At 46.4% G+C, this 72,089-nt stretch overlaps 2 protein-coding genes across 2 annotated transcripts; both read right to left on the bottom strand.

Moving 5' to 3' along the window:
• Nucleotides 1-20,944: 20,944 nt before the first annotated feature.
• LOC144278273 (olfactory receptor 14A16-like) lies at nucleotides 20,945-21,898 on the bottom strand. The gene has a single exon (XM_077839517.1). It carries the CDS (start codon nucleotides 21,896-21,898, stop codon nucleotides 20,945-20,947), a length of 954 nt encoding a protein of 317 aa, XP_077695643.1.
• Nucleotides 21,899-44,089: 22,191 nt separating this feature from the next.
• Nucleotides 44,090-45,049, bottom strand: LOC144278334 (olfactory receptor 14A16-like). Its single transcript, XM_077839598.1, has one exon. The coding sequence runs from the start codon at nucleotides 45,047-45,049 to the stop codon at nucleotides 44,090-44,092; it is 960 nt and encodes a 319-aa protein (XP_077695724.1).
• Between the last annotated feature and the right edge of the window lie 27,040 nt (nucleotides 45,050-72,089).

The following is a 72,089-nucleotide window of genomic DNA, read 5'->3' on the forward strand; positions in this document are numbered from 1 at the left end:
GGGTTAGTATGTTGTTCAGAGGTGTGAGAAATATTCCTTGAGTCGGAGACATCGAAAATAGGATTCTGGGTCACCACAGAACGGTATCATATTCGTGGGGGTGGAGGGGCAGAAGGAGAGGCCCCGAGATAGGACAGATTCTTCTGCTGGGCTAAGAGTAGAGTTGGAGACATTAACAATATTGCTGGGTGGATTGAGGGAACCACTGTTGTGGCCCCTTGTGGCATGTAGTAGTTTAGATAGTTTAGTGTCCTTTTTCTTTTGTAGAGAAACAAAGTGTGTGTTGTAAATGGCTTGCCTAGTTTTTGTAAAGCTCTCCAACACCACTTTCTACAAACCATTACCCTCTGATCCCACTGAGGGTTACCAAAAGTTAGTGCCTGTCTCACCTCCCGCAACCTGCAAGGTCTCGTGCCAGCAAAGGGAAGGTGCATTCTGCAGATCTGGAGCTGCACTCGCATGTCCTGAGGGCTGTCCTGCACCATGGTCACCACGGGCAGGTAGGTCATCAACCTCCATCTCTGTCCCAGCTGCAGGATGGTCTCTGGTGCCTGCTTCCTCAGGCACCTAGAGATGCTGAAATAGGGGTGGGGTTGGCAGAGAAGGAGAACACCCCATGAGGTTAAGAAATGGCAGTGAGAGCCTTTTCCCTCCCTGGAAGATTACGGTGTCCCTCTGTGGGGACTCCCTTCCTGGCAGGTGCTGTGCTTTCGTTCCTGGACACTGCCAGGAAGCCCAGCTCCCAACCCTAGCAGCTTGGCTGTTCCATCCCCTGCTGTGTACCAAAACTGACTTGAAAGGACTATCCAAGCCCCTCCCAGGCCTGCTCCCATTGCGGGTCTCTCTCCTGGCTGAGCACAGGCTGTTCTTATATCACCCAACAGGCCTGGATCCTAGTTACATGCTGCTCCTTCCCATGTGACCCCTGCACTTATTCCCTTCACCTGGGGATAGGTTCAGTTGAGCTACTACCCCTTTCATGGCCATCTCACCTTGGGACAGCCTGAAACTGGAAACCTGTGCTCGAACAGGAACTGTTTGCTAGGAAAGGTGCTGAAGACACACTGGAAAAGGAAATCCTTTGGACTGGATTGAAATTATTCCAAAGGAAAGTGAATGAGAGAAAACGTCCAGCGTTATCCTCCTAGCAAAAGAAAAAAATGAAGGTTTTTAAGCATTAGAGCCAGCTGGTCAGAAACAATCTTTCTTCTCCAGTGACGTGAAGTTAAAGGACACGGAGAGGAAGAAAACCTCCACTCGGGTTGTTACTGGAGCTGAAGCAGAGAGGCCAGGACAAACACGGCTAGGGCCCAGGACTGACTATCAGCAGATTGGCCATTTTCTATTCCTGGCTTTTTGACCATGAGCGAATCTCTTTGCTTCTGTGTGCCTCAGTTTCCACGACTATAAAATAAAGCTGTGCAAGGTTATGTTTTTTTGTCTTCTGTTTTTCAAGGCGGGACACTTCGATACATTTGGGGCCTGTCTATGCTACCGGTCTAGAGTGTCTTTGTAAGCTGATGACCCCCACATGTTGTTCAGAAGCTATGGATGACACAAGCTCCTACATTTGTTCTGTGCTTAGCCCCTAGGGCACAGCTGGGCTGCGCGGCCTTTTCTCACTGTGCTGTGTGGAGCAGGTTATGGGCACGAGGGATATGAAGAGGCTCTCAAGGACTAATTCTTGAAAATAAATATCAATGAACTGCAACCCAAATATAATATCACTGCTGCTAACGTTGGTGGGTGATAAAATAGTAACAGAGTGGTAATTAATGATGAGGAGAGGGCAGTGACACAGAGCAATCGGATCCCTTGATAAAGTGGAGCCATTCAAAGAAAACAAGTTGGAAAAGAACCAAAGGAAGGGTCCTATAGCTAGCGACAAAGCATGCAGGCCACACCTACAGAGTGGGGAAGTGTATCCAGGAAAGCACTGTGAAGAGGATTTCGGGGCCATGCTAGGCAAGCCATTCAACATGAGCACCCAGGGTGATGCTGTGTTGAAGAGGGCTAAAGCCATCATTAGATGGATGAAAAGAGCAGTGAGGAGCATAGGGAGGTGACACACCATGAGGAAGAAAAGGAGTACTTGTGGCACCTTAGAGACTAATCAATTTATTTGAGCATAAGCTTTTGTGAGCTACAGCTCACTTCATCGGATGCATACTGTGGAAAGTGTAGAAGATATTTTTATATACACACAAAGCATGAAAAAATTTGGATTTGTGCTGGAAATGTCCCAACTTGATTATCATACACATTGTAAGGAGTGTGATCACTTTAGATTAGCTATTAGTAGCAGGAGAGTGGGGTGGGAGGAGGTATTTTTTCATGCTTTGTATGTATATAAAAAGATCTTCTACACTTTCCACAGTATGCAGCCGATGAAGTGAGCTGTAGCTCACGAAAGCTTATGCTCAAATAAATTGGTTAGTCTCTAAGGTGCCACAAGTACTCCTTTTCTTTTTGCAAATACAGACTAACACGGCTGTTACTCTGAAACCATGAGGAAGACTGATCATGGAATCCTGCATGCAGTTTTGGCAGCCACCAATGAAAAAAGATTTGGAAATATTGGAGATGGGGCAGCAAAAAGCAATGAAACGTTTTGAGGGCTGGAGAAAAATGCCTGTGAATAAGCTATTGAAAGAGCTCAGCCTGTTTAGATGATAAAAAAGATCGGGAGGTGACATCATTGAAGTGTTGAAGTGACTTCATGGAGAGAAAATATTAGGTATGAAAGGGCTCATTAATCTAGCAGAGAAAAGAATAACAAGACCCAGTGGCTGGAAACTCAAAAGAGACCAATTCATATTAGAAAGAGGGCACACATATTCAACCGTGAGGATGAATCACCAAAGGAACAAACTAGAAAGGGAAGTGGTGGGAATTCCCCACCTCTTGATGTCTTCTAATGAAGACTAGATGCCTTTCTGGAACGTGTGTAGTCAAAAACTAGCTCCAACGCTCTACAGAAAGCATGTGATATGCAGGGGGTCAGATGACATGCTCTAATTGTCTCTTCTGTCCATAAAGTCTGCTCATTTATGAAAAACTGAGTGTAGCATGGGGAGAAGCCTCTGATGTTTTACTTTGTTCGACTTGAGCCAACAATGAACGCTCATTGCGTGGGGTGATCCAGGGGAAGTGGCTGAAACATCCAATGTAGCTGGACAGGGGCAGGACATCAGCACTGCAAGGGAGGGGTGGGTGTGGCAGTGACATCACAAGGGCCTTTGGCAGGACCTCAGCCTATTGGACAAAGGTGGTGGGGAGGCGATGATCTCACAGAGAGATCTTGACATCAGCCAGGCAGGACAGGGGTGCAGGACAGGGGCAAGCTCAGAGATCCCTGTGGCTTTGCTTCAGCACGTCTCCTTCTCGAGGTCTCTCCTGGAGGACTGAGAGAACATTGACTTTCACATTCGTGAGAGCAAGGAGAACCCTCTTCGGAGTTTTCTCCTTTTCTTGTAGTGGTTTTGCTCAAAAACAGATGTTCCTGTATAGAAGGTAAGAGCCTCGGAGAGGTTTGGAACCTGACCAGTCTGATCAATCAGGTGCCGGTGGTGACCCGGGACATCTGGTGAGGACTCTCAGCTTTCTGCTTCTCAGAGTCTCAATGCTGATTGGGGGAGCTTGGGGCTATTGTGAGGGAGGAGACTCAGGTCCTCCTTACTCTCTTTTAAGACCAAGGAAATAGGCCATAACCAAACATGTATTTGATTGCTCTTGCCGCTTTTCTCCATTCATTGTCTTGGAGTAATTCACGATTCTCTCTCTAATGGGCTAGTTCTTCTAAAATACTTACGAAATAATTAGGTTTCAATCAAGCCAAATGCAACCCCATAGCTTCAGTAACAAAGGAGTCAGGTGGCACCCTACAGAATGGGGGACAATCCGCTGGAAAGCAGCGACCCTGAAAAGGATTTCGGGGCCATAGAAGACGAGCTGCTCAGCACGGTCTGTCAATGTGAAACTGTGTTAAAAAAGGTTAAAGCCATTCTTGGCTGGATAGAGTAGTGAGAATGGAAAGGGAAATGAAAGAGCATTGGTGAGTCTGATGCTGGAATGTTGAATCCAGTTCTTGTGTCCACATTTTGAATATTATGTTAAAACAATTGGAGAGGGTACAGAAAAGATTTGTAATTGAGTGATAGGGATGATGCCTTCTAATGAGACATTGAAAAAGCTCAATCTGTTTAGTATACACAAAAGACAAATGAGAGGTGAGTTGCTTGACTTCATGGAGAGAAAATGTTGAGTATAAAAGGGCTCTTTTATGTAGCAGAGAAAGGCATGACAAGACCCCATGGATGGAAGCAGAAATCAGAAAAAGTATAATGACAATAAGACCCAGATTTGTAAGAGGGTGATTCGTCATTGGCACAAACTGCCAAGAGAAATGATGGATTCTCCATCTCTTGATCTCTTTGAATGAAGACTCGATGCCTTTCTGGAAAACATTTGAGTAAAAGAAAAGCCCAGCTCTTCTGATATACAGGAGGCCTTAGGATATGCAGGGGATGAGATTAAATGCTCGAAAGGTTGCTTCTGGCCATAAAGTCAACTAACTTGTGAAAACCTAATTGCGGCCTGGGGAAGAAGCTCTGTGTTATACTGTGTGGTCGGTGTCATCCCCACAAGGAAGAGTCATTGCGTGGGGTGATCCAGGGGAAGCGGCTGAAATATCCAGTGTGGCTGGACAGGGGCAGGACATCAGCACTGCAGGGGAGGGGTGGGTGTGGCAGTGACATCACAAGGGCCTTTGGCAGGACCTCAGCCTATTGGACAAAGGTGGTGGGGAGGCGATGATCTCACAGAGAGATCTTGACATCAGCCAGGCAGGACAGGGGTGCAGGACAGGGGCAAGCTCGGAGATCCCTGTGGCTTTGCTTCAGCACGTCTCCTTCTCGAGGTCTCTCCTGGAGGACTGAGAGAGCATTCACTTTCACATTCGTGAGCGCAAGGAGGACCCTCTTCGGAGTTTTCTCCTTTTCTTGTAGTGGTTTTGATCGAAAACAGACATCCCTGTATAGAAGGTAAGAGCCTCAGAGAGGTTTGGAACCTGTTCAGTCTGATCCATCAGGTGCTGGTTGATTTTTAGGAAAGGAAAACATTAGATTGTGGGGGAAGTATTTTATTTCCGACCTAGGACTTTGTCCCTTAGAATCACTGGGGACGTTGCTTTTTCTCCTTTTTGTTTTCCCTTTTCCTCTGTCCCTCCTACCTTTCTCTTCTTGCTTCCTTTGTCATTTTCCTCTGCTCACCAGGAGCTCTGTGTGTGGAACGGGGGCCGGGGAGGTTGTGGGAGGCCCTCACAGAGAGGTGAGACTGGAATAGGGCTCCGAGAATGATCGCCTCGGTGGTGACCAGGGCCATTCTTTGGGCTATTTAATGAGAACCCTTAGCCTCCCACCCCTCAAAGTCTCAACCTTGATTGGCTGAGGAGGGGGCTATTGACAGGGAGAAAACTCTGGATTTTGTTGTTCTCTTTTATGACCAAGCAAATAAGTCACAACCAGCTATATGTCTGACCAATGTGGATGCTGCTCTCCATTCATTGTCTCCGAGCAGTTCAATATCCTCTCGAACAATCCAATTCTTCTCAAATACTTGCTGCATAATTACTATGAACAATTGCTGGTCTGTAGCTCATTTGAGAGCAATTCTGCTACTGACTGGCTGCATCAGCTAAGACAAGTCCCTGCTCCTTTCTCAGCCTTCGTTTCTCCTTCTGTCAAGTACGAATAACAATGCTCTCGCACCTACCTCGCCATGGGTATGGACGCCATGGATATGAACTCACTATATCAGCTGTAGATTTCTATCAACCTATGTCTTTGGTCCTGTGTCCCATGCTGAGATGAGGAATCAAATTCAGTCAGTGCACTACTGAAGACCTCGTTAAGTGATCCTGTGAGGGTTAGGTGTAAGGTAAGTACTTCTCTGCACAGGATGATTTTCACCCTAAGGCGTACGGAATTTGCCCACTGGCTCTGAACTGGAACAAGTCACAATTTCTGTATTCTAGCCACAAACACATGTGCTCTCATCTTTGCAGCTCATTTACATTTAGGAGCTCTGACCTATCATTTAGAATGGGGTGTCCATGTTGCCAAGCCTAGCGATGTTATCATGAATCTCTCACGGAGTTGAGGGCCATAAAGTCACAGATCCTGATTCTCTTCTCACATGTATTGCACTATTATGGGGAGTAGCTTCTGCTTTAGGGGCCAGTCCTGCCTCAATTAAGTCCATGCCAAAGTGGACTGGTATTTTCAAATGTGCCTAAAGGAATTTAGGTGCCCAAATCTCATTAATTTAAATTGGAGTTGGAAACCTAACTCCCTTAGTCGCCTTTGAAAATCCCAGCCTAAATCTCTGGAAGGGGAAGGGAGATCAGGTGCATAATTTCAGCAATTATTTTACTCCTGACTTAAATTTTATTCAGTCCTGAGCCCAGCAAATTCCCATTGTATTTACCGGGATGATGCCTGATATTGCTCAGTAATTTTCACACCCATGTGGATGGCAAATGCTCTGAGCAGTTCAGGATTTCATGAGCACAATGACAACCCGGTGGAACTGGACAGCTAAGCACTAGGGCTGAGCTCCTCAAAGGTATAAAGGTGCTAAAGAGACAAACAGGTGCCTAGCAGGATCTTCAAAAGCACTTTGGTGTCTAACTTTGAAGTCCCTAGAATTCAAACTATATTACATTCAAGCACACTAGGGAGCCTTAGGGTAAAATTTCCTAAAGCACCTAGGTGACTTAGGAGCTTAGGTCTCATTGGCTCTTTAGTCAATTAGCTGCACTTGAAAATTTAACTGTCCATCCTATTTTCAAAAGTGACTTAGCACCAGATTAGTTGAGGTATTGTCAAGGTTCCTTACCCACTCTGAACGCTAGGGTACTGATGTGGGGACCTGCATGAAAACCTCTTAAGCTTCTCTTTACCAGCTTAGGTCAAAAACTTCCCCAAGGTACAAAATATTCCACCCTTTGTCCTTGGATTGGCTGCTACCACCACCAAACAAATACTGGTTAGTGGGGAAAAGCTGTTTGGAAACGTCTTTCCCCCCAAATACTTCCCAAAACCTTGCACCCCACTTCCCGGACAAGGTTTGGTAAAAAGCCTTACCAATTTGCCTAGGTGACTACAGACCCAGACCCTTGGATCTTAAGAACCATGAACAATCCTCCCAACACTTGCACCCCCCCCTTTCCTGGGAAATGTTGGATAAAAAGCCTCACCAATTTGCATAGGTGACCACAGACCCAAACCCTTGGATCTGAGAACAATGAAAAAACATTCAGTTTTCTTCCAAGAAGACTTTTAATAGAAATAGGAGTAAATAGAAGTAAAGAAATCCCCTCTGTAAAATCAGGATGGTAGATACCTTACAGGGTAATTAGATTCAAAACATAGAGAATCCCTCTAGGCAAAACCTTAAGTTACAAAAAAGATACACAGACAGAAATAGTTATTCTATTCAGGACAATTCTTTTCTCAGCCATTTAAAGAAATCATAATCTAACACATACTTAGCTAGATTACTTACTAAAAGTTCTAAGACTCCATTCCTGGTCTATCCCCAGCAAAAACAGCATATAGACAGACACACAGACCCTTTGTTTCTCTCCCTCCTCCCAACTTTTGAAAGTATCTTGTCTCCTCATTGGTCATTTTGGTCAGGTGCCAGCGAGGTTACCTTTAGCTTCTTAACCCTTTACAGGTGAGAGGAGTTTTCCTCTGGCCAGGAGGGATTTTAAAGGGGTTTACCCTTCCCTTTATATTTATGACAGGTATTTAGGCACCTTGGTATCTAAAACATTGATTTCAATGGATGTTAGGCAACTAGAAGGTTTGAAAATTCCACTAGGTGCCTAAATACTTTTAAAAATCTGGCCCTAGGGCTTGTCTATACAGAGAAGACACAGCAACTTAACTTCAATATGTTTATTTAGGCCACTGCCACTTTTGTGCCTTTGTGGACTCTTAGGTTGAAAACTGGTTATATCAGTTCAATTTGCACCTGAAAATTGGTATACATGAGGTTTAAACCAATATAATATCCACACACAAAGTTGCACTCTTTTAGCTAAATTGGTATAAAATCACACCTTTCATTATGTCAGTACAACTTTTTGTGTAGACTAGAGGCAAATATTTTAAAAGCACCAAAGTGTCTTAGAACCAGATTTTCAAAGGTTATTAGGTGTCTAGTGGGATTTTCAAAGGCCTAGGCACCTAAACCCCATTGAATTCAATTGGAGTTATGTGCTTAACCTGCGTAGGTACTTCTGAAATTCCCACTAGGTGCCTATCTGCCTATCTTAAGACGTCTGAATGTCTTCAGCCTATGGTGCTTTATACTTCTGTATCTTAGATCACCTATTAGGTTGTCTAAATGTGGACGTAGTTGCCTAACTTTGGGCAGCCACTTAGGGCCAGATTTTAAAAAGTATTTAGTCACCTAGTGAGATTATTAAAAGGACATAAGCACCTAACATCCACAGAAATCAATGAGTTGTAGGTTCCAAGGTGCTTCTGGAAATTTCAATAGGCATCTAAATACCTTGAGAAATCTGGCCTTTTGTCTTTTACAAACGGAGAAACTGAGGAACAAAGAACTTAAACAATTTCACAGTGGTCCATCAGCAAGTCAATGGAGACACAGAACCAAGGTCTCCTGACTTCCAGTGCTCTTCTTTAAACAAGTACACCGTCCTTACTAAGCCAGGGGTTTGGCACATTCTTGAGAAGACAGTGAAATTCTGTTGAGACCAAATCCCAAGAGCACTTCTGAGGAACATAAATTCGTCTTCTTTCTTGGACCTGTTGAGTTGCCATACATAAACGAAGCAGGTAAGGGAAAAAGACAGCAGGGTGATGACAAAATGATAATGCAATGAGATTCTAATCAATATAGAAATTTATGCAATAAGTAGGAGGATTTTGTGTATGAAACCTTTAAATGTTTGATTTATCGGTGGAGGAAAAAATATGGCTCGCAATGCATTTTTTTCCTCAGAATCCAAGAACGTCTCATTCTAAGGAGAGAATATAATGTGTGAAGGGAGTCTGTTCTGGCTAGTTCTGTCAGCAAAAGCTAATAAGTTAGGTCCACTAGAGAGAGAGAGAGAGAGAGAGAGAGAGAGGGAGAGGATCCCAGAAATATACTTTAAACCACTTGTATTAAGACCTATTTTTTGTATACTTGGTAATGTGACCTAGTGGGCCATATCTGGTTGGAAGGAATAGGTTTCCCAGTGAGTAATTGGTTCATCTGTAACATACTTCCTTCTCTCTCACTTACTTTCTCACTTTCTAAATTTCACTCATCTTTTTCAACTCTTGAATGCAGAAGAGAAAATAACTATATGATAGATCTGTGGAACTCACTGCTGCTGTAATTTATTGAGTCGCATAGATAAGAATGTAAAAATGGATTGGATATTTCTCTTAGAGGTAGACTTTAGGTTTTCATAGCTACAAATGCCACATGGATGCCCACTCCTCATTAATTTTCACGGGTATTTCTTTGTTTAAAAACCAGATTTTTAAAGGTTTTTAGGCACCTAATGAGATTTTTAGAAGCATCCCGGCACCTAAAAATCCTTGATTGCAATGGGTATTAGACACCTAGCTGCTTTGAAAAATCCCACTACGCACCTAAAAGCCTTTAAGAATTTGCCCCATAATCCCTTAGGCAGCTTTTGAACTCTCAGCTGTAGCCTGGTCTGGTAGATGGGAAATAAGGAGTTGGAGTTTGTCCCAGCTCTGTCACTCATTTACTGTGTGAAAGTCAGATTAACTGTCTGTGCCTCAGTTTCCCTATCTGTAAATAAATGAAATAATACTACTCACCCACCTTGGTAAAATGGTTTGAAATCTACAGGTGAAAAAGCACCATGAATTTCTTCCCAAGTCTACTAGAGTGAATGAATAGAATAACTTTGACTTCCTCTGTCATTGGATCAGGACCTCTGTAACTATGAAGTTTAGGGTATTAGAAGTCAGGAGATCCTGGTCTCTGTTCTGGGCTTTTCCCCTGACTTCCAATGCATCCCTAAGCAAGATCCTTTACCCCTCTGCCCCAATTTCTCCTCAGATGGCAGAGGATTGATAATGCTTAATTATTTACTACAGAGGGGCATTGGGCCCATTCCAAACAACACTGAAGTTATGGCTACAAAGGCAGTTCTTTTCAACCTGTTCTAGAATAAAATAGCTTATGACTGGACAGTGATTTGAAGATGTAAAGATGTTTATAAGTACAAGGTATTATTATCTTTGCCAGACTAGCTCAGATTAGCATAAGGAGGATAATCATTATGGGTGCGATTTTTAAAAGAGTCTGTGGGAATCAGGCATTTACATTCCACTGAATCACAATGAGATTTGAATTTTTAATTGTTTTGAACTCCTTTGAAAATCCCATTGCACAGTAATAATCAACCGTTTATCCTTCAGGGCAAAGTCTTATTTCCATCTCAGCTGAGCATGGAATGTGCCTCTAAGGTCCAGCACTGCAAAATCAGATACATTTATTTTGGTTTATAATTTCTTCTTTTGTAAAATGGGGACAATGACCCTGACTCCGGTTGTAAAATGTGTTGAGATCTACTGATGAAAAGCATTGCACAAAAGCTAGGGATTATACTTAATGAGCATTGTCAATTAAGCACTGTCTGGTACATAATTCTGTATGAAATTCTTGTTCTGTTCTCACTTGTATGTTAATATGTCATGGATAGGCTTGGCAGCATTTTATTTTTATTATTTATAATTTTGATGGGTACTGTCACTGTTTATTTTTAAGCATTTTCTCCACTTTTTATTTATTTCAGTGTTCATAGTTGTACAAAATTATGGGGGTGGGGCGTGGGAGACTGTCAGACAAATGATAGTTAACACTGAGATTCAAAAAGTGAAAGTTCTATAAACCATTAAAACACAAATTGTCAGCATCACGTGTTAAACTATAGAAAGTAAATATCCTTAATTCAACAGATAATACCTGTTTTCACTATTCATTCACTAATCCATTTGTAAGTCAAAATCAGAAGTCTAAATCACTGGATTTTGACTCTAATAAGTTCTCCCGCAGTATTTTTCTTACTTTGCCTATCTGTACATTTTGAGTATTATCGATGAAAATACATTTTCATCAGTTTGCGTGTGTGTGTGTGTGGTGAAATTGACATTTACCAACGTTCACCAATACAAATCTAATCTTTCCAAGCCTAGTCATGATGTCTGTTCCTTGGTTGTTAGAATTTGATCCTGGGCAAAATGTACAATCAGTTTTAATGTTCAATACAAAGGGGGAGATTGTCAAAGGATTTTCAATGGGAGTTGGGCCACAGAATTGCCCACTTTGCCTCTGAAAATCTTCACCAAAGACAAAAATCATGGTCCTGGACTCAGAAGAAGACACATAAATAACCCCAATGTTCCAAAGGTGTGTATTGGGAAGGGTAGCTGAGTTCTGAAATGAGCTGGAGAATGGAAAATGAGGGAGGATCTAGGAGAAAAGATTAGGAGTTCAAGTTTGGCAATGTTGTGCTGGAACTAGAGATTAGGATTCTCTGCCTTGGAATATACCAATGTAAAATGTTCATCGTAGAGCCTTTGAGGAACAAAGACAAGTCCTGCCTGCCGCAGAGCACAGCAGAGATTCATGAAGGAGAAAATAGCAGAGGACAAGACTGACCCATTTACCTTAATATTAGAAGAAAGGAAATTTTCAGGGAAACTGGGATATTTTTCTTCCTCTTCTTCTTCATGCTAAATTCCGTAGATCTGTTAAAATGGGATTTGCATATCAGTGATTCTCCAGAGTGCAAGTCAAGATCATCCCTTAAATATGGACATCCAGAATCAAGGGAAATTCTACATGCCGTGTGTCCATAACCTAATGGAGTTCAATGGGTATTGGGTACCAAACTCTCCTAAGCCCCTTTGAAAATCCCAGCTAAGAGCATGGAGGGACTTTTGACAAGGAATAGCACTGGCTGAAGATTGAATGAACAATTAGTAGATCAAAAGTGCCATCAACATTTCCAATGTCAATGGGAAAAATGATGAAATGATCAGGATCCCCTTCCTTTCCCTTGCCCTGTTTCTTGACAAACTCTAGTTGCAAGTAGTAGCTGATTGAGGGTTCGGGAGATAGGGGAGGTGGTAATAATTGTTCAGGCATTAGGATCCTGACTTGAACATTCAAGGAACATCCAGTAATGTATTTTAACTGTTTAACTCCATGGGTATCTCTTGTGACCTACAGAAATCAAGACTGGGGTACAGATGGAGAACTGATTCAGTGCGTTGGTTTTCACCCTCTGAGTCAGCAAGGTATGCAGGGACCCTGCCTATGGACAGAACACTGAGGTTTTTCTATGCCATGTGCTGGGCAGCTTGTCTTGAGGACAAAGAAAGAGGAGGCCAAATGACAAGAGACTATAAAAAGCTGCTGCAGCTCCTCCATCTGGTCTTCAATTCTGCTTCTTACGTCTGGAGGAACTTTACTGCACACTGAAGCTCTGAACCAAGGACTGAAAGATCCATCCCAGCTGTGGATGTCCTCCAGAGACTTGATTTGAACCTGCAGTTTATTCTCTCACTGCTGCAAGCCTGAACCAAGAACTTTGCCATCACTGTATGTCATTGATTCCATTGAACCAATTGTAGCTTTCATCTATATCGTTTTCCTTTTATGAATAAACCTTTAGATTTTAGATCTAAAGGATTGGCAACAGCGTGATTTGTGGGTCAGATCTGATTTGTATATTGACCTGGGTCTGGGGCTTGGTCCTTTGGGATGGAGAGAACCTTTTTCCCTTTACTGGGGTCTTGGTTTTCATCACCATTTGTCCTCATAACATGTGGCACTGGTGGTGATACTGGGAAACTGGGGTGTCTAAGGGAATTGCTTGTGTGACTTGTGGTTAGCCAAAGTCTTCTCTGTCTGGCTGGTTTGGTTTCCTTGGTGTGCACAGAAACCCCAGCCTTGGGCTGTAACTGCCCTGCTTGAAGCAATTTGTCCTGAATGGGCACTCTCCATTGGGTCCCGCCAGAACCAGCATCGTTACACTGATAAGGGACTCAATTAATAAAGAAATAAAGTAATATAATTAATGTCATTTAACGTGGGTTTATGGTAAATAGATCCTGTCAAACTAACTTGGTATCATTTTTGATGACATTACAATTGTGATTGATAAAGGCAATAGTGCTGATACAATAGACTTCTCTATGGCATTTGACTTGGTACTGCATGACATTTTGACTAAACAACTAGAAGGATACAAAAATAACATGGCACACAATACATGGACTAAAAGCTGGCTCACGGTTAGGTCTCAAAATGTAATTGTTAAAGGGAATTGTCTTGGAACAGGTATGTTTCCAGTGGGGTCCAAGAGGGTTCTGTTCATATCCTAACTCTATTTAACATTTTTTCATGACATGGAAGATGACATAAACTCATCACTGATAAAGTTTGCAAATGACACAAAAATGAGGAAGTAGTTAATAATGAAGAGGACAGGGTTACAGAGCAATCTGGATCGCTTGGTAAGCTAGGCGCAAGCAAACAATATGATTTTACTATGGCTAAATGTGAATGTCTACATCCAGGAACAAAGCATGTAGGACATACTTGCAGGATGTGGAACTCTATTGTGGGTAACAGTGATTCTGAAAAAGATTTGGTGGTCATGGTGGATAATCAGCTGAACATGAGCTCCCAGTGTGATGCTGTGCCAAAAGGACTAATGCAATTCTTGGATGCATAAACAGGAAAAAGACTATGTCCAGTTCTCGTGTCAACAATTCAAAAAGGATGTTGATCAATTGGAGAGGGTTCAGAGAAGAGCCATGAGAATGATTAAAAGTTTAGGAAGCACGCCTTATAGTGACAGACCCAAGGAGCTCAATCTATTTAGCTTAACAAAAAGAAGGTTAATGGATGAATAAACCAGTCTATAAATTCCTTCATGGTCTCTTCAGTCTAGCATAGAAAGGGATAACACCATACAATGGCTGGAACTTTAAGCTAGGCAAAATCAGACTGGAAATAAGGCGTACAGTGAGAGTAATTAACTTTTGGAGTAATTTACTAACAGTCATGGTGGATTCTCCATCACTGAGAATTTTTCAATCAAGATTGGATGTTTCTCTAAAAGATCTGCTCTACGAATTATTTTGGAGAAGATCTATGTCCTGTGTTATACAGAAAGTCAGACTAGATGATCACAATGGTCCCTTCTGGCTTTGGAATCTATGAATCAATGAACTCAATCAGTTTAGGTGCCTTGATGTTTTTGAAAATCCCACTACATGCCTAAATACCATTTAAAATCTGGCCCTGGGTGACTTGAGAGACTACATCCAATTTTCAAAAGAGCTTTAATCTTTCAGAGCCAGATTTTCAAAAGTATGAAGATGTCTAAAGCTTCAGATAGATGCTGAGTGGGATTTTCAAAAACCCCTAACCAGATTAGGTGCCTAACCTGCTTAAGCATTTTTGTCAGTCAGCACCATTGACATCTAAACACTTTTGAAACTCTAGCTCTCAGGCTCCTAAGCAACTTACATGATTTTGTAATGGGATTTAGGCTTCTATATCATGTAGGCACTATCATAAATATAAAGGGAAGGGTAACCACCTTTCTGTATACAGTGCTATAAAATCCCTCTTGGACAGAGGCAAAACCCTTTCACCTGTAAAGGGCTAAGAAGTTAAGATAACCTCGCTGGCACCTGACCAAAATGACCAATGAGGAGATAAGATACTTTCAAAGCTGGAGGGGGAGGAACAAAGGGTCTGTCTGTCTGTCTGTGTGATGCTTTTGCTGGGAACAGATCAGGAATGCAGCTCAGAACTCCTGTAAAAAGTTTGTCAGTACTCTAGCTAGAAATGCATCAGATTTCCTTTTGTTTAATGGCTGGTAAAATAGGCTGTGCTGGATGTAATGTATATTCCTGGTTTTGTGTCTTTTTGTAACTTAAGGTTTTCCCTAGAGGGATTCTCTATGTTTTGAATCTGATTACCCTGTAAGGTATTTACCATCCTGCTTTTACAGAGGTGATTCTTTTACCTTTTCTTTCATTAAAATTCTTCTTTTAAGAACCTGATTGCTTTTTCATTGTTCTTAAGTTCCAAGGGTTTGGCTCTGTGTTCACCTGTACAAATTAATGAGGATTTTTATCAAGCCTTCCCCAGGAAAGGGGGTGTAGGGCTTGGGGAGATATTTTGGGGGAAGACGTCTCCAGGTGGGCTCTTTCTCTGTTCTTTGTGTAACACGCTTGGTGGTGGCAGCATAGGGTTCAAGGACAAGGCAAAGTTTGCATGTTGTGGAAGTTTTTAACCTAAGCTGGTAAGAATAAGCTTAGGGGTCTTTCATGCAGGTCCCCACAGCTGTACCCTGGAGTTCAGAGTGAAGAAGGAATCTTGACAGGCACCAATGGAAACTGTACTTGTGATGTCTAACAATCCATGTAACAAAGCTTCTCCTGAATTATGGTCTCTTGTGTCTTGACAGATGGAGCCTGTGACTGGAATAGAGAAGGAAAACCAGTCCAAGATATAAGAATTTATCCTTCTGGGCTTCCCCGGTCGTCAATATTTGCAGATCTCTCTTTCTGTGGTGTTTGCCATGATGTATGTCCTGACAGTTGCAGAAAATGTTGCCATCCTAGTCCTAGTGAGCGCCAGCTATCAACTCCGCACCCGCATGTACTTCTTCCTTTCCCACCTCTCCTTGCTGGAGATATGATACAGCACAGCCTGTGTTCCCAAGATCACTGCGATTTTCCTGGGGAAAAGCAGAACCGTCCCCTTTAGTAGCTGCATCCTGCAGATGGACTTCATTTTCTCCCTGGGCTGCACAGAATATTTCCTCTTCTCTGCCATGGCCTATGACTGCTATCTGGCTATTTGCTACCCATTGCACTATAGCACCATCATGAACAGCACCTTGTCTGCTCAGCTGGCCCTTAGCTCCTGGGTGTGTAGTTTCCTGGCTATTTCTATCCCAGAATCTCTGAGAGTTAGGTTGTCCTTCTGTGGCACTAATGTCGTTACTTGTTTCTTCTGCAGCATAGATTCCTTCATCATTCTCTCCTGCCCAGACACCTACGTGATTGAGATGGCAGCTTTTATCATCTCGATCATCGTCATCCTGGGATTATGTTCAATAACTCTGGTCTCCTACATTTACACCCTCTCCACCATACTGAGAATCCCGTCAGCCCAAGGCTGGCAAATGGCCTTTTCCACTTGCTCTTCCCCTCCCACTCTTGTGATTATATGGTACAGCTCCACCATCTTCCTGTATGTCAGGCCTTCCAGACAGAACGCCTTGGACATGAACAAGACTGTCAACACTTTGAATACTATTGTAACTCCACTGTTCAACCTCTTCTTTGACAGTCTGAGAAACAAAGAGGTGAAGGAGGCTTTATGGAAGCTATTCAGTGGGACATGAAGTTGTTTTTGAATGGCTTAGATGTTACTGGGTCTGATTCTCAGCCTGTGCTCATGTTCCCTTTGGTAGTAACTGTCCTTGTTGTTGTTCTTTTAATCCTGGTTCCAGTTTTACATTTACACCTTTTTATTTGGGTAAAATTTTCAGAAGTGCCTAAGGGCCAGATTTGCAAAGGAATTTAGGCACCTAAAGATTCAGATAGGCCCCTAAACACCATGAAAGATGTGGTTTCTAGGAGCCTAATTTTTATTGAAAATCTACTGGACGTGAGCTCCTAAGGGGCATATTTTCAAAGATATTTAGGTGTCTAAAGATGCAGATAGTTGTTTAGTGGGCTTTTCCAAAGCACTTCAGCAGATGAGGCACCAAAATCCCATTGATTTCAGTGGTAGCTACAAATACTTTTGAAAATCTGTCCCTTAAAATCTCTCAAGAGGTCTCATCAACAGCCCATTGGCATCAATGAACATCTTTCAACTGAATTAAATGGCCTTTTGATCGGGCCCTATGTGGACATTACTTTTAGCAATTCACATTTCGGCCCCCATCCTGAGATCCTTACTCAAGTGCTAAATTATATTATTTTGAGTCGTCCAGTTGACTCTAATGGGACTACTCACACTAGGAAAGAAAGCTTGTGCATAAAGCATGTGCAGGATCAAGACCTTAGTGACTCAGAAGTTTGTCCTAAGTTTAAATTTGTAGCAACTCCAGAGTTTTCATTACCTGTGATGTATGACTGGTTGGCCAACTCACACGACATTGTGTCTGTTCCCTGATTCAATAGCTGAAAAATTATTAAACAGCAGACTAAAGAACAACATGCAGGAAATAAAGAATGATGAACAACCACGGTGGATTTTTTTTTTTAATTAGTGAAGAATTTCAAAAAATCAAACTTATTTCCCTTTTTAAGGGTTTTAAGTTTGGGGGTCCTACATGTTGGTGAATGGAAACAATTCAATCATGTTTTTTATAAAGTTTTCCATTTAAATGTTGTCAAAAATTGAAATGAAAAATTTAATTAAAAAAAGAAAAAATTCACTAAATCAACAGTTCTTTACAAAAATTTTCATTTTTGAAAATGGTCATTTTTCAACAAAAAGGAATTACAAGGGACAAGTTCAATTAATGTTGATCAATATGTTTTCACAGAATGTTTTTTATCAGATGAACTTGATTTAACTGTGACATTTCTGATTGATAAAGGCAATGGTGTTTATGTAATAGACTTGCATTTTTCTAAAGGTTTGATTCAGGGTAACATCACACTATTTAAAAAAATAACACAACACAAAAACAATAGTAAATTGATTAAAAACTGGCTAACTGATAGTTCTCAAAACATAACTGTTGATGGGGACTGTTGATTTTAATGGGTGATAGACACCTAGATGCTTTTGACAATGCCACTAGGTTCCTAAATACCTTTACATATCTTGCCCTTGATGCCGGACTTATTTGTATTTTTGTATATTTCTATCTAGACCAGTCTTATCATCAGAGTGTAAATAAACTTTAACTTTTACCTTTGTATCCCCCTACCTTTTGGAAAGTGTTTTACTTATTAAGGCCAGGGATTTCAAAGGAGGTAAAGACGTAGGCTGGGTTTACCAAAGGAACCTGAGAGAGTTTCAATAGAATTTTTGCACCTATGTCCCTTTGGCATCTTTGGAAGTCCCAGCCCTAATTAGAGCTGGTTGGAATTTTCATTGTAGAGGAAATTCCAATATTTTGAAATTGGTTTTTATCCCAAATCTGGATGAAAATTTAAAACGTGCTGATACAGACTAATACGGCTACCACTCTGAAACTTGTATTTAGCTGTGACATTCTGAACACCTTCCCCAGACCCGAAGAAGAGCTCTGTGTAAGCTTGGAAATTTGTCTCTCCCAACAACAGAAATTGGGCCAATACAAGATGTTGCTTCACCCATTGCTCGGAAAACCCCATCAAGGAGATGAGATACGGGCACGCCCAACAAAGGGGAAAACACTGACCACACTGTCTACCCAAACACTCAGCATCTCCCCAGGCAGGGGCACCAGAATGGAGATGGGGGTGGGGGGGAAGGGGGCCATGGCCCCATCACTTTTAAAAGTGGGAGGGCTATGTTCTCCCACTTTTTACTGGCCTTAAAGGTGAGCGATGGGGAGTGGGGAGGGGGCAGAGAGGAGCAAGCATGGTGAAGGGTCTTGGGGGGGAGAGGTGGCACGAGGGTGGGGCCTCGGAGGAAGAGGCCGTGTGGGGGTGAGGCCTTGGTTCAGGTGTCGGTGGCCCCCCCACTTCTAGGGAGCTTCCAGTGCTCCTGTACCCAGGCACTCCCACCTCATAAAGAAACAAATCAATCCACCAGTAAAAAAAAAACGAAAAAAAAACCCCTAAAATAAAATTTAAAAAATCTGAGAAAGAAGCAAGAACCAAACAACTGCACTGATACCACAATCATATTTTTTACCCTGAGGGGAAGAACAAAAAAAGGAATGGAGTCTCTGGCTCCTCACGGTCTACTAGGGGCTTTGCTATGGCTCCTGATTTTATGTGGAAGGTGCTCAGATATCATGGTAATGGGTACAGTGTGGAATCCTACGATAGACAGATAGATTAGATTAGATTAGATTAGATAGAACGAACTCCTGCAAGTCCTTCTTACATGGGATTATGGTTGGCACCTGACACAGGGTAGGATTCTGCACTTAAATAGTTCCCCTGTCTCTTTGTCATGTGCTAAAATTAAGACTTCCAGACCCACCAGCCATGTCCCCCGCCCCTCCCTCCGGCGCATCACTTGCAGACTCCCTATACAGCAAAAGACTTGTTCCATGCTGCAGGGCCTGTAGGTGAAAGGCAACAAAAGTCAGTCTTGATTTCTCTGAGTGATAGTCCTTCAGCAACGTAACAGGCACCTTTCTCAGGTAGGAGAGCTGCCATGAACAAAGAGCGATAGACGGCTATTGAGCAAGCCCAGACTTCTGCAGTCACCATGTCAACATCTACCCAGATAGCAAAACACAGAGTTCATGATCTGATGCTGCCATGTCCCACTCTATCACACCAGCAAACAGAAACCCAAAAGCCATCATACCCCAAGCAAAGTTTTGACCCCAAAAAAGGAGAAGAACCAGAGACTCCATGAAGTCCACTGGGTACTTTCTAATAGCTACTGATTTTATGTGGAAGGTACTCAGATAACATGGTGAGGGGTGGCAGTCTAAAAGCATGAGATAGACAGATTTTCATCTTACTTATACTGGTATAAACCTGGAAGAACTCCACTGACTTAAAAAGAAAAGGAGTACTTGTGGCACCTTAGAGACTAACCAATTTATTTGAGCATAAGCTTTCGTGAGCTACAGCTCACTTCATCGGATGCATACTATGGAAAGTGTAGAAGATCTTTTTATACACACAAAGCATGAAAAAACGGGTGTTTACCACTACAAAAGGTTTTCTCTCCTCCCACCCCACTCTGCTGCTCGTAATAGCTTATCTAAAGTGATCACTCTCCTTACAATGTGTATGATAATCAAGGTGAGCCATTTCCAGCACAAATCCAGGGTTTAACAAGAAGTCTGAGGGGAGGGGGGTGTAGGAAAAAACAAGGGGAAATAGTTTACCTTGCATAATGACTTAGCCACTCCCAGTCTCTATTCAAGCCTAAGTTAATTGTATCCAATTTGCAAATGAATTCCAAATCAACAGTTTCTCGTTGGAGTCTGGTTTTGAAGTTTTTTTGCTGTAATATCGCAACTTTCATGTCTGTAATCGCGTGACCAGAGAGATTGAAGTGTTCTCCGACTGGTTTATGAATGTTATAATTCTTGACATCTGATTTGTGTCCATTTATTCTTTTATGTAGAGACTGTCCAGTTTGACCAATGTACATGGCAGAGGGTCATTGCTGGCACATGATGGCATATATCACATTGGTGGATGTGCAGGTGAACGAGCCTCTGATAGTGTGGCTGATGTTATTAGGACCTATGGTGGTGTACCCTGAATAGATATGTGGACACAGTTGGCAACGGGCTTTGTTGCAAGGATAGGTTCCTGGGTTAATGGTTCTGTTGTGTGGTATGTGGTTGCTGGTGAGTATTTGCTTCAGGTTGGGGGGCTGTCTGTAGGCAAGGACTGGCCTGTCTCCCAAGATTTGTGAGAGTGTTGAGTCATCCTTCAGGATAGGTTGTAGATCCTTAATAATGCGTTGGAGGGGTTTTAGTTGGGGGCTGAAGGTGACGGCTAGTGGCGTTCTGTTATTTTCTTTGTTAGGCCTGTCCTGTAATAGGTGACTTCTGGGAACTCTTCTGGCTTAGTGGAGTTAGTGTGGATTTACCACTATACATACAGCATTTTGCATAAATAAATCACACACCATATTACGGGGACAGTAATGTCATCAGTTGATTGTATTTGCTAAAACAACACAGATAAAATCACGTTCATCAGAGAAACGCAGACATTTTATTCTTGTTGAATAACCTCCACCCAGTCAGTTTCCTCAGGGAAGCTTTGATTTCCTTGTTCTTTATGCTGTAGATGATCGGATTCATCACTGGCGGCAGCACGGAATAGAGAACAGCCACCACGAGATCCAGAGCTGACGGAGAGCTGGAGATGGGTTTCATGTAGGCAAAGACAACAGTGGAAAAAAACATGGAAATTACAATGAGATGAGGAAGGCATGTGGAGAAGGTTTTATGTCGGCCCTGCTCAGAGGGGATTCTCAATACCATGGTCAAGATCTGAACATATGTCACAATTATAAAAACAAAGCAACTTATGGTTAAACACACACCAAATTCAATATCCCCAACTTCACTGATGTACGAGTTAGAGCAGGCGAGTTTGAGTAGCTGGGGGATTTCACAGAAGAACTGATCCACCATGTTGCCTCCACAGAAGGTTATCGAAAACGTGTTCCCGGTATGCAATGAAGCAGAGAGAATTACACTGATCCAGGCACTGGCTGCCATTTGGACACAAGCTTTCCTGTTCATTATAGTCTCATAGTGCAGTGGTTTGCAGATGGCAACGTATCGATCGTACGCCATGATGGTGAGTAAGGTGAAGTCGGCTACAGCAAAGAAGATGAGGAAAAAGACTTGGGCGACACATCCAGCATAGGAAATGGACCTGGTATTCATAAGGGAATTGGCCATAGATTTGGGGATGGTGACAGAGATGGAGCTGAAGTCTAGGATGGACAAACTCATCAGGAAGAAGTACATGGGGGTGTGAAGGTGGTGGTCAAGAGCTATGACTATGATGCTGAGAAGATTCCCTGTCAGGGCTGCCAGGTAAAGCACTAGAAACACCATGAAGTGCAAAATCTGCAGCTCTCGAACATCAGAGAATCCCAGGAGAAGGAACTCGGTCACGGTGGTTTGGTTGGACATTTTCTTTCTTAGTTCATCGTGTGATGGCTGTGGAGGGAAGGAGAAGAGCAATGTTCAGGGTTATAGTGAGAGAGGGAATGACTCTGATTCCCCTCTCCATGATATCTCATGGTGTGAATGTCAAAGATGCACAGCACTTGTCACGTCCATTGACTGGAGTAGTGAGGGCTCCTCACCGCTCACAACCAGAGCACTACTCTGGTGCGTTATGACAGGAGTGTAAATTGGCATTGCTCCCTTAAAGTCACTGGAGCTGGGTCAGTTTACACCATCTGAGGATCTGGCCCAAGATGTGGCTTGATCAAATGCAGGATGAAAGATGGAACAAAGTACAACCCAAATCCAACAATCTGAGCCAAAATTATGCCCCTATTGCTATAGACAGCAGGCTCACAACTTGGCCAACTAAAATACTAAAATGCCAGCACAGTCTGATTCCCACTTAACTGAGAAACACAGCACAGAATCACCCAGCTTCCCGCATGGCAGCTTTTCTGTGATGATTCCACCCCAACATCCCACATACCGCCTGATTCCTTACTTATACAATGATTTATGGCACCAGATCCCAGCTGCACTCCCATTGCTGGGTGATGATGGGCTGGTCGCATCGCTCAGTTGCTGCTAGGTTGCGTGGTTCCCCCCTGTGACTTTATTTCTGTGCTGTGTGAGTCAGGAGACTTCAGTTCTAGTCTTTCCTCTGTCACTTTGTGACCATGGAGCAGTCACTGCTGCCTCTCTTTCCTCCCCTTCCCTTTGTCTGTCTTGTGTACTTTGAATGTGAACTCTTTTGGGGATGGATTGTGTCTTCCTATGTACATGTTCTGTGCACATGTTGACAGTATTTTTGTTTAGCAGGCAGCAGTGTGGGACAGAGGCTATGATGGTAGAAGTGGAGATTTGGGTTCTAGTTCCATCAACCTCCTGCCTGTCCTTGGGTAGGATAAAGAGAGACAGGCTTTGTCTGGGAGCTTCGACTCTCAGGGCTTTAGTTTAGAGAGGTTAGTATGTTTAAAACACATTCTCTGGGCGACCAACTTTGCTACTTACTCAGTTTTACCATCCTGCAGCTACCCCTTTGAAACAGACAAACACGGTTGCAATAGAGGGAATGGGGTTGTAAATTATGGTGTTATTGGACAATATTCATGTTCCCCACCCTGGTGAAAAGCTAAGTTTCCAGGTAGGAGTAGTCAGACAATTTCTACTTTATTTCAAAGGAAAATTCAGTTTTCAGTTAATATATTTTCATGGAAAGTTTCTGAAATCCATAAAAATGAAAACATTTTTTGGTTATGCCTAAAAATTTTCAGGTTCCAACAGTTTTCGGCTGAAACTGTTTGGTTCTCACAACCTCAATGAAAAGTCAATTTTTTCTGGTGGAAAAAAAAATCTGATCATCTCTATATATCTGCATAATTTGATAGTAAATGTCTTAAAGAGTTCTAATTGCAATTCATATTTCTGATATTAAATTTGCCCCATATATGAATACTCTAACATATTTAATTGAAATAGAAAACTTACTTTGTTGGTCTTTATTCCAATTTGTGATGCATTTGATCTGACTGTGTTAGAAATCATTGGTCATTATCTATCTATCTATCTGTTCACCCGCTGCCAGGATTCTTTGGTTCTCTCTCTCTCTCTCATGCCCCCATCACTGTAGTATCCACCAGCTGTGTCGCATCCCTTTGTTGGATGTCCTTGTTGTGGGGGTCTCTCTGCAGTTCCTAGCACAGATGGGCGCTCCCTGCTTCCCTCCTAGGGCAGGCTTGGGTGAAAGGTGATGGACTAAATGGGATCAGGGACTGAAAGACAATCCCAGCTCTCGAGCTGATCCTGGTTTGTGCCGGCTTCAAACAAGGTCACAGCCCAAGATATCCCTGCTCTGGGGCTAAATAGCTGAATCTGGTCTCCAGGGCTGTGAGCCCAGCTCTGCTCTCACCTCAGGACCAAACCATCCTGACAACCTGCCCTAGTTGACCCTAACCCCCCAGAGGGGGAACAGCACCTGCCCTGCATCTCACATGATGACAGCACCTCTTGAAGGACCTTTAGCTAAAAACAAGGCAGGGCTGGATCACAAAGGGGGTCCCCACAGGATGGCAAAATAAAACATATATTTGTAGCACAGACATGGGCTCTACAATAGCTAAGAGCCTCTTGGCACCAGAGTCTCAGTTGGCCTGGAATAGCCTGTTCCTTCATTAACTCCACATAGTCACCTCTAGGGGAGCAGAGATGTTTTTCTCCTGCATTGCACCAGCAGCTCTTGGGGTGCAGCCACCAGAGGAACCCACAGCTCAGGCTGCCCTGGCTGCTTCAAGTTCCTCACTAAGAGACAAACACTAAAAACTAAGGACCAGGTCCTGAGCTGGTGTAAATTGATACACTTCCATTGACTTCAGAGTAGCGCGGGCTATTTACACCACTTGGGGATCTTACTCATTGACTTCCAGGGAGCTACATCCATTTACACCAGCTGGGGATCTGGCCCATGACGCAGTTTCCAACCCATATCCTTTGCCTGTGAAACTGAACCAAAGAAGAGTCAAACATTCGTAACCAGTCTCCTCTTTCCTAGCTCTTTGTCCACTGGGATGAATTACAAGTGTAACTTGTAAGGGTGACAGAGCGATTCATTCCCACTTGGGACAGAACTGGGGACAGTGTTGTGGAGATTTTCTGCATCTGATCTTCAACTTTTATTGGGATGAATAGCCCAGGTCTTTTCCTTTCTTTCTTTCTTTCTTTCTTTCTTTCTTTCTTTCTTTCTTTCTTTCTTTCTTTCTTTCTTTCTTTCTTTCTTTCTTTCTCAGTCGTAACATTGTTTTCCTTCCGGCAGACAACATTAAAATAAAAGGCTCCTTTGGCTGCAGATGCACTGTTTAAAAATGTGTAATTTATACGAGACATTCATGTCAGAGAAACTGATGAAATACAAAGAGCCAAAGAGTAGAAATCAGCCCGAGACCTGTTGGAATCAATGGTTCCGATCCTCAGCAAGTTCAAATCAGGGTAGCTCCACTGAAGTGGATGGGTCAGTGTCCCAGTTTCTGTAAATCACCTCTAGCTGCCTTGGACTCAAAGAGTCCAGATCCCCAAACAGCTGTTGTGTAAATCAGCCCTAGCCCCACTGAAGTCAATTAGACCAGTTCCTCAGCGAATGTAAATTGGCAGAGTGCTATGGAACTCGGCCAGGTTACATGAGCTAAATATCAGTGCCGTGATGTCGAGTTTTTTTGCTTGTTCCTGTCTCTGAGATTCTCGTTGCTGAACATCACAATCCCATCTCAATGCTCCTGGAATATTCCAATAGCAGGGTTCATAGAAACGTGCAAGATGGATACCCAACCAGTGAATGAACTGGTGAATATTATTACCATCACAGCAACGCCCTTCTAGTTAAGGTTGCATCATGACTTCTGTTTAAAGGTCCTCCTTTCTTAAAAAAAAAAAGAAAAGGAAAAAACAGAAGACATGCTTAGTCAGATTCTTTTGAAATTTAATGTGCCTTAGGAGGGTGCAGGGTAGGATTAGTGACCTAAATGTGGGGTCATCTGAGAGAGGGTTGTGGAGATATGAGCCCAGTTACAAGTTTCTAGGTTTTGTTTATTTTGCTCAAAGCTAGAGATCGAACTATTGATGTGAGGCAGGTCAAAATGGTCTCAATCTGTCTCATTTTACCCAAGGTAGTGCACGGCCCCCACTAAATCTTGGGGGACCCGAAATGAGAATGGAATTTAAGAAAGTCTGCGTGTTGGATTGTGCGCTTGTGCCAATGCAGAAGGAGGGCTAGCGGATTTCCATTCCCACCATTTTGTATGGTTTAAAGCTCAGTTTCTGGAAGTGCACTAGAAGCTGAATGGTTACTCGGAAAGCTTTGAAATTTGGGTACCTCAGGCAGGCCCGGGGTAGATTCGCGTTCCAAATTTGTTGTCATTTGACCAAGGGCTTCCGGAGTTATAAGCCCCTCCATAACTTCCAGTTTCCTTCTGCTGCCTTGTATTGTTAAACTGCGAGGTACGAATGATGGGATCAATCACAGACCTCATTGAGATTGACGGCTGTGAATTCATCCTTCAATTAACATAACTAACAATAAGTTAACCAAAAGCCCCCACCTTAAGCTTTGTCTACACTACCAATTTTGTTGGTCGGGATGTGAAAAAACCACCCCGACCAACAAAAGTTTGACCGTCACAAGCAGTAAAGGTAGTAAGGTCCGAAGGGTAGACAAGGCGGTGAAGGTAAAAGCTGTAAGGTCCATAGTGTCGACATGGCCTAACTCTGTTGAGTTACTCACTGGGTGAGTAAGAGGAGAAACAGCTCCATTTACTCGACTAGAGTTACTCTTTATTTACACCAGGCTGAGGGAGAGAAGAATGAGTCTCACTGATCAAGACTAGGCCTTCCCTGCTATGTAAGAGCTGAGGGTTGTGTGGCTGACAGAAGAAGACTATTTCTATCAGGAAATTGCAAATTAATTTGAGATGGGCCCAGCTCAGACACTGGGCTCTTTCTTGGGATCCTCACTTCCCCAAAGCTCAGGTGAGGGGGCTTAGGATCTGAGGTTCTGGTTCCACACTAAAGCCCATCCCTGCAGAACCCACCTTTACTTTGACTGGCAACAATTGGCTCCTTTGATGGCTATCGCAATTTCCATGGAGCGACCATGTAGTGAAGGGGACTGGGAGCCCGATCTACCCTCTCCCATTTTGAGATGATCTCTTCAGGTCCGGGCTGGTCCGTGGTCTCTGCTGAGGCTGCTCACAGGGGATTAACGCGTTCTACTTTGGATGGATGAGATGTTTGGTGGGTGCTTTCATGTCGTGTCCAAGGAGATGAGGCACAAAACCAATTTTTCACAGCACTCGGAAGGGGAGGACACTGGGGCACTGCTCACTGGGGCTGGGTTGAATAGGTGACCTAGACATGAAAGCAGCTGCTTCATCTGTTATCTCCCAAGCCAGCATTTCCCATCCTGCGCCGAGATGGCTATAGCATTCATGTGGACATGGGGTGTGAACGGAGACCTCCTCTCCTTTCATGTGTCCAGTGCTGGAAGCGAAGACCAGGGACTGTTCTGCTCTCTAAAGATGGCTTTTCCGGGAACAGAGAGACAAGGTGGGCGAGGTAATATCTAGTGAGTAGAAAACAGCTCAACAGAATGGTCACCATGTATCCTGGGTACTAATTGCTGATTTCCATGGAGAGGCCCCAGGAATGGGCTTGGCCCTCTGGGGGGACCTGTAACCAACTCTGCAGCATCCTGCACAATTAGAGCAGAAGCAAGGGGGTGTGGGTACTGCAGAATCTGGAACAATACATGGACACTTGCTCCAGGATGTGAGCTATGACAGGGATTTTCAGAGTGGTTTCAGGGAAACAGGTGCCCAATGCCCATTGTCTGCACAATGGGAGTTAGATGCTTAACTCTCTTAGGGTATGTCTACACTACGAAATAAGGTCGATTTTATAGAAGTCCATTTTTAGAAACTGATTTTATTCAGTCGATCGCGTATATCCCCACTAAGCGCATTAAGTCGGCGGAGTGTGTCGTCAATATCGTGGCTTGCATTGATTTACAGAGCAGTGCACTGTGAGTAGCTATCCCACAGTTCCTGCAGTCTCCGCTGCCCATTGGAATTCTGGGTTAAGCTCCCAATGCCTGATGGGGCACAAACATTGTCGCACATGATTCTGGGTACATGTCGTTAGGACCACCCCCCCTTCCCTCCTTCTGTGATAGCAACGGCAGAGAATCGTTTTGCGCCTTTTTTCCTGGGTTATCCATGCAGACGCCATACCACGGCAAGCCTGGAGCCCGCTCAGCTCACCGTATGTCTCCTGGGTGCTGCTGGCAGACGCGGTACTGCATTGCTACACAGCAGCAGCTCCTTGCCTTCACGGCAGACGGTGCAGTAGGATTGGTAGCCGGCGTACATCTCCTGGGTGCTCCTGGCAGACCTTGGTGAGGTCGATTGGGGCGCCTGGACAGACATGGCGCTTCTCCTCTTAGAGCACCGAATGGGAGCCAGAGACTCCAGGTCATTCTCTTCTTTAGGTTTTGTCTCATGGAGATTCAGTCCTGCCTGGAATATCATGCGAGCTGGAGGCTTCTGCCTCAGGCAGCTCTCCCAGCCCGCAGCACCGCACGGTCACATCTACCCAGCTATAATGATTTAGACCAACTGAGAACCTCTCCCTTCACTTTTAAGAAACCTGTGTAACCCTTCTGCCAGTTGGAGTCGGCAGCAACAAGGGCCGGGTTCAATATCTTGGGGGTCTTTTTCAACAATGCAACATAACACCGACTTGAGCTCCCAACTAGTAACTTGGCACAATTACACATCCCCCGTTGGGCACCTCTAGAGATAACACTTCCCCTCTCACAAGCACAGAGTCCGAGTGTAGAAAAGAAACTTTTAATAAAAAGGGGGAAAGTAAGCTGGTATTAACTTGGGAAAACACTGCAAGCAGGATTCATAACATAAACCATGAGCAAAACATGCACCCCAGAGTATGTTGGGCTTTGTCCTTTTGCCTCAGGTTCTTAAGTCCAGCAACCAAAAGTTCCTGTAACGTGCCCTTCCCTTCTCCGCACCACACTCACAGCTGTTGTCCTTGGTCAGCGAAGACCCAGAGTTCAGAGGTGCATCTGTGGCATTCACAGCCCACCCTGGTGGACGGAGAGAAAGGCACCTTGCTCTCTCCACTGTCCAGACATTTGCTCTGGCCTCTACCAGCCATCCTGCACACATCCACCCACCCACCTCCACTGGCCTTTGGCACCCATGTCCCCTGCTTAGCAAGTGCAGTTTACTTGACGGTGAGTTCCTCAGTCAGGGCATGTCAAGCACAGTTCTGCTGCCCTTGATTCACACAAGAAGGATACACAAACCCTTTATTACCCCTGCCCCAATAACAAAGTGTCTTGTGATCCAACACCAGCCAAAAGTCATCATTTGGGCAAAGCATTCCCATCATGCTATGTGCCTAGGCAGAGTGGGAGTGTGTGATGGTGTTCCCCGGGCTGCAACCTGGGACTGTGGGATGGCTGTGGCTCCTGAATTCACTAGCCTGGTGTGTCTCTCACAATGCTCTGCTAGCGACTAACAGCAAACCCCTCCAGGTGCTATCACTCAGTCCAGAAGCATGTGAAGCCCCACACCCAGCTAGATTGCATGAATGCTCCCAGATCCACTCGTGAATCACACAAAGAAAGGCACCAGCCAGATGCCCCCAGCTCCCAGCCTTGTACCTCAGAAATATACCATCTTGCATTGCTCAAGGCATTTAGGCACCTACCAATGGAGACAGGCACCTAGGGAGATTAATCAAAGCTCCTAAGTAAGCCAGGTGGCTAGATCCCATGGACGTTCAATGGGAGTTAGGCACCTAACCTGCTTAGGTGCTCTTGTAAATCCCACTGGGCACCTATTAGAATAGGTAGGTGCCTAAACCCCTTTATAATCTGTGCCCTGTATCTATCTTCTCAAGTTCTAAGGCCTGGGCTTCACCTGAACTTCAGAAACATTACACCTATCATTTGCAAAAGAGCCTATTGGAGCAAACCTTGGGTTTCTACAACTGATACACCACCATCTGCATCCCTCTGCAATAGCAACCACAGTGGACTTTATCCAGGGACATGTAGGTGCTTACAGGGTTAGGCAGCAGCTGAGCAGAGCTTTTGAGGGTGTAAATTTTGGACTTAGGCACCTAAATGCTTTTGCGGATTTAGCCCTTGGCTCCTGCTCAGTGGGGCTGGGTTTGGACAGGTGACTTAGAGGTGAAAGCAGCAACTTCATCTCTTATCTCCCAAGCCAGCCTGTCCCATCCTGCTCGACAATGTTTGTAGCTTCCACATGGAAATGGGGTGTGAACTGAGACCTCAGCTCCTCTCAAATGTTCAGGGGCCGAATGCTCTCTATAGTTGCCTTATTGGGGCACAATCTATTCCCAGGCCCTGCCGCAGCGTGGTGCACCAAGCATGGTGTGCCAGGGACATAACATCAGCCCAGGGATTCAGTTACTGAGAGCAACCAAAGCAATCAGACCAAGTGGGGCATCCCTAGGAAACCCCTGTGAGGAGCACAGAGCTGTGATTATCCCCAGGGGGCACTAGCAGGGGAGAGAGTAGAAAACAGCTCAGCAGAAGGGACCCAATGTATCCTGGGTGCAAAATCACCGATTTCCCTGGAGAGACCCCTGGAGGAATGGGCTTGGCCCTCTGGAGGAACCAGTGACTGACTCTCCAGCATCCTGTGCAATTAGAGCAGACACAAGGGGCTGTGGGTGCTGCAGAATCTGGAACCATACAGTGAACTTTCACTGAGGGCCATGAGCTGTGACAGGGCTTTTCAGAGTGGCTTCAGGGAATTACGTGCCCAGCTCCCATTGACTGCACAATGGGAGTTAGGCAACTAATGTCCTTAGACCCCTTTGAATATCCCAGACTTAATATACAGAGATTTCTGTCTTGTCCCTTTGTATCCTAATTTTCTTTGCACCACACTAACCCTCAGTGGCCAGATGATTAGCCAAGGTTCTGAAGTCTGACATTTTTCAGTAGTACGTATAGAAGCCCAGGTGGCAGCTGTGCGATCTTCCCTCGCTCCCCATTCCCCGGACGTGTGCTTCTCCCCTGCCGTGGAGGGACCCTTGCTATATAGGACAGAGGATTCCTTTCTGCATACTTCTGGACCTCTCTATAGTAATGGAGCACAAGGATGCAAATCTATTTCCAGTAATGATGATGTTTGTGTGTTGGGGACACGTCTTCTAGGAACCGCACAAAGACCCCCAGTCCATTTCTTAAGGCCACCATGAAGCCATCACAAGGCACAAACTTTGATGCTTATGCCAATATAGTCACTCGCGGCCTAGCGGGGGAATGGTCCCTGTGCACCCCTAGGAAGTGATGAAGGCAAGGCTGGATGTTGAACACTGCAAAGCTCAGGGATGGATGTTTCTGTTTGGCCAATGATGAAGAGAGGGGCCATTTGTAAAATCTGACAATAGATCATTTTCCACTTGACAAAGCCCTCAGCTGGCATTTTCAAAGAGGCCTCATTTTCAAAGCTACCCAGCTACCACTGACTGTCAGCTATCCAATGAATATCAGCCTTTCTCGTGTACCCTGCTGGGACCAGATTGTTCTGCATGATCTAGAGGTGCGGTGGTCCCTATCTCAGCTGAGATGGGAGCAGCCTTATATTTTAAAACCTCAAACTCATGAGTCTTTGGTCCTGGGGTCTGTGTCTGGCTCATTTTAAAGGGACAGGGCCATTTGTAGAACCCATGTCTGGATATGGCTGCAGTTTACAAAGCCCTTCAGTGTTACGAAGGGCTCAAAAATATGGTTTTTGGATCTGTCTTCAGTCTTCTGGGATGATATTGTTAAAGCCTCTTCGGGGATATCAGACACTCAGAGCTAGATTCACAGAAGGAATTAGGGCCTGATTTTTTAAGGTATTTAAGCATCTAGTAGGACTTTCAAAACACCCTTTGATTTCAATTGGATTTAGGTACCTAAATGCTTTTGAAAATCCCACCAGGCACCTAAATACCTTTAAAAATCTTACCTTTAGGTATTCTAACGATGAGCATTGCAGCACCTAACATTTAGGCACTTAGAAAATCCCCATGATTCCTAAAGCTTGTGTTCGGAGCCCAGGCTCCCTGTTCAATGACAGGAGAGGTAAACACCTAAATGGGATCCACAGTTGCCAGCAGGCAGTGGGGAGGTGCCTAACCTGACCACTGGGAGATGATGACTAGACGCGGGTGTGCCAAGCTCCACCCCCTCACAGAGATAGTTGCCTATGTCGAACTGTTGGGTGGCGCCTATCCCTGCTTGTGATGCATACCTGGGAACCCTCTCCTTGGGTCAGGCACCTCTGGTGTTTTGTGTGAGAAGGAGAAGGCCCTCCTGTTTAACTTTTAGCCCAGTGGTTAGGGTACTTACCTGGCCATGGGGAAACCCCCAGTTCAAGTCCCCCCTCTGCCTGAGGAGGAGAAGGGATTTGAAGGGGGATCTGCCACCTTTTGGGTGAGTGTCCTAATCACTGGGCTGTGGGATATTCCGATGTGGGGCTCCCTCAACCTCTCCTGTTCAAGCTGTTCCACTTTGGATTAAATCATTAAAGAATCATTGGGTCAGAGAGGGAGAGAGAGCACATGAGAATTACCCTGTAGCCTGGTGGCCAAAGCACTCACCTGGGAGACCCCGTGTCCACACCCCCTGCTCCAATAACTCTTTAATTATTTTTCCAGACTGGAACAGCTTCAACTGGAGTGACTGTGGGAGCCTCACATCAGAATACCCCTAACACTGATGACATGGGCAGTGGCACAGCATCCTTTCTCTGTGCAAGTCCTTGTCAATGTTGATCTCTCCCTCTCTACTCCATTCATCGGTGTGGTGCCGAAAGTCACTGACACGTCAGGTCCCAGAATCCTAATTTTTGAAAGAAGCCAGACGGGGAGAGTAATTCCAATGCACCAATTGCAGGGCTTTATTTGACTGGGAAAGGAGAGAAATGGAAAGAGTGTCAGGGTCTGACATCAGTTTGGGGTTATCCTTGAGCCCTATCCATATCCCTAACCCATATTTAACGGGGACTTAAACATGAGTTTACCTTTAAACCTTCAATGGGGCCACTCATATGGTTAAAGTTAAGAACGTGCTGAAGTGGCTGCGGAATCAGGACCATTGTACAGAATATTCAAAGGAAATGAGTTTTAAATTCATAATCATGAGTGTTTGGACCAGATCCTCAGCTGGTGTAAATTCTCAGAGATCTATTGACTTCAATAGAGCTATGCCAATTTAAATCAGCTGAGCATTGGCCTGAGGCCCGGCATGACTAAGCCTTGTCTGGGATGATTTAGTTGGTGTTGATCCTGCTTTGAGCAGGGGATTGGACTAGATGGCCTCCTGAGGTCTCTTCCAACCCGTCTGTGATACTTCCAAGCAAACCAGAGTATGCTAAAAATATATCCGGTCAAAACAGCTCAAAGTTCAAACACTAAGTGCGTTAGGATGAGCTGTTTGTAAATGAGCGATGGAGTAAGATATAGTCATACAAAATCTTTGCGAAATAATGTGTAATAAGGAGTACTTATAAGAAAATCATGATCTGGACATAGACAATCATTAACAGGAAAAGAAGCACAATAATTTGCACAAAAATTTCCATAGATTATTCATTATCTAGTGTGACAGGGTCGAGCCAGATGGCTACAGGAGAGTAGTAGAAGGCAGATATATTAGCCCCAGGTTAAGTAGGTCCCTTTCCCCTGGGTAAGGTAACAGGGAAGGGTTTTTTTTTTTTTTTGAAACAGAAAAGAAGTTTATTGGTAACACTTACAAAATTACCAAAGGAAACAAAACAACTATGCAACAAAACAACGCAAACAGAAGGTATAACACAGCAGCTTTCAGGAGGGAGAAGTGTTCAGGCTAGCCTGGGCCCAGAGCAGGAGGGCTTCCTCGACACTTGTGGTCTTCCACCCCCTCGAGTTACCTAGTGCCGCGCCCAGTGTCACCGATCCTCCCTCTTCTGAGAGTGCCCGGTAAGATGGGCACGGCTGCGGGGTGGGTGGTTTAGGGATAGGGGTGGGGTAGACACCCATGTATTAGTGGACCCCTCCTAGATGACAGGAATGATGGTATCCACAGTGGCAACGGCTGGGGCTGGCATCTCTCGCTCTTCCCCTCAATCAAAGGGTCAGACGGAGGGAACCGGATGGGGTCACCGAGCAGAGAACCCCGGACAGCGTCCACCGCTCCTCGAAAGCATCAAGGGAGTCGGTGGACGCCGCCCAGAGGAACTCCGCCCGGATACGTGAATGTACTGAGGATCGGAAGAAGGCCCCACAATCGCAGGACGTTTCATGGGCCAACCTCCTCTCTCTGGTTTTATAAATGGCTGTTTTAGCCAAGGCTAGGAGGAGGTTGACCAGAAGATCCCGCGACTTTGTGGGGCCATGGATGGGAAGTGTATAGATAAAAAGGTGAGGGGAGAAATGAAGCCAGAAGCGTAATAAAATATTTGTGAGGAGCCGGAAAAGGGGCTGCAATCTGGCACACTCTAAATATACGTGCGCCAGGGTTTCCCTCACATTACAGAAAGGACAAGTGTCCGGGATGGGGGTAAACCGTGTCAGAAACACGCCCGTACTCACAGCTCCATGAAGGAGCCGCCAACTGATGTCCCCGATGGGCCTCGGGACCAAGGTGGAATACAGGCTGGCCCACCGAGGTTGCTCACCCTCCAAAGGTGGCAGGAGGTCCCGCCACTTTGTATCGGGGTGGGACACCAGGGTGTGGGAGTGAAGGGTGTGAAGGGTGTATATAAATATTTCCGTGGTGCAATTTGAAAACTAACCGGCTGCAGTTCGTGCAGCCGGCTTGCAGTGAAAGGGTGAGGGGTTTGTTGGGATCTACGAGGTAGGGGCCCGATGGAAAGGTCCGGCGGGCCTGGGGTAAAAGATGGGCGGGGTGCGCCCTCGCACAAGGCTCGGCTAACATAAGCCGGGGGGTCAAGGCAGCCTTCACCTCCTGAAGTACGCGCCGGGGGGTACGGGGGCTGGAGAGCCCCATGCGCCGAGCGAGCGTCAGGGGATCCGGCCAGTCTCTCCGGTCGTAGTCCAGGAGGTCTCCGACCCTCGTGACTTCAGCCAGGACCAAGCTCTGGCGCACCGAGCGGGACTCCGCCACCTGCACACGGAGCTGGGGGTTGTGTAGCAGGGGCTCCGTGAGGAGATCTGCTCCCACGGTGGCCGCCACGGACCTGGTTGTTAGAAACAGTTTCCAGGTCCGGAGGAGGTCCTGGTAGGAGACCGGCAGCCCGGAGAGGTCTCGCGGAAAACCCCTCGGAGAAAGGTAAAAGAGCTGCCGGTCGTATCGAAGCCCTTGGAAGCGGCGCAGGAAGGCGTGCGCCAGTATGCTCCACGCCGAACTACTTGCACTATAAAAGAGCCTCTGCAGGGCCTGGAGGCGGAAAACGCGGACCTGAGTGTACAGACACTTCAGGCCCTGCCCTCCTTCCTTCAGGGGTAGATGAAGAACCCCAACAGGGGCCCAGTGCATTCCTGACCAGAAGAACTCTAGAATCAATCTCCGGAGGTGGGTCAGGAAACCCGGGGCCGGGGCCAGGGTGTTGAGCCAGTACCAGAGCGTGGACAGGACTAGTTGGTTAAGCATCAGTGCTCTCCCTCGGAGGGAGAGACATCGGAGTAGCCCCGTCCATTTCCGGATCCGCTCTATCACCCCGCCCTCTAAATTTTGCCAGTTCTCCGGCGGGGAAGGGTGCATGGCGGAAAGGTAAACGCCGAGATAGAGCAGTGGACCCACGCTCCACTGGATGGTCTGAAGCGCGGGTGGGAGGGAGCTCACCTGCCGCCAGTCCCCCACTGCCAAGCCAGAGCTCTTGACCCAGTTGACTCGGGCGGAGGAGGCTGCCGAATAGATGGCTTGGCATGCCTCCACTCGCGCCAAGTCGCCCGGGTCCTGGACCACGAGGAGTACGTCATCGGCGTACGCCGACAGGACCAGCCGCAGCTCCGGCTCCCGCAGCACCAACCCTGTCATCCTCCTGCGGAGGAGACAGAGGAAAGGCTCGATCGCCAGAGCGTACAACTGGCCCGAGAGGGGGCACCCCTGCCGCACTCCTCGCCCGAAGCTGACCGGTTCAGTCAGGGTCCAGTTGAGCCTAACCAAACACTCCGCGGAGGCATACAGCACCTGGAGAAAACTCACAAACTGAGGTCCAAATCCAAACGCCTGCAGAGTGCTCAGGAGGTACCCATGGTCTACTCTATCGAACTCTTTCTCCTGGTCAAGAGACAGGAGGGCGAACGACAGACCATCTCTCCGCCCGAGTTCCAAAAGGTCTCGGACTAGAAAGAGGTTGTCAAAAATGCTGCGACCCGGGACAGTATAGGTCTGGTCTGGGTGGATCACATCCGCCATCACAGACCCTAGCCGCAGCGAGATTGCTTTCGCTACGATTTTGTAATCCGTGCTAAGGAGTGAGACAGGACGCCAGTTTCGTAGATTGAGGAGGTTCCCCCTCTTCGGCAGCAAGGAGAGCACTGCTCGCCTGCACGACAGAGGGAGGACCTTGCTCTGCAAGGACTCAGCCCAGACGGTGACTAGGTCTGGGCCAAGAATGTCCCAGAACGCGCGGTAAAACTCCACGGTCAGCCCGTCCATGCCCGGAGATTTATTGGTGGGCATGCGACGGAGGGCTTCCGAGAACTCGGCCAGGGTGAGAGGTAGCTCTAGTCGGTCTCGGTCGCCCACGCAGACTGTGGGGAGTTCCTCCCAGAGCACCCCGCAAGCGCCAGGATCGGTCAGGTCTGGGGAGAAAAGGCTTGTGTAGAAGTCAAGGGCCCTCCCACACATCTCCTCCGGATCCGTGAGGGGGGTGCCATCTTCCTCAAGAAGGCAGGTGACGTGTTTCTTGGCCCCCCTCATTTTCTCCAGGGCATAGAAGAAGCGGGAGCCGCGGTCCATCTCCCGAAGGAGGCGGATGCGGGACCGAATGAAGGCACCTCGGGCCCAGTGGTCCTCGAGGGCCCGGAGCTCCTCCCGCCTCTCCCGGCACACTCCGCAGAGGGACGGGTCCTCGGGATTAGCGGCCAGGCGCCTCTCCATCTCTAAGACCTTCCGTTCCAACTGCTCTATCGCCGCATTTCGCCGTCGGCTGGTGCCCCGAGTGTAGTCACGGCAGAAGAGCTTGGCGCGCACCTTCCCGAGATCCCACCATCGCCGCACCGAGGGAAAGGCACGCCACTGCTCTCGCCAGGCCAGCCAAAACTCCCGGAAGGACATCACAAAGCTCTCGTCCTCCAACAGGCTGTTATTAAAGTGCCAATAGGCCGGCCCCGGTCTCTCTGCACGGAGGGAGATCATTACGGTGACTAAATGATGATCGGAAAATGGGGCCGGCCGAATGGCGGAGGAGTGGGCCTGTGAAAGATGGAAACGGGATAAGTAAATACGGTCCAACCGAGAGTGGTGTGACCGATGGGCCTCCCTCCGGACAAAGGTGAACGTGGAGGTGTCATCTGGGTGATGGTCACGCCAGACGTCCACTAGGGAGTGATGTTCAACTATCCCTTGGAGAATATTCGCGGCGGCCGGGCTCGGTTCGGCCCCTGAGTGGTCCCGTTCCTCAAGGGTGGTGTTAAAGTCCCCTCCCAGGACCAGGCACTCGTGCGAATCCAGGGTGCCGAGAAAGTCGGACACCCGCTGATAAAATTGTGGCCGCCTGGAGCTCGTTTGCGGGGCATAGATGTTAACAAGATTGACCACGAGCCCCTCCATACAGACTTGAAGGTGCAGCAGGTGGCCCGGCACGGCCTCATTGACCCCTAGCACCTCAGGCCGTAGGTTGGGGGAGAACAGGGTTGCCACTCCAGCTTGCCAGGTCGCGAAGTGGCTAAAGTATACCCCGTCCCCCCACTCCAGCCGCCACCTGTCCTCGGCGGCCGGGTCCGTATGGGTCTCCTGCAGGAAAACTACAGAGTACCCCCCTTCCCGAAGGTAAGAGAGCACCTGGGACCTGCGGAGAGCCATCCTACAGCCCCTGGTATTCAGGGTCGCAATAATAAGAGGCGTCATGCGGAGGGCTGGGGGGGTGGGGGTTTCGTGTTGGCGGGGGTGTTCAGGGCCCCTGGTGGGTTGCGCAGCAACCCGTGACCCATCCCGTGGGTGAGTAGATCACGTCGGAAGCTGTGGGCTCACTCGTAGGCCGCAGCACCGCGCCTTCCTTGCCCCCTGCCCTCCTTTATAAGGGCCCTTGTGGCCTGGAGGATTTGATCAAAGTCCCCCCATAGCTGAAGAGCCAGCTGTGCCCTATCGCGGGCACCACGGGTGTGCTCTAGGAACTTCCATAGTGCATGCCGCAGCTCATGGGGGGGTGGGGTTACAATTCCCGAGGTGTTCCTTGGTGGGACTCTTAATACAGCCTCGTGGTCCGCTAAGACGGGTAAACAGGGTGCGGACCACCGACGGGGCGTCTGACAGGCTGGGGTTATTAAATTCATTTCACGCCTTGGGGTGGAGGGGGATGGCAGGGGAAAAATTACCACTCCTAATGGGTCGCGGCTAGAAAGTGCAAAGACTGCTCCCTGGGGGGAATCTGCGAAAGGCGGAAAGGAAATAACCCCAGGGGCGGCATTAGCATTGCAGGAGGAGGGGACTTGGGCAGGGACAGGGGTGGGGGCAAGGGCAGGGGTAAGGCTCTGGGGTTCAGGAGGCAAGCAGCTAAAGGAAAGTGCCTCCTGAGCAGAGTCAAGGGGTAAGGGGTAAGGGAGGGGGCTCCCAATAATGCTAGGCACTGGCTCCATGGTGGTCTTAGCGGCCATGGCATCAGGTGGTGGACCACCTTCTGCAGGGTGCTCACCCGGGAAGGCAATTAGGGGGAGGGAGCATGGGGAAAGGGAGGCTGGGGTAAGGTTGCCCAGCTCGAGGCCAGCCAGCAGCAGATCATCCCCTCCCTGGGTGACCGGGGTCAAATCTAGGGCCTCAATCTCCGCATACACGGGGGAGAGGCCAGCTCCTGCCACCCCGGGGGCCTCTCCTCCAGGGCCCGCCTCAACGGTCGCCTCGGGGTCCGCGGGGGGTTCAGGTAGTATCCAGGCGGAAGGGGCATCCTCAGAAGTCTCGGAGGGGAGAGTCTCCCGTGGAGGGGGGATTCTGCCCTCCAATGCCAGTCCGTCTTCCCCTCTCGACACCAGCAGATGGATCTCACTCGTGGCCGTGGCGGGAGGCTCGATGTCAGTGCCTCCTTTCCTGGTCTTCCGGAGGGCTTCCGCGTCGAATGGATGCAGCGGAGCTCGAGCCTTCCGCTTGCCTCGCTTCCCCTGGACTAGGGTCCAGCCCTCCATAGCGTCATCTGGGGGCTGGTTAGCAGGGGTCGTGTCGGGGGGCGGAGGTGATGGTTCAGGGGTTCGGGGGGGTAGCGGTGAGGCAGCATGAGGGGCAGGGGTTTCTCCTTGGGGCGGGCCCTCTCCTATACCCGATAATATCCTTGCCACACCCTCCTCCATAGGCTTTGCTGGATTGGTAATAGCAAGGGTGGAACTCCCTTGCTCGCCCGGGCGTTGTAGGGAAGGTATCTCTTGGGCCCGGACGGGAGCAGCGATGGGTCGAGTAGGAGGAGGGTTGGTTTCAGGTGCCGGGCAGCCAGGGGCGTCGGCAGCAACGGGGCCGATGTCCTGCCGGGTCTCGGTGGTTTCGGGTGCCCCTCCCCCCCGGGCCAAAGGGCAGTCTCTGCGGACATGCCCCACTGAGCGGCAGAGGTAGCACCGGGCCTCTCTGGTAGAGTAAAAGACCCGATAGCGGGCTCCCTGGTAGGGGACTAGAAAAGATCCCTCGAGCGCCTCTTCGTCACGCACTCCTGCCGGCGGTAGAAGCTGCACTTGCCGGCGGAACGAAAAAATGTGACGGAGGGTGGAGTCCTTGCAGCCCAACGGGAGAGGGCTGATGACAGAGACAAGTTTCCCCAGAGTGGAGAGAGCAGGTAACAGGGCAGCATTGGGTAAGAAGGGAGGAACGGAGGTGAGGACGAGGCGAACGCCCAGGTCTTCTAACGGTTCTAGGGGGACAAACACCCCCCCCACCGTCAGGCCCCTCTCCACCGCCTCCTGGGCGGCATCCTCCGAAGCTAAGAAAAAAACGAACTTCCCATACATCTTGGAGGCCATCACAATAGCCGTGGGTCCTACCACCTTCGCCAACGCCTGCACGTATGTCTCCACGTGGGGCGAGGTGGGCACCAGGAGGCAATGGACACCGTGCCTCCTGGTCACGGTGGGGAAAGGGCCCCGGCCGCTGGTGATGGTGGCGGAGGCGGGGAGGGGCGAGATGACGAGGCGGCAGGCAGGGGGGAGCACGTTGCCGCCCGGGCATACATCCTGGGGGCCGGGGAGGACAATCGCAGAGCTGGTGGAGGGAAACGAGGGAGGGGCGCCACGGTTGATGACGAGGCCACAGCGGTGGGGGCAGCCTCTGCCATGGAGGGCTTAGTGGTTTTAGCGGGGCCCTTTCCTTTCATCCCGCCCTGGCCCTTCCGGCCAACCCGGGGGGGTTTCCTAGAATCTGGGTGGGCGGTGGGTGCAGCAGCAGCAGCAATCATCCTGGTGCCTCCTGCTACCGGTGCCCCAGCAGGGGGGGTGGCAAGTATCTTGACAATAGTGGGGGGGGGACCTTGGGGGTCGGGCAGGGGTGGTGGTGGGGGAGGGACAACTAATTTTGTTGAAGCAGTCTCGCCCCTCTCGTTCCCCGCCATTGTGAGCAGGGAGAGACAGGGAGAGACCGGAAGGAGGAGGGGGGAGGGGAAAAAGCGAAGTAGCCCCTTCTTCCGCTAGGCTCCGGGCAGGGAGCGGGGGAATGCCGAGGGGGTTAGACTGGGAGGGGGGGGAAACAAAATCGGGGTCCAGTAATAGGGGCAAGCTGTGGGATAAGCAATCCGGGGCGGGGGGGTGCAGACCCACACACGTTTGTCCAAAGAGTCTCGGTTGGTCGGCTGTTATGTTCGGTCCGGAAGGCAAAGTTCAAAGCGAACAGCTGGATCAGAAGGGAGATGGCAGGTTGCCAGCAGGGACAGACGGCGGGGGGGCCGTGACAGTTGTAATAACGATGGGGGGTAGGGGCACCGATGGGTCGGGGGTGGGGGTCTCCATGCCACACCCCCTGTGCCGCCACAAACGCAAGTAACCACAGTCAAACTCCCCCCCACGAGAGTATAATTCAGAAAATTACTCAGTCTTACGGCCCCCTTCACAATGATTTATAGCTCTCCTAGATTATTTCTCCTGTCCGCTGAAACCTTCTTCTCCGGCTGTGTTGGCTGTGTTCCAAGGCTTCCGGCATGCTAAGAATGTTGTAAAGTCCGATCTGCTGGCAAAACGGCTGGGTCTGGGGGTTTCCACTCCCCCCTCCGGACAGCAAAATCGGCAATCTTCCCCCCCCTCCTCCGGGGGCTCAGCTGAGGCAAATAGCTGAGCCCGAAAGCAGGCGCGGAGGGGGGGCGGGTGCTGGCAAACTAAGGGCTGAAGCACGTAGACGGAAAAAAACCAAAAAATCAAAAGAAAACAAAAAAAAGCGTCTGGCCCAGTTGGGGGGGACTAAGGCAGGTGCAAAAAGTAAGAAAAATCCAGGCCAGGGGGCTTTAGGAAAGAATAGAAAGCAGATAGCTGAGGAGCAAGCAAAGGACGTTCCGTTTCCTAACAGGAAAGGTTCAGAACAATCAGGAACCTTCTGGAGACAATTAAGACAGACAGGCTGATCTAATCAAGAAGCTGCTAGAATCAATTAAGGCAGGCTAATCAGAGCACCTGGGTTTAAAAAGGAGCTCACTTCAGTTTGTGGTGCACGTGTAAGGAGCTGAGAGCAAGAGGCGCTAGGAGTGAGAATGTGGACTGTGGGAGGACTGAGGAATAGAAGCATTATCAGACACCAGGAGGAAGGTCCTATGGTGAGGATAAAGAAGGTGTTGGGAGGAGGCCATGGGGAAGTAGCCCAGGGAGTTGTAGCTGTCGCACAGCTGTTCCAGGAGGCACTCTAGACAGCTGCATTCCGCAGGGCCCTGGAGTCGAGGACGAGCCCGGGTTCCCCCCAAACCTCCCAACTCCTGGTCAGACACAGGAGGAGTTGACCTGGACTGTGGGTTCACGAAAACGGCCAAACTGAGGGCTGCCGTGAAGCTCAAAGGCGAACAAATCTGCCAATAAGCGCAAGACCCACCAAGGTAGAGGAGAAACTTTGTCACACTAGCTAGCTAGCTCATGTAATTCACAATCAAATAGAAATCTATCATTATCACTAAATGAGGTTGTGGGTTAGGACAAGGAATGGTCCTGTCTGTCTGTCTCTCTAGCTAATACTCTGCTTTTGTCTGTCATATATGAAGTGTACACAACCATGCACAAAGATGATATTCTAATACTACTAACAGGCCAACTTCTGAGATCCTTTCTCAGCTTGGGTGTGAGTACATCTACATGGGAAGGCGTATGGAACACCAGATCAGTGCACATGATGGCACTTGTCCACTTACACCAGGGCTAGAACAAAATGACCCCAGACAAGAAGACAAGAAGACCCGAGACACTAGTGTTCATGTCATTTACTTTACAATAGTCTTTCCACCATAGCAAGAATGACACTGTTTTTACATCCCCACAACAGAACGGATGTGGACAAATTGGAGAGAGTCCAGTGGAGAGCAACGAAAATGATTAGTGGGCTGGGGCACATGACTTATGAGGAGAGACTGAGGGAACTGGGGTTATTTAGTCTGCAGAAGAGAAGAGAGAGGGGGGATTTGATAGCAGCCTTCAACGACCTGAAGGGGGGTTCCAAAGAGAATGGAGCTAGGCTGTTCTCAGGGGTGGCAGATGACAGAACAAGGAGCAGTGGTCTCAAGTTACAGTGGGGGAGGTCTAGGTGGGATATTAGGAAACACTATTTCACTAGGAGGGTTACCTAGGGAGGTGGTGGAATCTCCATCCTCAGAGGTTTTTAAGGCCTGGCTTGACAAAGCCTTGACTGGGGTGATATAGTCGGCGTTGGTCCTGCTTTGAGCAGGGGATTGGACTAGATGAACTCCTGAGGTCTCTTCCAACCCTAATATTCTATGATGCTATACTCATTTAGGTTAAAATAATAAAAAGATGCCTTACATATTGTCAAGGTTCCTTCCCCACTCTGAACTCTAGGGTACAGATGTGGGGACCTGCATGAAAGACCCCCTAAGCTTATTCTTACCAGCTTAGGTTAAAAACTTCCTCATGGTACAAACTTTGCCTTGTCCTTGAACCCTATGCTGCCACCACCAAGTGTGTTACACAAAGAACAGGGAAAGAGCCCACTTGGAGACATCTTCCCCCAAAACATCCCCCCAAGACCTACACCCCCTTTCCTGGGAAAGGCTTGATCAAAATCCTCACCAATTTGTACAGGTGAACACAGACCCAAACCCTTGGATCTTAAGAACAAAGAAAAAGAAATCAGGTTCTTAAAAGAAGAATTTTAATGAAAGAAAAGGTAAAAGAATGACCTCTCTAAAAATCAGGATGGTAAATACCTTACAGGGTAATCAGATTCAAAACATAGAGCATCCCTCTAGGCAAAACCTTAAGTTACAAAAAGACACAAAACCAGGAATATACATTCCATTCAGCACAGCTATTTTTTACCAGCCATTAAACAAAAGAAATCTAATGCATTTCTAGCTAGATTACTTACTAACTTTTTACAGGAGTTCTGAGCTGCATTCCTGATCTCTTCCTGGCAAAAGCATCACACAGACAGACATACCCTTTGTTCCCCCCACCCTCCAGCTTTGAAAGTATCTTGTCTCCTCATTGGTCATTTTGATCAGGTGCCAGCGAGGTTATCTTAGCTTCTTAACCCTTTACAGGTGAAAGGGTTTTGCCTCTGGCCAGGAGGGATTCTATAGCACTGTGCAGAGAAAGGTGGTTACCCTTCCCTTTATATTTATGACACATATCTTTAATAATACAATAATATCCCAACAATCTACACATAATCATGTCAGTAGGAACTAAGCCATGCATAATCCTCTTTTGCACTCTTTTGTCATTGTGGGGAGCAAACCTTCAGTTCGCTCAGAAAACCCATCAAAGAGATGACATATGGATACTCCCAAGAAGGGACAAACATTGAAAATCCCATCTCATCAAACACTCACCATCTTCTCAGGCCTTTCCACCTCCAAAACCTCCTAAAACAAACAAACAAACCAAACCACCAATCAACCAGTTAAGCAAAAATAAGCTAAAAATCTGACAAACAAACAAACAAACAAAAAACACAAAGAACAAATGCATCGATACCTCCATCTGAGTTTTTATCCCAAAATATAAGAAGAGCCAAAGACCTCACCAGGGACTCTGCTATGGCTACTGATTTTATAGGCAAGGGTCTCAGGTAGTATGGTGATCGGTAGCAGTATATGATATATTCCAATCTTATTTACATTGGTGTAAACCTATAGAAACTCCTTTTTTTCCTGAGTCATGTTTGTCTCTATCTTTACTAGTGCAAATACCCAATTCCGCATAAACAGAGTGCACAGTATTTTCTCATGGAGGCAATAATGTCATCAGATTTTATTTATAAAGAAATACAGAATGAAATTGCTACCGAAGGAGACATATGGACATTTTGTTCTTAGTGAATAACCTCCAACCTATCTGTTTACTCAGTGCACCTTTGATCTCTTTGTTTCTCATGCTGTAGATGATCGGATTCATCATTGGTGGCAACACAGAATAGAGAACAGCCACTATGAGATTCAGACCTGAGGTTGAGCTGGAGGTGGGTTTCAGGTAGGCAAAGGCAGCAGTACTAAAAAACAAAGACACCACGGTGAGGTGAGGGAGGCAGGTGGAGAAGGCTTTATGCTCACCCTGCTTAGAGGGGATTCTCAGGACTGCTTTGAAGATCTGAACATATGACACAATGATGAAAAGAAAGCAGCTTAAGCCTAAGAATGAACTAAAGATGAGAAACCCAACTTCAATGAGGTACAAGTCAGAGCAGGCGAGATTGAGGAGCTGGGCGATTTCACAGAAGAACTGATCCACCACGTTGCCTCCACAGAAGGAGATTTCAAAGGTGATCCCAGTGTGCAGTGCAGAGTAGAGAATTCCAGTGATCCAGGCACTGGCTGCCATTTGGACACAAGCTCTCCTGTTCATTATAGTCTCATAGTGCAGTGGTTTGCAGATGGCGACGTATCGATCGTATGCCATGATGGTGAGTAAGACAAAGTCGGTTTCAGCAAAGAAGATGAAGAAAAGGACTTGGGTGACACATCCAGAATAAGAAATCGATCTGGTGTTCGTGAGGGAACTGGCCATGGATTTGGGGATGGTGACAGAGATGGAGCCGAGGTCTAGGATGGACAGATTCATCAGGAAGAAGTACATGGGGGTGTAAAGGTGGCGGTCAAGGGCTATGGCTGTGAGGATGAGAAGGTTCCCCAGCAGGGATATCAGGTAAAGCAGTAGAAACACCACAAAGTGTAAAATCTGCAGCTCCTGAATGTCAGAGAATCCCAGGAGAAGGAACTCGGTCACGACAGTTTGGCTGGACATTTTCTTCCGCAGTACACTGTGCGATGTCTGTGGAGGGAACGAGAAAGATAATGGTCAGGATTAGAGCGACAGAGGGAATGGCTCTGATTCCCCTTTCCCTAATATCTCATTCTATGAATGTCAAAGGTGCACAGAACTCATCACTTACAATGAGTAGGTGTTGTTAGTGTTCCTCGCCTCTGACAATCAAGGAGTCACGTTACCACACTAGTGTAAATTAGGTCAGCTCCTTTAAAGTCAATGGAGCTTCGTCACTTTATCTCATCTGAGGATTTGGCCCAAGGTGTGGCTTGATAAAATGCAATATGAAGGATGGAACAAAGCACACTCCAAACCCAACAATTCTCACAACTTGGATATGAAACTGATCAACTAAAATTCTAACACAGCCTGATTCTCACTTTGCAGGGCAATATGATGTTGACTCACCCAGCATCGTAAATAGCAGCTCATCTGTCATTTTTCCACCCCAAACTCTGTGCATAGAGGCTGGTTGGAAATTTTCAGCTGTGTTCTTTTTAATGGAGATTGGTTTTTAAGATAAATAACAACACATCTCACAATCTGTCTGCTTTTCTCAAACATTTTGGGATTGTTTTGTAAAAAAAATGAAAACTTAAAAAAACAAACTATATTGGTTTTGGAATAAAAAAAATCAGTTTTCAGCAGAAAGTTTTCATTTGCCAAAAACTGGGGGGGGGGAGGGGGGAGCGGGGAATGGATTTAGGGTGTTCAGTGAAAAGTAAACATTTTCCTGATGGGAGGAAAAATTCCAGTCAGCAGTAGGTATTTGATTAAACTGATGGGAAAGGTCTTAACCAGTTCATATTGTAATTCATATTTATCATCTTAATTCTTCCCTGTATGTTGAACCCCCAACACATTTAATTGAAACAGCAAACTTCCTGTGCTAACCTTTGTGCCTTTTTCCCAACGGAAGACACATTCAGTCATCCAGCACTAGGATTTTTTGGTCACTATCTATATAGCAGAATCTAGAAGCTAAGGGCACAGGTATCTGAGAATCCTTTCAGCCTCATTCAGCGATTGAACTAGACTCAAACCGATTTCTCTCTGCAGACGAGCTGTGAGTAGCTGGCATTGAGCTGCACTGACATTAAAGGACTGATGCTGCGGGAAGGTGATTTATCCACGTCTATTTCCTGAGGGCTAGCAAGACTCACACCCTGGAGCCCTGCAGAGCTCAGAAGCAGAGATTCAGAGGCAAGGGCACAGAAACAAAGGTGATAACACCAAAAGGGCCATTCAGACCCTGTAGTCTGACCCCAGCATAACACAGGGAGTACAATCGCCACCGGGGTTCCCTGATTCCAGCCAAGCTTCTGTGTTATCTGTAGGCCACGATTAAAAGATAAAAAGAAAAGGAGTACTTGTGGCACCTTAGAGACTAACCAATTTATTTGAGCATAAGCTTTCGTGAGCTACAGCTCACTTCATCGGATCTGTAGCTCACGAAAGCTCATGCTCAAATAAATTGGTTAGTCTCTAAGGTGCCACAAGTCCTCCTTTTCTTTTTGCGAATACAGACTAACATGGCTGTTACTATGAAACCTGTGATTAAAAGATAGCACCTAACCTGCTCAGATGCTATTGTAAATCCCCAAAGGCACCTTTCTCCTTCTTTAGGTGCTTAAACCCTTTGTAATCCTGGGCCTGTGTCTATCTTGTTAACTTCCAAGGAAATCCTGGAAATATGGGTTCTAGTCCCATTTACCTCCTGTATGTCCTTTGGAAACATTGAGATAGACTGGCTTTAACTGGTGGTTCAACTCTGAGTCTAAAGATGCTAGTGTGCATAACATATCAACTGTGGCTATCAGCTCTGCTGCTTACTCAATTTTGACCTTCCAGTAATTATCCCTTTGACACAGAAACAAACCCAGTTTCAAGAGAAAAAATGGTTTTGAAATTATGCTATTATTGAACAGTATTAGTGTTCCCCTCCCTTGTTTAAAGCTCCATTCCAAATTAGAGATGTTTGGAAATTTAGATTTTTTTTGTAGTAGTAGGAAAATGAGGTTTTTTTGTAGGAAAACGAGTTTTTGAACTAAACAAAAATGTTCAGGGAAAGTATCTCCTATACTCAGATATTTGGTTTCGGTTTTTTTGAAATCTGCAAATCCCAATATTCTTTGGTTTGCAATGTGCAATTTCCAGTTTACAGTAGTTTTTAGCTGAAAAGAAATTAGTTGTTGCTTGCTAAACCCTGCAAACATTTCTGATTTCTGTTGCAAAGTCATTGTCCCCCTTCTTTTTCTCTGACTGGATCTAGATGTCTGACTAGACTGAGAGTTAATTCCTTAAAGAGTTCAAATTCTAACTTAAATTTCAGTTCTTACATTCTGCTGAAAAGAAATCTGACAGGCTCTAGCTGTTTGATAATAAAAGTCTTTAAAAGTTCCAATTACAATTCATATCTCTATTATTAAATTTGTCTGTATATTAATACCTTCACGTGTAGAATTGAAAGCAAAAATGTAGTCTGTTGGTCTTTGTGGATTTTTTCCCAACATGCGATGCTTTTGATCCTCCAGCACCAGGATTCTTTGGTCATCTCTCTCTCATGCCCCCATCACTGTATTATCCAGCAGCAGTTTTCATGTCCCTTCACTGGATTTCCTGAGTCTCTCTGCAGTTCCTGGTAGACAGGGATCCACTCCACAGAGGGGCGCTCCCTGCTCCCCTCCTTGGACAGGCTTGGCTGGGAGACGAAGGACTAAATGGGATCAGAGACTGAAAACTCCTCCCAGCTCTAGAGCTGATCCTGTCTTGTGCAGGGTTCAGATATTGCCACAGCCCAGGATGTCCCTACTCTGGGGCTAAACAGTTGAATCCGGTCTCCAAGGCTTTACGCCCAGCTCTGATCTCACCTCTGGAGCAAACCACCCTGACAACCTGCCCAACACTAACCCCACAGAGGGAGAACAGTACCTGCCCTTTATCTCACTTGATGGCAGCATCCCTGGAAGGACCCTTGGCTAAAAACAAGGCAGGGCAGAGGCCCAAAGCATGTCCCAAGTTGTTTGTAGAATGAATCATAGAATGAATGAATCATAGAATCTCAGGGTTGGAAGGGACTAAAACAGCGATTTCTAACAGAGACACATGATCCACAATAGCGAAGAGCCTTGTCGCACCAGAATCTCAGCTGGCCTGGAATAGCCTGTTCCTTCATTAACATCACGTAATCACTTCTGGGGGAGCAGAGACTTTTTTTTCCTCCTGCATTGTATCAGCAGCTCTTGGGATGCCTCTGCTACAGGAACCCACAGCTCAGGCTGCCTTGTCTGACTGAAGTCATTCACCAAGAGGTACCCAAAGGTGAAGACTAAAAACTAAGGACCAGGTCATGGGCTTGTGTAAATTGTTACACTTCCATTGAGTTCATGGTAGTTTGGCCTATTTACACCAACTGGGAATCTGGGCCTTGGATTTCCGTCGAGCGATGTCAATTTACATCAGCTGGGGATCTAGCCCATTACACAGTTATAAATCCATATTTTTTGCCTGCCAATGTGATCCGAAGCTGATTTGAAAGTTCTGAACCTGTCTGCACTTTCTTAGCTCTTTGCCCCATGGGTTTAATTACAAATGTAACTTTTATTGGTGGCGGAGAATGGTTCAGTCCCTCTAGGGATAGAACTTTGGAGAAATTCAGTGTTGCACAGTTTTCAAGTATCTCATCTTCAACTTCTGTTGGGATGAATGGCCCAAATCTTTCTTTCTTTCTTTCTTTCTTTCTTTCTTTCTTTCTTTCTTTCTTTCTTTCTTTCTCAGCCATTACATTAATTTTTCTCTTGCTACAGACAGCACTAAACTAAAAAGCTCAATGGGCTACAGATGCAACGCTGCAAGCGTTTTAAAAAATATTGAATTCACATTGGTCGCCCAGCAGGTGTAAATTGGCTGTAGCTCCTTTGGAGTCAATGGGCCCTGCTGCCTATTCTGCAGAGTGTTAATCGCCCACTTCATGTTAATTGCCCACTTCATTTTAAGTGGTCTCCTACAATATGTGTGATCCCCTTATGCATAACAATCTGTCCCACCTTGTACTGATCATGGACACTATGCTTCTCTTCTCCAGACCAGAGGAAGAGCTCTGTGAAGCACAAAAGCTTGTCCCATCCACCAACAGAAGTTGGTCCAATAAAAAATGATACCTCACCTTCTTTGTCTCTCTCAAAATCTTGAAAGGTCTTGCAGGATGGGAAACCCATTTCCCACCCAGCTGCATTCTTCAGGTATTCTTCCCTGCTCTGTGCCTGGTTACCCTGTAGATCTAGATAACAATACAACTTAGCTGTAGATCTCAAAGTGATTTATCAAGCCGGGTCAGGATCATCATCCTCATTTTACAGAGTGTACAGAGAGGGGAAGTGACTGGCTAGAGGTCACACAGCAGCTCTGAGGAATATAACCCGGGTGTCATGAGTCCCAGTCCCTTCAGGTATGTCTACACGGGGATAAAAGCCCTGTGGCATGGCTTCGGCAGGCCTGGGTCATCTGACTCAGGGTTGCAGAGCTTAGACTGTGGGGCTAAAAATTGCTGTGTAGGATCCTAGAGCTCGGGCTCCAGCCTGGGTCCGAATGTCTACACAGCAATATATCAGCCCCGGAGCCCAAGCCCCATGAGCTCGAGTCGGCAGATCCAGGCCAGCCATGGGTTTATTAATCCCTGTGAAGGCATACCTGAGTAATGTCGCTCCCTCTGGTCACGTAGCAATTGTGACACTGACAGGCCAGCTCAGGTCAGAGCAATAGGCCGATTCACTTGTGTGTTGTTAGGGCTTCCCCTACCCTCCCTTGGTTCTTGTCATGCAGACAGAAAGCAGGTAGCCGGTGTCCAAACTGCCGGCAATGCATAACCCCAGCTCTTTACACCAACAGAGCTTCCTCTCCCTCCTCCTTTGTAGTGGGCTTAGTTATACCTGAGGTGTACGCCCCGGTACCCTGAACCCTGGTACCACCCTTGCAATTTATGGTCATATTCCGTTTTGGAGGGTCTTGAGTCTGGGGGCTTCGGTACCACCTCTTTTGTACCCTGTGGGAGGGGTAGGGAGTGAAGTTATGCACCGGTCAGGGTTACCTTTTTCATTGTTTTTTAGTGTTCCTTATAGCTTCCCCCATCTCCCTGGCCCCCCCAAACTGGTTACTTGACCTTGTCTTGGGAGAGGAGTCAGGCAGCCATCAATTATACACTGTATATCAAACTCCCGCCATATCCGGCAACACTGGAACCCTATTTCTTATCTTTTCTCTTTGTATTGAAAAACCCCCATCTGTAGGCAGAAGCAACACACAGTGGTGTCCCCCCCACCCCTTGTTCACATATGTTAATAAGGGTATAAGACACAAACAATTCTATTTTAAAAACCTCAAAATTCAAGTGGGCAAACAAAACCCAAAATTCTATCTCAGGCAAATAAACAGGACTACATACTATATTACCATCACTAACGTATGACTATCAAAGAAATGTTAAGTGTACTAATTCACTCAAGTGTTTAGTTCAAAGGAAATGGGAATGATATTGCCTTCACTTATCTGTAACCTGTTGAATGCTATCCCTTTACATTATGTATATCCCTCTACTTAATTAACCCTAGATCAAAAGTGTGAATTTACTTGATGTGTGAACTTCATGAAAACTAAGGAAGGATTGTTGTCTGCTGTTACATTGTAATTTACATCGCATGTATCCCGGTAATTACGTTTGCTCATCAAATGCGATTGGAGCCTTGGAAATGTAAATGAAGAACATGCTACCTTCAAAGCACGGGTCATTGTGTTGCACAAATGGAAATCCACAGACCCAGTCTGCGTTTAGTCATCAGAGGAAAAACCCATGCTGTGATGGAAACACTTGCCAGATTGCTTTCCGGGGAATACAGCTGTGAGAATGGATCCAGGGAATGGTTCTGTCTCTCTGAGATGTTTGGACACTTTCAGGGAACATTCCAGATGCAAGCAATATGCCAGCAATGCCCCTCTGCCATGTACATTGGTCAAACTGGACAGTCTCTACGTAAAAGAATAAATGGACACAAATCAGATGTCAAGAATTATAACATTCATAAACCAGTTGGAGAACACTTCAATCTCTCTGGTCATGCGATTACAGACATGAAAGTCGCTATATTACAACAAAAAAACTTCAAAAACAGACTCCAACGAGAGACTGCCGAATTGGAATTAATTTGCAAACTGGATACAATTAACTTAGGCTTGAATAGAGACTTAGAATGGATGGGTCATTACACAAAGTAAAACTATTTCCCCATGTTTGTTTATTTCTTCCCTCCCCCCCACCACCCCACACTGTTCCTCAGTTGTTCCTGTTAACTGCTTGAAATGGCCCACCTAGATTATCACTACAAAAAGTTTCCCCCTCCTTCCCCCCACCCCGCTCTCCTGCTGGTAATAGCTCATCTTAATTGATCACTCTCCTTACAGGTTTGGTTTTTTGGTTTGTTTTTTTTCTCATGTTCTCTGTGTGTATATATATGTCCTCACTGTGTTTTCCACTAAATGCATCCGATGAAGTGAGCTGTAGCTCACGAAAGTTTATTCAAATAAACTGGTTAGTCTCTAAGGTGCCACCAGTACTCCTCTTCTTTTTGCGAATACAGACTAACACGGCTGCTACTCTGAAACCTGAAAAGATGCAAGACAGAGATCCCCAAAGTTATCTTGCGTAACCCTGAGAGACTTATGGAAAACTAGCAGATACCACATCTCTGCTGTCACTTTGGACTGACAAACTTGGACTGTCCAAACCTGTTAATGTATTTTACCTGCTTTAAACTCTCAATAACTTTCATTTCTTTTCTTAGCTAATAAAACTTTAGTTAGTTTACTAGAGAAATTTGCTGCCAGCATTGCCTTTGATGTGAGATCAAGAGTATCCATTGACCTGGGATAAGTGACTGACCCACTGGGGTTGAGAGTAACCCAATATAATGTGATTCTTTGTTTTAATAACCTTTTATCACAAAGTCCAGTTTATCTGGTTGGTAAAAGTGGCTCGAGATCCTAGGGGACTGTCTGTGACTCCATGGTAATACTAATATAGTGATCCAGGAGTTCACATTTATTACTGGCTTGGTGAAATCTAATTACCAAATATACCACCAGTTTGGGGTGTCTGCCCTGTGTTCTGACCGTCTGACCTGCGATTGGCACTCATGGTTGTGAGCCGTTCCAGACAGCGTGACAACAATGACTGAGGAAGAATGGTCCAGGTGGTCTGGACGCTAACATGGAACCTGAGAGACCCAGCTCAGCTACCTGCTTTGCCATGGGTTTCCTGTGTGATCTTGGGCACGTCATTCTGTCTGGACAACAGTTCCCATCTATAACATGGATATAATAGTACTGCCCTGCCTTGTAGGGTTGCGGGGAGGATAAATATATTAAAGAGTTAGTGGTTAAAACAGAGGTGGTTGGAAACTTTGTTTCCTCATGAATATTTTGTGGGGTTTTTTTGTTAAAGAAAATCCCCAACATTTCTCAAAACTGAACTTTTTTGTCTGAAAACTGTCAAAAAACATTAAATTAAACTAAATTAAATTAAATTAAATGAAAAATACAATTTTCAGGCAAAACTATTTGTTTTTCCAGTTTTCATTTCTTTAAATGAAAAACAGAAAATGTTCAAGGAAAGTGAAGACTTTCTGTGAAAATTTTGTTTGGTGAAACCTGCAATTTATACATTGGAAAACATCATGATGGAATGCAGTCATGGCAGCCATATAGACACTTTAGATAGACAGAGCAGTGAATAATGGGACTTTTTTTCCTGATCATTGTCAAAGTCAGATTCAAGACTCAGAAGGTTTGTCAGACTACTCTGTTTATTAGCAAAGCGCTTTGCCAATGCACCCAGATATGTGTGCTTCTTGCAAAAGCTCAAGCTAACTTGTTTAAACAGATAAGCCAAAGCCAATTTAACATAAGAGACAAAAGGAAGCAGAAACTGACAAATATACATACCTATCTTATTTGCATACTAACATTTACCAATCTCCTACCTCAGTAGGAGCTCTGAGTTAATTAGTTTGAGGACCCATTGTCTCACACTCTTTAATGTTTCTCTTCCTGACAACTATATTTCAACAAACCCTTCAAGCAGCATTTCTTTAATGAATTATAATTTCAATATAATTCATTCTACTTTCACATCATCTATAGAGTTGAATTATAACAGTTCCGTCCATTCGAAGCTATCATGAGGCTGATGTCATTCTCAGATTAAATTCATCCATGGGTACCATTTAATTTGATGCCTGAATGGGACCTGAGTTCTTCTGAGCTGGCCTCTGGGCATAAGAAATAAGTTACATTTCATGTTCAGCACTGGATGAGTTGATTTTTCACCTGCTGTGAAGCACCAAGTATTGGCTATTGCCCAGAGCCACCAAGTATGTCAGTGGCAAAACCAAAAACCAAGTCCCATGAGAGCTGGGTGCATAATACTTTGGAGGACCTGGGCCTGGAACAAGTTCTGAACTCCTATCTACTGCACTTGTTGAATCATATTAAAGAAGTTCTGTATTAAAATCACAAATGAGTTTGATTCTCCATAGTTTAAATTCCAGGGTATTAGTAATTCATAGATTCATAGATTCATAGATATTTAGGTCAGAAGGGACCATTATGATCATCTAGTCTGACCTCCTGCACAACGCAGGCCACAGAATTTCACCCACCACTCCTACAAAAAAAACCTCACACCTATATCTGTGCTATTGAAGTCCTCAAATTGTAGTTTAAAGACCTCAAGGAGCAGAGAATCCTCCAGCAAGTGACCCGTGCCCCATGCTACAGAGGAAGGCGAAAAACCTCCAGGGCCTCTTCCAATCTGCCCTGGAGGAAAATTCCTTCCCGACCCCAAATATGGCGATCAGCTAAACCCTGAGCATATGGGCAAGATTCAAGTAATTAAGAAGTCTCTTGGTTTTTAGTACTGTTTCTCTCCCTCTATATGTGAAACTTGCAAGCTGCTAATTGTGTTAGTACATTCTAAGACAGAGTCTGTTCTCAAAGCAATTCTTTGTAACAACTACTCACACAGAGAGAGACTTAAAACAATACTCTGTAACAACAGAAACAGCACCCAGAGACTCCCCACCCTTTTGTTATATTCCTCTTGCTTTGTTAACAGTTGTGATTAAAATGGATGGATGTGGATGGATGCTTGGTGTGGATAATAAATGAATGATTAGGGAGGTGCCAGCCTAAGAATCCAGTGTCCATCGGCTGAAGAAGGCGTCAAGTGGAAATAACCAGAGGGCCCCCAGAGGGCAGACTGGAATCCACCCAACAGCCTCAAGGATGGGAGAACCAAAGAACAAGATAACATCTAGCAGCACAGAGCCCTCAGGAATGTGCCATCTGCATGATGAAGCAATTCCCATAGACTGGCAAAGGAAGAAATTCCTATAAAAATAGACTCTAGAAAGTGAGAACTTTGGGGGTCTGATTCTGCAAACCAACTTCCAGGAGCATCAGATGAGTATCTGACAAGGCCCTGCTCCCTCCTCATGTCCAGGCCACCTGGCCAGTGGCTTGGCATGAGCAACTCTAAGGCTGATAACTATGATAACAACCTTGCAGAACCTGTGTGTGTGTGTGTATGAATGAATGTGTGAATAAATATGAGACTGAATGGAATGTTATAGCTATAACTAACTGCTTACTATGATTCTTTCTGTATTCACAATAAATGTGGTATTTTGCCTTTTCCCCTTTAATAAGATCCTGCTGGTTTTTATTTTATTGGTGTAACATACTAACTTCTTTAGACTCCCTTGAAAATAAAAGCCCAAATATGGAATTTTTTGCACCATTCTGGAGTCCTTTCAGGATGCAGAATAAAAGTGACATTTGAAAATGTGGCTCAAAATAATTCTTGCAAATTTTGTTTTAAAATTAACAAGATAGCAAATACAAAGGTTGAAGGACTCCTGAAATGAGCTGCACTTGGCATGGGAGGAAATGATGCATTGGAGACATCACCTTTGAAAGGACTCAAATCTCACTATCTGAGGAGCTGCAGGAAGACAGCAGCTTTTGATGTGTATCCCAGGCTCAGCGGTAAGTCCTTATTAATGTTCACTTCCAAACACACACATGCAGCAAAATCATATTTTCCCATAAATATGCAATCATGTACCCGTACAAACACAAGCACAATAATCCACAGTCATAACACTCATGTATTCACACAATATTTTTCACTAATAAACACACAATATTGTGTGTTCACAAACACAACAATAATGCAAACTTGCACGCCAGAAGAAGCACTGACAACACACACAAAAGTTCCGCAATATTTTTTGTAATAAACACATGTTATTGTACATTCTCATGGACGCACACGAACAGAAAACTCACATGGACATTGATTTCAACTCAGGTATACACTCACAATAATGTACATTGACAACACCACACATGTGAGCAGTGTACTTGACTAGCAAACACACACTGAAAGCAATGTCTCAGTACATTGCACTTAGCATGTAATCTCACAAAAAGAAACACATAAGACAGATTGACACGAGAAACCTTCACCATCATAGCAATGTCAGCTTGGAAGTGTGATTTTTTGGGCAACATTTCTATACCGGTAAAACCCCTTGTGTAAACATGGTTAAACCAGCTTACAAATGCTTCTGCGGTGTGGCTTGTTTCTCTCAGAGAACCAGTGTAAGTAATACCAGCAAAACTACTAGTCCATTTACAGTAGGAGAGTTTGTTTGTATTGCTATATCAGCAAAACTTTTCCAGTGTAGACCTGGCTCTACCTTGTCTCACTAGACATTCTCCCTCTTCTTCTCATATAAACACACACACACTTACACGCACAGAGATTCTCCTCCATTTACAGCCACTGGGTAAAATTATCATCCCTCACCCAGTTATTTAGGTACCAAAGTCTTATTTTCAAACGTGACTTTGGCACTTCTACCTATAATACTGGCCATATTTTTAAAGGTATTTAGGTGCCTATGGAGGATTACCTAAAGAACCTAGATGCTTAATACCTATAGAAATCCATGGGTGTTAAGTGATAAGATGTTTCTGAAGATCTCACAACGCACCTAAATACCTTTAAAAATCTGGCCTGAGTGACTAAGGCATGTTGCACTTGTCACAGAAGTGTTTCTGCAAATGTTACCCCTCGCCATGAGGCAGCCACCAGGCAGAGGCAGATCCGATTGCTCACGATAGTGAGGTATTGCAGCAGGTATGAGATGCCATTTCGAAGTCTGAGGACCTGATATCAAAGAAGAAGAACTCCATGCAGTCCATCAGGCAGTGGAAGTAGGCCTGGGCATGGTAGCTAGGGAAGGAACTCGTCTCCTGATTGCTCACCATGGGGATGACCATGCTGGTGAGCAGGACGTCCAGGAGGGAGAGGTTGGTTAGGAAGCGGCACACTGTACTGGTGAGTTTGGAGAAGAAGACCCAGAGATTCTGGCTTTGGGATAAACTGTTATTTCATGTTAATCATCCAGAACCCAGAAAGGGAGAATAATTCCAGTGCACCAATTGCAGGGCTTTATTTGATTGGGAAAGGAGAGTACCTTGCACAGTGTCAGGGTCTGACACCAGTTTGGGGTTCTCCTTAAGCCCTATTCATAGCCCTAACCCATTACCAACAGGGACTTAAGTATAAGTTTTTCTTTAAACCTTCAATGGGGCCACTCATGTGTTTGGACCAGATCCTCAGCTGGTGTAAATTCTCAGAGATCTATTGACTTCAACAGAGCGATGACAATTTAAACCAGCTGAGAATTAGCCCCTTGGTTTTTCAGGAACCCATGTGTGATATGTTCATTTATTCAGAGAAACAAAACACAGCATGTTTAAAATGTATCCAGTCAAAACATCTGGAAGTCTAAACACCGAGTACTTTTGATGAGCTCTTTGTAAATGAGCGATGGAGTAAGACAGAGTCATAAACCATCTTTGCTAAATAATGTTTAATAATGAGTACTTATAAGAGAATCATGAAGTGGACAAAGACAATCATTAACAGGAAGAAGCACAATAATTTACATCCGTGATTTGTTATCTAGCTAGCTAACGTAATTCACAATTAAAGAGAAATCTGTCATTATGACTAAATGAGGTTGTGTGTTAGGAGAATAAATGATCCTATCTGTCTGTCTCTCTATCTAATCACATGATCTGTTTTTGTCCGTCATATATGTAATGTACAGAACCATGCACAAAGATGGTATTCTAATAGTAACAACTTCTGAGATCCTTTCTCAGCTTGGAAATGAGTAGATCTACATGGGATAGCGTATGGAACACCAGATCAGTGCATGTGACGGCACTTTTCCACTTACATCAAGGCTAGAACAAAATGATCCCAACCAAGTAACTTACACCAGTGTTCATGTCACTGCTGAGTGTAGCCCAGAGACTTTGGGCCAGAAACCTCAGAAGTATTAAATTGGTGATGTGAATGTGTTTACTGTACATTGGTGCTGGTTCAGATGAGTTGGGATATCAGACCCTTACATTTCGGTCACACTCACTTTCTCCAGGAGTCTGTCAGCCAATTCTGGATCCTTGTGTAGACAGGCTCTTGGCCAAATCCTAATTTCTTTGAAGTGAGGGGCTAAACCTCAGTGACTTCAGTGGGATCCAAACCTGGCCTCATTATCTCAAGTTGGATTCTCTTTAGAAAACATTGGAAAAAGTTTCTCTTCCAAACAGTCTTTGCACCATAGCAAGAATGACACAGCTCTTACACAGAGAAGATGGGAGAGGTAATAACTTTAATTGGACAATCTTCTGTTGGTGAGAGGGACAAGCTTTTGAGTTACACAGAGCTCTTCTTCAGGTTAAAATAATAAAAGACAGCTACCTGAGGCTCTTTCTCCCCTAAGACGTCATTCATAATACAATAATATCCCAACAGTATATACATAATCAAGTCAGGAGGAACTTAGCCACGCAGAAACTATTTTTGTACCCTTTTATCATGGTGGGGAGCAAACCTTCAGCTCACTCAGAAAATCCCATCAAAGAGATGACATATGAACACTCTCAAGAGAAGGCAAACATTGAAAATCCTGTCAAACTAAACTCTCACCATCTCAACAGGCCTTTCCACCTGCAAACCCACCTGGAACAAAGAAACAAATAAAAGCAACAAACAACTCAGCAAAATTAAACTAAAAAACTGACAAACAAAAACCAAAGAACAAATGTGTTGATACCTCCGTCAGAGTTATTATCCTGACAAAGAAGAGCCAGAGAACCCACTAGGAACATTGCTATGGCTAGTGACTATCACATTGAATGGTGGTGTCTAGCAGTAGATAGATAGATAGATAGATAGATAGATAGATAGATAGATAGATAGATAGATAGATAGATAGATAGATTCCGATCTTAATTACATTGATGTAAACCTAGAGTAACTCCAATTTTCTTGGGTTAAATTTGTCTGGATTTTTATGAATGCAAATACCCAATTCTGCATAAAAAGATTGCAAAGTATGTTCTCATGAAGGCAATAATGTCATCAGATGATTCTATTCATAAAGAAACACAGAATGAACTCGCAATCAGTGGAGAAATATAGACATTATATTCTTGCTGAATAACCTCCAACCTACCAGTTTACTCAGTGCACCTTTCATTTCCTTGTTTCTCATGCTGTAGATGATCAGATTCATCATTGGGGGCAACACAGAACAGAGAACAGCCACCAAGAGATTCAGATCTGAGGTCAAGTTGGAGGTTGGTTTCAGGAAGGCAAAGGTGCCCGTGAAAAGGAACAAAGAGACCACAGTGAGGTGAGGGAGGCAGGTGGAGCGGGATTTATGCTGGCCCTGCTCCGAAGGAATTTTCAGCACTGTTTTGTAGATCTGAACATATGACACAATTATAAATGCAAAGCAGATTAAACCTAAAAGCACATGAAAAGAAATAACAACAATTTCCCTGAGATACGAGTCAGAGCAGGTGAGGTGGAGGAGCTGGGGGATTTCACAGAAGAACTGGTCCACCACGTTGCCTCCACAGAAGGGTATTGCAAATGTGTTCCTGGTGTGCACTGCAGAGTAGAGAATAACACTGACGAAAGCTCTCCTGTTCATTACTGTCTCCAAGTGCAATGGTTGGCAGATGGCGATGTATCGATCGTACGGCATGATGGTCAGTAAGGGAAAATTTGCTGAAGCAAAGAATAAGAAAAGAATGATTTGGGTATCTCATCCAGAATAAAAAATTGATTTTGTGTTCATGAGGGAATTGGCCATAGATTTGGGAATGGTGACACAGATGGAACCACAGTCTAGGATGGACAGATTCATCAGGAAGAAGTACACGGGGTTGTGAAGGTGGTGGTTGCAGGCTCTGGCTGTGATGATGAGAAGGTTCCCCAACAGGGATATCAGGTAAAGCAGTAGAAACACCACTGCTTTGTAAAATCTGCAGCTCCCGAACATCAGAGAATCCCAGGAGAAAGAATTCGATCATGGAGGTTTGGTTGGACATTTTCTTCCTCAGTACACTGTGTGATGTCTGTGGAGGGAATGAGAAGGACAATGATCAGGACTAGAGTGACAAAGGGAATGGCCCTGTTTCTCCTTTCCCTAATATCTCATTCTAGGAATGTCAAAGATACATAGAACTCATCACTTACAATGAGTAGGTGTTGTTAGTGCTCCTCACCTCTGACAATCAATCAGTAATATTATCACACTTGTGTAACCTCCTTCATCACTTTACCCAATCTGAGGATTCGGCACAAGGTGTGGCTTGATAAAATGCAGTATGAAGGATGGAACAAAGCACGCTCCAAATCCAACAGTTCTTGCAAAGAAGGTCCCTCCATTGCGACCATCACCAAGCTTACCACTTGGGCATGAATCTAATAGAATAAAATGCCAACACAGCTCCGTGTCTTCTGTGTCTTCTGTGTAAGTTCTGTACACCCATTTACACCATTTATACTCAGCCAGCAGCAGTGTGGAGCTAGGCCAGGAACTCTGGGTTCCACTCCCAGTCAGCTCCCGTGTGTCCTTGAACGGGGTCAGGATAGACAGGCTTTGGCTGCTTGGTTCAACTCTAAGCCAGGGTTTAAAGGGGCTCTTCTGTAAAAAACATTCTGTGTGCTGCCAACTTTACTGCTTATTCAATTGTTACCTCCATGCAACTATCCCCTTGAAAGAGAAATCAGAGATGAGATCGAATCAATGAGTTTGAAATCAGGCTCTTATCAGGCAATATTAATGTTCCCCAATTTATTTAACATTTACTGCTGGTTGGAAATTTTCAGCTGGGTTCTTTTTAATGGAGATTGTTTTTTCAGCTAAACAATACCGCCAACAACAACATCTTAGAACCTGTCTGCTTCCCTCAAACATTTCGGGATTCTTTTTTAAAGAAACTGAAAACTCGGTGCAAAAGTTCCAACGAGCGCGCAGGAAGCCGCTCAGCCCCGCTGTGCTGTGGGTGGCGGCGGGAGGCGCCGGGCTGTTTTAAATTGCCCGGGGACAGCAGGTGGGGCTGGGGGAAGTGCGGGGGGAGTGTGTGTGTGTGTGTGTGTGAGGTTGGAAACTTTGGTGGAGCCGGGCCCCTGGGACAGGAATATTCCTGGTGCCCGGGCTTCACAGGCCCATAGAACTCGCTGCCCATGTCAGGGAGGGACCTTCAGGCAGTTGCTGAGGGACAGAGCCAGCCTTCCCTCAGGATCTGCCAGATAAAGGACCTTCCTCTGCCAGGTCTGCCCACAAGTGAGCTGTTCTGCTCCCTTTTAAATCCTCCCTCCGGTCTGTGGCTACCCTGCAGATGTGTTGGGGTGGGTCTGGCTGAAGCCAGAGCAGCTCCTTAACCCCTTCTTGCCCAGCATGGGATTTGTATTCCTCATCACAAATCCAAACAGAGGGGGGAAACCCTTGAAGGTACAGCATTCCATACTATTAACGGCTAACAAGCCTAGCAGGCCTGAGGGGCTATTTTTGCAAGCTTTCGAGCTTTTTGTTCTATTGGTACTTTTATCTAATTCTTCAGGTGTATTCTTTAGGTAGCAAATTATTACCCCACCTAGCAGTAACAATAGGAATTTTGAATCCTTGATTTTATCCTGGTTTCTCTTGAACTCTTTGGAAGGTGACTTTAGATGATGCTTCATGCAGCAGACATTCTTTTGCCCTGTGTCATCCTGGCATCTCCATTACCGGGCTCGGGAGGAGGGTAAGAGAGAATCCACTCTGCAGCCTGCAGAAGACTGCATTCTAATTCAAAAGTTTGTTACTTTTTGTCCTGATTTCCTTCCGCTCCTGGAAGGTGATAGTCGGAATTTTTTTTTGAAGCATGAATTCTGGATGACTTTTTCAAATGTTTGGATAGAGAGAGCTTTTGTAGGTCACCCTCCCCTTGTCCCCAGTATCTCATGAAACCATTGCACTCATTGATGTGCTGTTCACACGCCATTGCCCTCAATAGCTCCTCCGCGTACTCTGATGCGATCCTATCACATGCCTGGAAAATTACTTGGTTTTCTGATAGTTCTAAAATATTAAGGGATTCCCCAAAGTCAGAGCCAGGATTGGTAAAGGTCCCCAAAACACAACTGCAGCCTACCCTGCGTCAGTCAGATCCAGCGTCTTAATTATCTGTAATTAATTTAAAGTAAAACAAGAGGTTGATGCTCAGTCAACCCGTGAAACTCTTTGCCAGGGGATGTTGTGAATGCCAAGACTATAACAGGGTTCAAAAAATAACTCTAGAAATTGATGAATGAAAGGTCCATCAATGGCTATTAACCAGTATGGGTGGGAATGGTGTCCTTAGTCTCTGTTTGCCAGAAGCTGGAAATGGTCAACGGGAGATGGATCACTTGATGAATACCTGTTCCGTTCATTCCCTCTGGAGAACCTGGCATTGGCCACTGTCAGCAGACAGGTTGCTTGTGCCTCTGTGAATCTTCCAGGGACGGAAGTGAGATGGAGAGTACACGAGAATTTATGAAAGAGTGATCTAGAAGCATTCCACAGTGTGTACAGACAGAAAGCAAAGTGGGGATTCTTCCCCCCACCCCAGGCAGTACAATGAATATAGTCTCTGTTTCCTTCCACTGGAAGACACTTGCATGCCTGCTGGGCCAAGACTGCTGCGTGGGACTGTGGGTGCTACAAGTGGCCAGCAGTGGGCCAGAAGGACGAGGACCGTGCAGGAGGTTTGCCAATAGAGGCAAAGAGAAGCCAAAAGCACCTGGCTTCCAAAAGAGCCAAAGAGGAGAAGGACACAATCCATCAAGAGAGACTGCTCTAGAGGTTCCTGGATGAAGAGAGGTGGAGCAGACAGTGGGACGGATTGCTCAGGGAGAGAATGCTGGGTATGTGGGCCAGCAGGGTGATTCATCCAGCTCCGTGACAGAGCCTGCACCAATGCATGTGCCAGCTGCAATGTCTGCAGGTTCACAGGTACCCGTAGACAGGAGAAGGGAATGGTGTCCCTGGTCCTGGTTCACAATGGTTGGAGGGTGGAGTTTCTAGCAGGGCCAGTGAACAACATTATAATTAGGGTTTGTTTTCCAAACTATTCACAGTTGTGTGTCTGAGAGAAAGATTTTTTAACCCCTGTCCAAGGGATGGACCCCTGTCTCCGAGACCAGGGACGTGGCAGAGCGCAGACTGGTTTATGACATATACGACATCTTTGCTGGTCAGCCCTGAACTCTGAATTCCATGATTCATCTTCTTCTGACACTTAATAGCTTTTCTATTTTAGCTGTAGCGATTCTTCAGACGCTCGGCCAAATGGCAATCCAGCTTCCATGTGGCATCTCAATTTCCCACTCTCTAAAGTGGGGATAATCCTTACCCACATTCAGAAAGTGGTTGATCTTCCCTCTTTCTTCCCAGGTCCCTGCCCTCCTTGCCCAGCCCCGGCCTCTGTCCTGTTCCCCAAACTTCCATGCCCATGTTAGTGCCTGTCTCACCCCGCCTCAACCTGCAAGGTCTCCTGCCAGCAAAGGGAAGCTGCTCCTGGATCTGGAGCTGCCTTCGTATGTCCTGAGGGCTGTCCTGTACCATGATCACCACGGGCAGGTAGTTCTAACAAGGCCAATAGCATAGTGGTCAATAGGTTTCCAGTATAGGGTGGTGTTTATGTGACCATCGCTTATTAGCACCATAGTGTCCAGGAAGTGGATCTCTTGTGTGGACTGGTCCAGGCTGAGGTTGATGGTGGGATGGAAATTGTTGAAATATGGTGGAATTCCTCAAGGGCTTCTTTTCCATGGGTCCAGATGATGAAGATGTCATCATTGTAGCACAAGTAGAGTAGGGGCATTAGGGGACGAGAGCTGAGGAAGTGTTGTTCTAAGTCAGCCATAAAAATGTTGGCATATTGTGGAGCCATGCGGGTACCCATAGCAGTGCCACTGATTTGAAGGTATACATTGTCCCCAAATGTGAAATAGTTATGGGTGAGGACAAAGTCACAAAGTTCAGTCACCAGGTTTGCCGTGACATTATCGGGGATACTGTTTCTGATGGTTTGTAGTCCATCTTTGTGTGGAATGTTGGTGTAGAGGGCTTCTACATCCATAGTGGCCAGGATGGTGTTATCAGGAAGATCACCGATGGATTGTAGTTTCCTCAGGAAGTCAGTGGTGTCTCAAAGATAGCTGGCAGTGCTGGTAGCATAGGGCCTGAGGAGGGAGTCTACATAGCCAGACAATCCTGCTGTCAGGGTGCCAATGCCTGAGATGATGGGGCGTCCAGGATTTCCAGGTTTATGGATCTTGGGTAGCAGATAGAATACCCCAGGTCGGGGTTCCAGGGGTGTGTCTGTGCAGATTTGTTTTTGTGCTTTTTTCAGGGAGTTTCTTGAGCAGATGGTGTAGTTTCTTTTGGTAACCCACAGTGGGATCAGAGGGTAATGGCTTGTAGAAAGTGGTGTTGGAGAGCTGCCGAGCAGCCTCTTGTTCATATTCCGACCTATTCATGATGACGACAGCACCTCCTTTGTCAGCCTTCTTGATTATGATGTCTGAGCTGTTTCTGAGTCTGTGGATGGCATTGTGTTCTGCACGGCTGAGGTTATGGGGCAAGTGATGTTGCTTTTCCACAATTTCAGGTCGTTCACGTCGGTGGAAGCACTCTCTGTAGAAGTCCAGTCTGTTGTTTCAACCTTCAGGAGGAGTCCACCCAGAATCCTTCTTTTTGTCGTCTTGGTAGGAAGGTCTCTGTGGGTTTATATGTTGTTCAGAGGTGTGTTGGAAATATTCCTTGAGTTGGAGACGTCGAAAATAGGATTCTAGGTCACCAGAGAACTGTATCATGTTCCTGGGGGTGGAGGGGCAGAAGGAGAGGCCCCGAGATAGGACAGATTCTTCTGCTGGGCTAAGAGTATAGTTGGATAGATTAACAATATTGCTGGGTGGGTTGAGGGAACCACTGTTGTGGCCCCTTGTGGCATGTAGTAGTTTAGAGAGTTTAGTGTCCTTTTTCTTTTGTAGAGAAACAAAGTGTGTGTTGTAAATGGCTTGCCTAGTTTTTGTAAAGCTCTCCAACACCACTTTCTACAAACCATTACCCTCTGATCCCACTGAGGGTTACCAAACGTTAGTGCCTGTCTCACTCCCCACAACCTGCAAGGTCTCGTGCCAGCAAAGGGAAGCTTCATTCTGCAGATCTGGAGCTGCATTCGCATGTCCTGAGGGCTGTCCTGCACCATGGTCACCACGGGCAGGTAGGTCATCAACCTCCATCTCTGCCCCAGCTACAGGATGGTCTCTGGTTCCTGCTCCCTCAGGCACCTGGAATAGGGGTGGGGTTGGCAGAGCAGGAGAACACCCCATGAGGTTAAAAAATGGCAGTGAGAGCCTTTTCCCTCCCTGGGAGACTACGGCGTCCCTCTGTGGGGACTCCCTTCCTGGCAGGTGCTGTGCTTTCGTTCCTGGACACTGCCAGGAGACCCAGCTCCCAACCCTAGCAGCTTGGCTGTGCCATCCCCTACTGTGTACCCAAATTGCCTTTAAAGGAATATCCAAGCCCCTCCCAGGCCTGCTCCCATTGCGGGTCTCTCTCCTGGCTGAGCACAGGCTGTTCTTATATCACCCAACAGGCCTGGATCCTAGATATATGCTGCTCCTTCTCATGTGCCCCTGCACTTATTCCCTTCACCTGGGGATAGGTTCACTTGAGCTACTACCCCTTTCATGGCCATCTCACCCTGGGACAGCCTGAAACTGGAAACCTGTGCTCGAACAGTAACTGTTTGCTAGGAAAGGTGCTGAAGTCACAATGGAAGAGGAAATCCTTTGGACTGGATTGAAATTATTCCAAAGGAAAGTGATTGAGGGAAAATGTCCAGCTTTATCCTCCTAGCAAAAGAAAAAAAATAAGGTCAGAAAGGACCATTCAGTCCATCTTCTGTGTAACACAGGCCCTAGAATGGCACTGAATGCTTCCTCCAGAAAACCTACGACATGAGACTGAGCCAGATCACGTCTTCTGGAAAGACATCTCCAAGCATTAGAGCCAGCTAGTCAGAAAAAATCTTTCTTCTGCAGTGCCATGAAGTTAAAGGACACGGAGAAGAAGAAAACCTTGACTCGGGTTGTTACTGGAGCTGAAGCAGAGAGGCCAAGACAAACACGGCTAGGGCCCAGGACTGACTATCAGCAGATCTGCCATTTTCTATTCCTGGCTTTTTGACCATGAGCGAATCTCTTTGCTTCTCTGTGCCTCAGTTTCCAAGACTATAAAATAAAGCTACTCAAGGTTCTGTTTTTTTCTCTCCTGTTTTTCAAGGCGGGACACTTAGATACATTTGGGGACTGTCTACGCTACAGGACTAGAGTGTCTTTGAAAGCTGATGACCCCACATGTTGTTCAGAAGCTATGGATGACACAAGCTCCTACGTTTGTTCTGTGCTTAGCCCTATAAGGGCACAGCTGGGCTGGGTGGCCTTTTCTCGCTGTGCTGTGCGGAGCAGGTTCTGGGCACGAGGGATATGAAGAGGCTGTCAAGGACTAATTCTTGAAAATAAATATCAATGAACTGCAACCCAAATAAAAAATCACTGCTGCTAACGTTGGTGGGTGATAAAATAGTAGTAGAGTGGTAATTAATGAGGAGAGGGCAGTGACACAGAGCAATTGGATCCCTTGATAAGCTGGAGCCATTCAAAGAAAACAAGTTGGAAAAGAACCAAATGAAGGGTCCTATAGCTAGCAACAAAGCATGCAGGCCACACCTACAGAATGGGGAAGTGTATCCAGGAAAGCACTGAGTGTGAAGAGGATTTAGGGGCCATGCTAGGCAAGCCATTCAACATGAGCACCCAGGGTGATGCTGTGGTGAACAGGGCTAAAGCCAGATGCATGAAAAGAGCAGTGAGGAGCATAGGGAGGTGACACACCATGAGGAAGACTGATCATGGAATCCTGCATACAGTTTTGGCGTCCACCTTTGAAAAAAGATTTGGAAATCTTGGAGATGGGGCAGCAAAAAGCAATGAAACATTTTGAGGGCTGGAGAAAAATGCCTGCGAATGAACTATTGAAAGAGCTCAGCCTGTGTAGACACGATAAAGAAGATCGGGAGGTGACATCATTGAAGTGTTGAAGTGACTTCATGGAGAGAAAATATCGGGTAGGAAAGGGCTCATTAATCTAGCAGAGAAAAGCATAACAGTGGCTGGAAACTCAAAAGAGACCAATTCGTATTCGAAAGAGGGCACACATATTCAATGGTGAGGATGAATCACCAAAGGAACAAACTAGAAAGGGAAGTGGTGGGAATTCCCCACCTCTTGATGTCTTCTAATGAAGACGAGATGCCTTTCTGGAACGTCTGCAGTCAAAAACTAGCTACTATGCTCAACAGAAAGCATGTGATATGCAGGGGGTCAGATGACTTGCTCAAATTGTCTCTTCTGTCCATAAAGCCTGCTCATTTATGAAAACCTGAGTGTAGCATGGGGAGAAGCCTCTGATGTTTTACTGTGTTCGGCTTGAGCACACAATGAACGCTCATTGAGTGGGATGATCCAGGGGAAGCAGCTGAAATATCCAATGTGGCTGGACAGGGGCAGGACATCAGCACTGCAAGGGAGGGGTGGGTGTGGCAGTGACATCACAAGGGCCTTTGGCAGGACCTCAGCCTATTGGACAAAGGTGGTGGGGAGGCGATGACCTCACAGAGAGATCTTGACATCAGCCAGGCAGGACAGGGGTGCAGGACAGGGGCAACCTCGGAGATCCCTGTGGCTTTGCTTCAGCACGTCTCCTTCTCGAGGTCTCTCTTGGAGGACTGAGAGAGCATTCACTTTCACGTACGTGAGCGCAAGGAGGACCCTCTTCGGAGTTTTCTCCTTTTCTTTTAGTGGTTTTACTCGAAAGCAGACGTCCCTATATAGAAGGTAAGAGCCTCGGAGAGGTTTGGAACCTGTTCAGTCTGATCCATCAGGTGCCGGCTCATTTTTAGGAAAGGAAAACACTAGATTGTGGGGGCAGCATTTTATTTCCGACCTAGGACATTGTCCCTTAGAATTACTGGGGACATTGGGGTTTCTCCTTTTTGTTTTCCCTTTTCCTCTATCCCTCCTACCTTTCTCTTCTTGCTTCCTTTGTCCTTTTCCTCTGCTCTCCTCCTACCACCAGGAGCTCTGTGTGTGGAGCGAGGGCCAGGGGGGGCGGTTGTGGGAGGCCCTCACAGAGAGGTGAGACTGGAATTGGACTCTGAGAGTGATCCCCTCGGTGGTGACCAGGGCCATTCTTTGGGCTATTTGATGAGAACCCTTAGCTTCCCACCCCCCAAAGTCTCAACCTTGATTGGCTGAGGAGGGGGGCTATTGACAGGGAGAAAACTCTGGTCTTTGTTGTTCTCTTTTATGACCAAGCAAATAAGTCACAACCAGTTAAATGTTTGACCAATGTTGATGCTGGTCTCCATTCATTGTCCTGGAGCAGTTCATGATCCTCTCGAACATTCCAATTCTTCTGAAATACTTGTTGAATAATTACGATGAAAAATTGTTGGTCTGTAGCTCATTTGAGAGCAACTCTGCTACTGACTGGCTGCATCAGCTAAGACAGGTCCCTGCTCCTTTCTCAGCCTTCGTTTCTCCTTCTGTCAAGGACGAATAACAATCCTCTCCCACCTACCTCACCATGGGTGGCTGCTGGGGATCCACTGAAGAGTGTCACTCGGAGCAGTGCAGACTAGGGGGTGTCCTATCACACTGAGCCATATCCGATTATGACCTAATATTCGATTGGATTTGTATTTTATTCTTTTGAAATTGTGAAGAGCAGCAACTACTTAGCTCAGACTGAAGCTTCTCATCTAATTTTCTAGATCATAGTTGTTTTCAGAGTAGCAGCCGTGTTAGTCTGTATTCGCAAAAAGAACAGGAGGACTTGTGGCATCTCAGAGACTAACCAATTTATATGAGCAGAAGCTGTCGTGAGCTACAGATGCATCCGATGAAGTGAGCTGTAGCTCATGAAAGCTTATGCTCAAATAAATTCGTTAGTCTCTAAGGTGCCACAAGTCCTCCTTTTTCTATTTGCTAGATCATGTGTCTCCTCTTTGTGTACGACGAGACAGTTTAATGCACTGTGACAAACAGGAGACACTCTTGTTTTGCAAACAAATATTTTTGCTAAGAATTTTCATCCTACTCGTTATGATTTCAAGAAACAAAGTGGTTTCATCTGAATGGATTTTCTGACAGAAACGGTTTTCATGAAAATGTTCACACCTGATTTCCTGGGCTCTATCCCTGCCTCCAGGGGGTTGTTGTCTCATAGTTAGAACAGGAGTCATCACTGTTGGCTTCTCTTTCTGGCTCCGTCACCGTTTTGCTGTGTGACACCTTGGGTAGGTCCAATGGGAACAGGGTCAATTCTCTAACTCCAGGCAGCAGGGAGCCTGAGTGAGATAAGGGATGTTAAGGCCGTCTGCGAAGGAGAAAGGGATGTTTCCAGGTGTTGAATGTCAAGAATTCTAAACTTTGCTAAAATGGCTAATCTCGAGAAATAAGAACTAGTTGGGGCCAAACTTGAACCATTGTCTTTTTTAAAGCCCATTCAGGGATGTGAGTCCCAGAGAGCCATAGAGAGTGGGAGCAACTTGCCCAAAGTCCCACAGATCAATAGGCAGCAATGGAAGCAGGAGTGACACTCCCTCTCAAAGGCAGGGGGACCAGACATTAGGGCCTGGTTGCAATTGCCAGCTGTGGGAGGGAGTGTGCGGCAGTGGTTAGTGAAGGGGTCCATCCATGGCTCTGACACTCAGTGTAACCCTGAGCTGGTAGCTGAGGCCCGTTTGCCATCAGTAGGGTTGGGGTCCCATGGCTACAGTCCAGTGGGTTTGGGAGGCTCCAGGAAGGTGTGTAAAGTGCTGGGATGTCAGGATCACCTCCGCCCTAGGGCCGTGTTCTGCAGCCCCCTGCTGCTGGCTGAGTTTCTCCGTCCCTTTGCAATCAGACAGACTCTTGTTTTCACAGCCAGTAGATCGCCCTCGTGTCATCACCCTGCCTGCTGGCTGGGCAGGGTAACTCCTGAGGTCACCATCCTCTCCAGCCTGCCTTGGGCTTGGAGAGTGAGGAGGAGGGTGAGGGACGTCTGCTGACCCTGAACATCCGCCATCCATTATCCCATCACTGAGAGCAAGTGAGTGGCATTCGGGTTCCTCAGTGGCTTCCCCTGTTTGTGTGGGGAGAGGCAGAAAAGGGGGGAGAGACTATCTCCAAAGGGGGATTTCCTTTGCAAACAGCCCCCAAGAGCCCCTCACTCTTAGGCCAGGCAGGGGCTTCTCCAGAGCCGTCTCCAGTGTGTTTGGAAAGGTTCCAGCAAGGGGGCTCCTAGTCCTTCCCTTGTGGGACACTGTTCCCCAGGCTGAGAGTCTCGGAGCTGGGCCAGACCCTGTGAGCTGCTGAGCCTGGAAATCAATGGGGAACGAGGAGGGCCCTGGTCATGGTTCTGCTCTGAACCCTCCTGCTTCTCAGCGTCCTCTGGAACTGGTCGCTCGCTCAGCACCGGTCAGAGATGGCCGGTGTCACTGACCCCACCCCACCCTATGGACACGTTTCCCAGATCTCAGTGCCCGGTCTGAGCTCTCTCCCTCCCCCGCCTCCAGGGTTTCACACCGAGCAGGTTCCCGTGGGCTGCGCTCTGAGCGGCCAGGCCCTCGTGGACCCCCGAGGTTCCAGTATACCTATGATGGGAGGGACTTCATCAGCTTTGACGACCAGACGGGGCCGTGGGTCGCGGCCGAGCAGCCGGCCTTCCCTCAGAAGCAGAGCTGGGAGACGGGCAAGACGTGGACTCAGTACGTCCGGTGGTACCTGAAACGAGTGTCTGGACACCCTGCAGAGCCCGGTGCAGCAGGGGAGTGGGGTCCTGCGGCAGCAGGGTGAGTGAGCCTGCAAGGAGCTAGCATGGGGTGCGGGAGGGGCACAGTCACACCAATGGGACTTAGGTACAGAGGTGCCGACTTTCCAATGCTCCAGGGGATGCTCGACCCCCACTCTGCCCCAGGCCCTCCCCCCACTCCACCGCTTCCTGCCCCACCTCTTCCCACACCTGCTCCGCCCCCCACTCCAACCCCTCTGCTTCTCCCCACCCTGTTCCGCCCCCTTCCCCCTCGTGCGCCGCCCCCTCGCTCCTCCCCCTCCCCCTGTGAGCCTCCTGCATGACACAGAACAGCTGACTGTGGCGGGCAGACAGCGTTGCGGGGGAGGGGGAGGCGCTGATCGGGAGGGCTGCTGATGGGTGCTGAGCACCCGCCATGTTTTTTCCTGTCGGTGCTCCAGCCCCGGAGCACCCACGGAGCCGACGCCTATGCTTGGGTATCTCCGGAAAGGGTGGTGTGGCTGGGCAGATGGACTGTGATGAAGCGCTCCTGTGTTCTATTCCAGCTCTGTCCCTGGCCTGCTGGGTCACCCTGGGCCAGTCACAACCCATCTCTGTGCCTCAGTTTCCTCATCTGTACAATGGGGATAATGAAGCTGACCTTTTTTTGTAAAGTGCATGGAGATGGAGCAATGACGAGCTTGTCGAGAACTGTGGGTTGTTCTCAATTGTTACCAGTGCAGACAGTTTATTAGCTGGTGCTAGCAGTTCTGGCTGCCTGGACGCCTCCATTCTGCAAGCCCTTTCCTGTTGGCTTCCAGCTCCCTCCAACATCTCCTTTTTGGGCTGAACCGTTTCAGCCCTGGGTTGTGAGTTGATTAATTTTGGCAAGTTTGAGCCGGAAAAGGCCCAGCCGTCTGTGCGTGTGAAGGCAGCAGACTGGGAATGGGGCGGGGGATGCATTTTGTCATTTGACAAAGAAAAAACACTTGCCTTGAGCTTCTTTTGCCCAGTGCTAGCACCTCCTCAGTCGAGGGCAGAGGCGTGGAAAGGGCCAGGGACTCGGGGCAGTGTGGCAGCGGGATTGAAGTGCCCGAGGATGCAGAGAGGGACCTGCTGGGATTTCCAAAGGGAGGCGCCTGACTCCCTGTGAAATCACCAGGGTTAGGCACCGAGGGGGGTTGGAAATCCAACTGGCTCTTAGCCCCCTAAATCGCACATGCATGTTTGGAGGGTCCAGTGAAAACCTGCCTGGATGTAGCTGGGTTACAGTGCAGGAGCGTGCGCAGTGAAGGAGACCTGGGCCCAGGCTTCTGCTGGTAACTATCCAGTTCAGCTACACCAATATGAGAAAGGATTAGAACAGAGGGGATTGACACCAGATTAACTAACTCTATTTACGAATCAATGTAAATGGGTGCAGACCAGGTCTCTCTCACATGTGAGTATTCCTCAAATTCAAATTGGAACAGGTGCAGAGAAGGGCTACTAGGATGATCTGAGGAATGGAGAGCCTACCTTATGAGAGGAGACTCAAAGAGGTTGGCTTGTTGAGCCTAATCAAGGAGCGTATGATGGGTCCACCTACAGTGGTGTGTGGCCCATTGGCGACTGTCAGTAGCAAAAATCCCCAATGGCCAGAGACAGGACATTAGATGGGGAGGGCT

This window comes from Eretmochelys imbricata, chromosome 21 (genome assembly GCF_965152235.1).
Source record: "Eretmochelys imbricata isolate rEreImb1 chromosome 21, rEreImb1.hap1, whole genome shotgun sequence".
Taxonomy (NCBI): domain Eukaryota; kingdom Metazoa; phylum Chordata; order Testudines; family Cheloniidae; genus Eretmochelys; species Eretmochelys imbricata.

What these genes read in the sequence shown, in the direction of transcription:
- LOC144278334 (XM_077839598.1), bottom strand. Translation starts at nt 45,049, where the DNA reads ATGTCCAGCCAAACTGTCGTGACCGAGTTCCTTCTCCTGGGATTCTCT.
- LOC144278273 (XM_077839517.1), bottom strand. Translation starts at nt 21,898, where the DNA reads ATGTCCAACCAAACCACCGTGACCGAGTTCCTTCTCCTGGGATTCTCT.